Here is a 72,089-nt window from a genome sequence, read left to right as displayed (position 1 = left end):
CACAAAATATATGGAGGAAGGTGCTCTGGTCTGATGAGACTAAAATTGAACTTTTTGGCCATCAAAGAAAACGCTATGTCTGGCGCAAACCCAACACATCAGCCAAAGAGCACCATCCCTACAGTGAAACATGGTGGTGGTAGCATCATGCTGTGGGGATGTTTTTCAGCACTTGGAACTGGGAAACTGGTCAGAGTTGAGGGAAAGATGGATGGTGCTAAATACAGGGATATTCTTGAGCAAAACCTGTACCACTCTGTGTGTGATCCAGCAGGACAATGACCCCATACACACTGCTAAAGCAACACTTGAGTGGTTTAAGGGGAAACATGTAAATGTGTTGGAATGGCCTAGTCACAGCCCAGACCTCAATCCAATAGAAAATCTGTGGTCAGACTTAAAGATTGCTGTTCACAAGCGCAAACCATCCAACTTGAAGGAGCTGGAGCAGTTTTGCAAGGAGGAATGGGCAAAAATCCTAGTGGTAAAATGTGGCAAGCTCATAGAGACTTATCCAAAGCAACTTGGAGCTGTGATAGCCGCAAAAGGTGGCTCTACAAAGTATTCACTTTAGGGGGTTGAATAGTTGTGCACATTGACTTTTTCTGTTATTTTGTCCTATTTGTTGTTTGCTTCACAATAAAAAAAAAAAATCTTCAAAGTTGTGGACATGTTCTGTAAATGAAATGATGCAAATCCTCAAACAATCCATGTTAATTCCAGGTTGTGAGGCAACAAAACATGAAAAATGCCAAGGAGGGTAAATACTTTTGCAAGGCACTGTATATAAACCTAAAAACAAAACTGCTAGTAATCGGAGCTGATGCTACCAATAGGCAAACTAGGCAGCTGCCTAGGGCGCAGCCACGGCCACAGCCACTAGGTGTGCTGAAAAAATCATGGGAAGAGAGGCTGAATTGCAATGGTGCGCCCTGCCTCTCCTGGCATCTTCCCGTCCCCCTCCTTCTGTCAGAGGCACCCCCCTTCCCTCTCCCCATCATTCGCGCCATGGCTCCCTCAGATCGCTCAGTAACTCCTCAGAAGGCGATCTGCGGGGGGCGGAGTCCTGTTCCGTCCGGATTCGCTGAGGAGGCGGGGTTGGATGGTACGGAGTGAGTAAGAAGGCAGAGTGGATGGATGGTAATTGAGGAGAGCGGGAGAGCAAAGTCGGTGTCCGATGATGTGTGGAGCCGGAATAGATGGGGTTCGATACTCATCACACTGCTCGTCATCTGCCTGGCAGTGAGTCACCTCTCCACACAGCCTGACTGCCTCATGTGTGTGAGAGAACCTATTGCTAAGGGGACACTGACCTCCCCACACAGCTGTCTGCATACCGACTGTGCCCAGGGGGGTGTATTGTACATCCCAAGCGCTCCCCACCAGTATACTGTACACCCTCATCTGTATACTGTACATTGGGGGGCATTACACTGAGGGGATTACAAAAAAACTCCACCCACCACATCCATCATATACAAGGACAGGGCAAAGGGGGTGGAGTTGGGGCGGCAAAATTAGGTTTCACCTAGGGTGTCGAAAATCGTTGCACCAGCCCTGCTAGTAAGCATCCACCTGCACTCAGCACAGATCACAACACAAGGGCTTACAAAAGTAAATGCAAGGGGCTAAAAAAAAAACACTCTCAGAGTACGAGCTCAACACAACGTGCAGTGCATATTTACTAGCAGCCGACAGATTAATCACACAGCCCCGCCAGCACTAGCTGATTCTTTACTATTGTAAAATGAGACTGCAGGGAGCAGGAGACAGACGACAGCTTGGAGTGCAGCTCAGCACCAGAGGTCCATGTGTGCCAGGAGTTGGTCTGCTGATTCCTTAGTTTAGTAAACTGTGGGGGGAGCTGAGGAGTCAGGGATGTGACCTGCAGGAACCGGGAAAGATGCTCAGGAGGTAAGTCATGGGGACTTGCACATTCCCCCGCACTTTACTATTGTATTTTTTGGGGTGATTTACTAAAGGCAAATAGACTGTGCACTCTGTAAGTACAGCTGCACTTATTTTCCCCAGTGTTTAGTAAATGTGGGAAGACTCTGCTGATTTCAATCATCCAATCATGTGCAAGCTATTTTTTTTTCCTTGTACCTGGGTATTCTTTACAAAATGAAGCTTTACCACTTTTACTAAAGTCTGAGGAAAATTAGTGGAACTGCACTTGCAAAGTGCACAGTCTATTTGCCCTTAGCAATCCCACACCCTTTTGTTGTGATAGTGTTGAGTGTGGAGGAATGTTTACTAGCAGTCAGCATTTACTATTTTAACCACTTAAGATTCAGGTGATTTCACCCCCTTCGTGACCAGGCCATTTTTTGCTATACGGTACAATGAACTTTAATCGACAATTGCATAGTCGTGCAATGCTGTACCCAAACTAAATTTATATAATTTTTTCACACAAATAGAGCTTTCTTTTGATGGTATTTGATCACCCCTGAGTTTTTTTTTTTTATGTAAAGAAAAAAGACTGACAATTTTGAAAAAAAAACATTTTTTACTTTCTGTTATAAAAAAAATCCCATAAAAAGTTTAAAAAATCAAATCTCCAAATAAATTTTGGCCAAAATGTATTCTGCTACATGTCTTTGGTAAAAGGAAAATCCCAATAAGTGTATATTGATTGGTTTGTGTGAATGTTATAGCGGCTACAAACTATGCGATATACATTGGAATTTTTTTTTTTAATACCTGTAATGGTGGCGATCAGCGACTTAATGGGACTGCGATGGGAAATATGACACTAGGGGGAACTAACTGCCACTGACATTATTACAGTGATCAGTGCTAATAATATGCACTGGCTCTGTACTAGTAACACTGGGAAGGAAGAGGTTAACATCTTGGAGCAAACAAGGGGTTAAATGTGTGTCAAACAAGTGCTTGTGTGTGTACTGTGTGCTGCTTTTACTGAGGATCTAGTTGTTTACATTCCATGCTTATCACTGAACACAGTTCTGTGTTGTTTACATTCAGAGTTTGGTGAAGCTCAGAGCCAATTACCGGGTGTCAATCATTGGCCAGGACCCAGTGATCGGCTTGTGCTGTGTTGAATCACAGCACAGCCGAGGGGCGCGCGCCCCCTACCGAGAAATACAGGATCACGTAAATATACTTGATTTCGCGCACAGCAGTCACCCTGTAGCAGTAAATCTAAGAGGATCATTACATTGCTTTTGTCTTTCATGTTTGTGGTACATGTGTACATTTCCATGTCTAAATATTTTTAAACTTGTATAAATAAAAATTTGAAATATTTTTTACCCATTTGGTACCGTGTCCTTCAATCTAGTTTGTTGCGATTAGCAACTGGTTAAATCTGTGCTGATCCCTCCCCTTGCTGTGCTGAACGACAGCACTTATATTCCTGTTGCCAGAAAAAAATACTGTCAACCATTTCTAATTAGTTATTCTTCTCCTACAAACCTGCATAGTCAGACAGCAGTGGTGGAGTGCCATGATGGCGTAGTGTGTTACTAATGGTAACAAACTACTAACGGTTTTCTTTGAGACTGTGGTGCCAGCTCTCTTCAGGTCATTGACCAGGTCCTGCCGTGTAGTTCTGGGCTGATCCCTCATGGTCATTGATGCCCCACGAGGTGAGATCTTGCATGGAGCCCCAGACTGAGGGAGATTGACCGTCATCTTGAACTTCTTCCATTGTCTAATAATTGCACCAACAGTTGTTGTCTTCTCACCAGGCTGCTTGCCTATTGTCCTGTAGCCCATCCCAGCCTTGTGCAGGTCTACAATTTTTTTTTTTTTTGTTCAATAAGTTTTTATTGAATATTATTTGAACATTGTACAGTATCCAAACGTGAATATATGGGAAAGGTACATTATCCCCACTGCTCAAACATAATAGGAATACAACTTGTCATTTGACATAAACATTGTACAGAGACATTTGAATTTCTCCATATAACAATCGTGTTGAAAGGCCGAGCATTACATCAGACCTATATGTAATCTACAAATTAGGGATAATATCATTAATTATATTAAAACGAAGACTTCTATAATACCTATACCTTTCAATAGTGTTACTTTCAACCATGAACTGTACTTTAAGGTAAAGTGGATAGTAAAGGAAAAGCAAGAGTGAGAGAATAGAAGAGAAAGTGTGTAGGGGGGGGGGGGGGATGGGGGTAAAGGGGGGTATCCAGCCTTAGCAGAGTTCAGCCTTATAATTCCATCTTCTTTTTGCTACTTTCCCTGTTGGGACATTATTCCTGCGTATACTGATGTGAACTTAAAGGCGAGCCAACAGGACCATATTTTGTTAGCCAACTCAGATTTATTTCGTAATGTGAGCGTACTGCTTTCCATTTGGTAGATGCGATCAACCTCCATCAGCCATTGGCGTAACGTGGGAGTTGCTTGTTGTTTCCAATATTTTGGGATAAGCATCTTAGCTGCATTTAGAAGATGGGGTGTAATAGATTTTTTTATATGATCCTATTGGCTCGTCCGTACAGTGAAATAGTATTACCCACGGGTCATTGACAACTCCATTCCCCTGTATTTCCTTAATCCAGTATAAAATAGTGGACCAGTATGGTTTAATAAGGGGGCATAGCCACCAGACATGGGCATGGGACCCTTGTTCTCCACAACCTCTCCAGCAAAGCTCCAATTTGGATGGAAAAGTTCTATGGAGCACTACAGGAGTATAATGCCATCTTGTCAGGAGTTTATAGTTTGCTTCAGCTGCTTTTGTGGATGGGAGGAAATATGGGATAACTGAAGTATAGTGGTACGTTGACTGTCTGATAATGGACTTTGGAACTCCTGCTCCCATTTAGTGAGAAATTGCTGTTGGGACGCAGGGGATAAAGACAGGAGAGCTTGATAGAAGAATGAGATGGGTTTATCATGTGGTTGTTCCCCAGCAAGTATTGGATTCAACTCTATTTCAGATCGCAGAGGCAGCGGAAGAGATTTAATGAATTGCGAGAGTTGGTGATATTTCCGCTGGTCCATAAATGAGATCGGGTTGCTGTTATCAGTCAAGATATAGGGAGGATTCCTGTGTCTGAAATCACTTGATGTAATAGAAGAGGAGAATCCGATATCCAGTTGCTGAATCTTGAGTCCATGTTCCCTGGGGGGAAGTAATCATGACCAGTCAATGGCATAAGTGGGGAGTTGTAGCACCATTTTTGTGTTTTACACAATGAATCCCATGCTGCTAGGGATGATCTGGTGAGTGGAGAGGTTGAGTGGGCTAGTTTGCAAAATCTATTAGGTATCCAAATTAAAGGGAACAGGTCCGTATCACTTAGATCCATTTCCAATTGTACCCAAAGTTTGGAATTCTTATGGTATTTCCAATCTGATATCTGATTTAGTATAATTGTGAAAATTAACGTTTAAAGTCTGGAAACGCTAAACCACCTTCACATTTAGGCTTAATTAGATATTTGTAAGCGAGTCTGGGTCGTTTGCGGTTCCAAACATATTTGCAAATCATAGATTGCACAAGTCTTAAAAACCCGGGAGGGATCTTATAAGGTATCATCTGAAACATGAAGAGCAGTCTGGGCAATACATTCATTTTCACAACACTAATTTGGCCAAGCCATGAGTGAGCCATCTGGGTCCACTTTTGTAGGTCTGTTTTAATTGAGTTTAATAAAGGTATGTAATTCCGACGAAACAGAGAGGATGGGTTAGATGTAAGGTATATTCCTAAATATTTTAAAGAATGAGGTTGCCAGCTAAAAGGAAAGGACGGTTTCAACATTGCAGCCATGTTGTGGGGGATGGATATATTTAAGATTTCCGATTTGAAGAGATTAATTTTAAAGTTAGAGAGGGCTCCGAATTTATTAAAGGCTGACATAAGATTTGGGAGAGTAATAAGGGGCTGTTGAACATAAAATAAAATGTTGTCTGCATATTTATGCTCCCTTGTGCCTATTTTGATACCGTGTACATTGGGATCGCTGCGTATCGTTGCTAGAAAGGGTTCTAAAGAGAGGGCGAAGAGGATTGGAGAGAGGGGACAACCCTGCCGGGTGCCATTATAGAGGGAGAAAGGTTCACTCAGTATACCATTAATCCTCAGCTGCGCAGAAGGAGATTGGTATAATGCTGAAATTCTTGTCAGCATGTTTGGCCCTAATCCCAAGTGCAACAACGTCGCCATCAAGTACTCCCAGTCCACCCTATCAAATGATTTTTCAGCATCAGTAGATAAGAGAAGGGTGGGCTGGGAGCATCGTCGCACATAGGAAATCAGAGAAAGTGTTCTTAAGGAGTTGTCACAAGCTTCCCTTCCTGGGATAAAACCCGTTTTATCTTTAGTGATCCACTGAGGGAGCAGGGGTAACAATCTGATCGCGATCGCTTTAGCGTATATTTTAGCATCTAAATTCAATAAAGAAATTGGGCGGTAGCTACCGCAAAGGCTTGGGTCCTTACCTAGTTTGGGATGTACTGTGATGTGAGCATGAAGAGTCTCCGGACGAAAGACCCCCCCCCCCCCCCGCGGAGATCGAGTCAGCATATGATGTTAGGTGTGGAAGAAGAGTATCCGCAAATGTACGATAATAGGCGACCGTGAAGCCGTCAGGGCCCGGTGCTTTACCCATAGCCATTGATTTAAGTGCCTTCTCGAGCTCCGTGGTGGAGAACCCCCCCTCCAAAGCCTTGATTACCGAAGCGGGGGGCTTAGGTAATTTAGCCTGTGTGAGATAGTTCTGAATAAGTGTTTCCCTAGATGGATTCTCTGCAACAACTTTGCCAACATTATAGAGTTGTCGATAAAGGGAACAAAATTCTTTTGCGATGTCATATAAGATGCCGATTTCTTTTGTCGCAGTGAGCGGGCTAGGACACGACTGGGTTTGTTGCCCCATTCATAAAAGTGTTGGGATATTATGTGAAGTCTAGATGTATTTTCTACGTGAAATAGGGCCTTTGATTCCTCCCTTTTCTGTGTAAGAGAGTGAAGGATCAGGGGAGAGTTAGAAAGTTTATGATCCTTCTCCAGGGTACCCATTTTTTAATGAGTTGTGATTGCGCATATGTTCTTTCTTTCTTTTTTCTAGAGCCTAGTTCAATCAACTTCCCCCTAAATAAAGCCTTATGGGCCTCCCAAAGAACCCCGGGGGATGTGTCTGGGGACACATTTTCTCGGAAATAGGCAGAAAGATCACTCTCAATTTCCTTTGTCAATTTCCTCCAAGATAAGCGAGTCATTCATCTTCCAGTTCGTAGTTTTTCTAGGTAAGGACGGGACATGTAATTGCATACTAATGGGGGCATGATCGGAAATTGTAGAAATTTCAATATGTGAACTAGTAACTGACTCCAGATGGTGATGGTTTATGAAAAAATAATCTATGCGTGAATGGGAGCTGTGAAGATGCGAGTAGTGCGTATACTGCCCTGGGAGGTATCCAGGGAGGGTTCCAGAGGAGTGTTAAAATCTCCTGCTAATTCTGCATCCGTGCGAAAAATCCCTCAGTTTAGTTAATGTGGAAGCCAAAAAGCTAGCTTGTCCCTGGTTTGGTGTGTAAACATTGGCTAAGGTACATGGTAAGTTGCCCAGACTGCCCTTTAAAAATAGAAATCTACCCAAAGGATCTACAAGAGAATCTTCCAAGGTAAAAGAGGATCCCGTCCGGAATCCAATGGCCACACCTTTTGCTTTTGTGACATCAGAAAGACTATAATACCACGTAGGATAATGGTGAGCATAGACTTTAACCGAAGTGGTATGCGTGAGATGGGTTTCCTGGAGGAATACAATGTCCCCTTTTAAACGTTTACGTTCTCTATATAATGAGTCTTTTACCAGGAGCGTGAAGCCCTCTTATATTAAGGGAAATTAGCTTTATCATGGCCATCGGATTCTTTGGGGGTACATAACCTCTACCTTCATCTTACAAGGCTGGGGAGGGGAGGGTCAAAGAAAAGGAAGAAAGAGAGAGAGTAGAAACCAAGAGAAAAACATAAAAAAGACATCTATGTACATATCTCCTTTGTGCATGCAAAGCCTTGCGGTGCAATATGCGGGACGACGATGAGCCCGGCCAACCAAAGCACCATCCAATACGGAGAATCGCCTAGGAATACCGGGTTCCCCATCCCCCCTTGGTGGGGAGTGGAGCCAATTTAGGACCCAGATCCCGCACATCTAATACAGACATACGCCATCTGCTTGGTCCGGCGCAGGCATATAATATAACATATGAGATTAACATTGCAACCCACAACTTTAGCCCCAGGCCGTATCCCAATCAGAACCAAGATTAACAAACTGCTTGCCTTAAAGAGTATAATCACAGCAAACCAACTTAAGGGAGTAAAATGTAAGCCACATGTGAACCATAAAAGATACCCAGCTATTATAGATCAGGGAATCTGGAACATTTTCCGACCTGTTGACTGGAAAACAACTAGCTTGCTGAAGTTTTCAGCCCACTTGTGAAGATGCGCTCGGTGTGGTTGAGCGTTGGTGCCGAGAGACTTTCTGCCACTTCATTTCCGAAGGAAGTGTGGGTATGGTGTCTTGCCAACCTGGGAGTTCTGGAGGATCTATGTTGAGATCCATACAAAATGCATCCAAATCTTCTGGGAAACGGAAGATGGCTGTTTTACCATCCCTGTGTGCTATAAGGGCGGCCGAGAATCCCCATCTGTAGTTAATGGATGCCATTCGCAGTTTTTCTGTGAGGGGTTTGAGCGCTCTCCGTCGTTCCAGCGTTTCCCTGGCAAGGTCGGGAAAAAAATGATAGGGTGACTCCATCGAATTCAAGTGTAGCTGCCTCCCTTGCTTTGTGCAATCTAAGTTCCTTTTCTTCGAAATAATGCACCCTGCAGATGACATCTCTGGGAGTATCAGAGGACAGGTTACGTGGGCGAAGGGCTTGATGTACCCTATCTAGCTTCAGAGGGTGATCAGCAGAGTTACCCAGGAGTCCATTGAAGATTCCTCGAATGGAGGCTGCTAGGTCATCATCCTTTGTCACCTCAGGCAGTCCCCTGATACGAATGTTGTTCCTCCTTTTACGGTTTTCCTGGCCCTCGATCTTGTAGACCGCCATTCTATGTGCTAGATTGAGGTTACGGGTGGCGTTTTGTAAATCTCTGACGGCTGCTGCGTGTCTGTCGAGACGCTGTTCTGTCTCTTCTACGCACTCTAACACTTGAGATAGATCCGCTCTCACCCCCGATAGTTCTTTTTTAATCACCTTCTCTAGACCAAGAAGCATAGAGGACAGATCCGATTTCGTGGGGAGACCACTCATTAGCTCCGCTACGCCCGCGTGTCTAGTCGGGCTTCTCTCCACGTCTGAGCTGCCGGAAGAAACTGGAGATCGGTGTCTGGCTTCAGGCCTATGACGAGGGGCGGAGTTTGCGCCTTGTCTGCGTGGTGAGCGGCCTAGCCCGTCCATTTTAATGGGATCCTCAGGCTCCGCAGCGAGAAACCGCTTAATAGTGTTTTTGGGAGTGCCCTTTTTAGGCAGAGTCTTACCCGATCTCTTTCCCATACTGGCCATCGGTGTTAGACTGCAGGAGATTGATGTCAAGGGCTGGTAAAGTAGGTGCCGGAGCTCACATGAGAAGCATCCTCACTCTCTCATGTCCAAGCCATGCCCCCCAGGTCTACAATTTTAATCCTGATGTCCTTACACAGCTCTCTGGTCTTGGCCATTGTGGAGACATTGGAGTCTGTTTGAGTGTGTGGATAGATGTCTTTTATACAGGTAAACGAGTTCAAACAGGTGCAGTTAATACAGGTAATCAGTGGAGAACAGGAGGGCTTCTTAAAGAAAAAAAAATAACAGGTCTGTGAGAGCCGGAATTCTTACTGGTTGGTAGGTGATCAAATACTTATGTCATGCAATAAAATGCAAATTAATTATTTAAAAATCATACAATGTGATTTTCTGGATTTTGATTCCGTCTCTCACAATTGAAAAGTACCTATGATAAAAATTACAGACCTCTACATGTTTTGTAAGTAGGAAAACCTGCAAAATCGGCAGTGTATCAAATACTTGTTATCCCAACTGTACATCTAATGAGCGGATAGCTTCCTGTTCTCTCTGCCGATGCCAATTATTATATTATGCTTAGCTAACTCTTGAGACCTATAGAACCACGTTCCTATGTGGTATGTACAATAGAAGAGGGACAGGTATCTGTAGTCTTATCTGGTTTGTTGTCCTGATACAGAAGGGTGAGCGTTGTCATCCTAGGACTGAAAGTGTGTTACTGGCAGAATAAAGTAAAAAAAAAAAAAAAAAAAGTAAAATTGTACGTAATGCAGCCATTACATCGAAGGACTGGTAAGATGCAATATATTACATTTTTGGGTTTAGATATGCTTTAAGACTGTAGGGGAAGGCAGGTTACAAATACCAATAGCTCCAGCTTCAATCTAATGACTAAGCTTCCATGTGGAGTCTCATGTCGAGGGAAAGCAAGGGAGTGCACTTTTTCTATTTTACTTTGGGTGCTAGATGATTTTGTCCTGGCAGAATACATGTTTTCTTTGGGATATGACTGTAATATACCCGTGTTTAAGGACAGGAGGTTCTTGCAAACATCTGATTACACCTAACTTTGGCTTTTGATCATTTGCAGTGTTCCATTTGGAATGATATATTCCAGCACACAATACAGAGATATGCCATTTAATTTGAAAACACAAAGCCTTGTGTCAAATTTTTATAAAATTTTAAACTAAATAGCTGTTACCCCAAAAATGTAGACAAACTACAAAATTGTAAAAAAAAAAAAAAAAAAAAAAGTGATAAACTCACTGGGTGAATGGGCCGGTGGTAGTGCTAAATATAACAATTATTAACACATACAGTACATGGAAAACAAGTGTTAAATATTTTAAAAAACGAATTACAAGTGTTATTTGGAAAGTCCATAAAATCTTTAGTGAAGCAACTTCAAATAGCCAATAACGTGCAATATAATGCCTCCACCACTTGACAAAGGATTCAAAACACACACCCAATGTGTTTGAATAGAAAAGCCTGCTCACCGGATAGCCATGACCTCTCGAACTAAAAAGAAGGTCTGAAAGAGCTTGATTGCAAAATCCTGTGGTTTGCTTAGAATAGGGATGAATCAGGAGCCTTGTTTAGCTTCATCCTCTTCTCCACCATGGTGACCCATTGGGAATGAAAGAAAGGAAGGGAACCAAATAGCGTAATTCTGTTTTATTAAAAAGGGGGAACAAACATAAAATGCCTGCATACTTCTTCTAGTGCCTTTTCCGGGCACTAGGAATGGCTCACATTGGATGCAGATAGGAGCCGCACACCACCTGGCTCGCGCTCAGTGATCGGCATGCGTTCCACTGCCGTCAGGAGACCAAACCGGAAGACAGGACCCAGAAGTGACGTGACCGGAAAGTGCCTCTTCCGGGTCACGTCACTTCCGGGTCCTGTCTTCCGGTAATTCTATTGTTTTTAAAGATATTTAACACTTGTTTTCCCATGTTCTATATGTGGTCATAACTGTATTTAGCACTACCACTGGCCCATTCACACTGTGGGTTTATCATTTAGCGCCCCCTATCACTTTTTCTTTACATATGCAATTTAATGTTCAAGGGGCTTCCTGACAGCAGGAGAAGCTGAGGATCATGGGGACAGAAAGAGAAGTGATGGGATAAGGATGTCAACAGAACGTACAGCTGGGAAGAAGATATTATTGCTATCATGACAAGGTCCCCCACCATCCAGGTAGGCAGAGGACTACAGTAGGTGGGAATGGAAACACCTGACACTAACACAGATATGCTTCCCAAGATTTATTCATTATGTATTCCTTATATGCATTTCAAAGATGAATTTTCAGTTCAGTTAAAAAAAAAATGCAATGAACCACCACTTTTGAAAGAAATTTAGGTTTATTAAATATCTCTGGAACCATAATACAACTGGCATTCTTTATTAAAGCTTAGATGATGGAGGAGGAACCCACGCCTCTATCTTCTTGCGAGTGGTAGAGTATGGTACATACTGTCCTGGAGTTCCACTCAGGTTGAACTGGTGATTCTCCCAAATAAATTTATGAGCAGCAGGAGGGTGAGTGGTAGGAGGATCTTCTGTCATGCAATGCAGCCAGCGATGCCTGGAAAAAAAAAAAAAAAAGGATAAAATTTTACCTATTAACGGCATAGAAATGTGTACTGCTTAAAATCCTTGTAGAAGAAATTCCAGAAATATATAATGACATCTTCATTTGGTCTCTAGATAGGTCATGATTTCAAATGGTGGTAGACTGACAGACCTGTTAATAGTAAACATAACTAGAAAATATTAAATGAAAAGAAAAAAACATGAGTGGCCAAATTATCATTAGATGATACATTAAAAATGTATGACCGGCCGAGCCACGATGATGTCACTCCCGTGCTTGCGATTGGGGGCCATTTATGGCACAAGGCTCTGAAGGAATGTATGGGTGGGCGTTCCTTCAGAGTGCATGCACCAGTGATGTCACTGGCTGCACGTACAGTAAATATCTCCTAAACGGTGCACGTTTAGGAGATATTTACACTACCCATGAGTAAGCATAATTTTAGGCTTATCTATAGGAAAAGGCCAGAGATGGAAGTTTACTTTCACTTTAAGCCAGTACATTATCATGATAGCTATCTGCACTGAATTTTTCGTGTTTTTATTAAAAAGGAAGATACAAATCTCAACTGTAATGGTTTTAAACTAATATACATACAATACAATAATACATACAATATATATTGCTATTCATTTACTACATGACAAAGGATGCCCTGAGCAGCTTGCTAACTATAGCACAAGTGGTCTCTTTTCACATATATTGATAAGCCTTAAAAAGGTAGCCTTTTACAGCATGCCTAATTATTGAATTCTTTGTGTTAATTTCAGCTTGCCCTCTGAACTCTGTATACAACGTGCTTTTTTTTTTTTTTTTTTTTATTACAACAGGTGGTTTAGGGGAACTGGAAATATAAAAGCAGCCTGAAGTGCCAGGATACAATAAAAAATATATTTCACATGCAGTCAAGAAGATAATTAAAAAAAGATACTAAATCACTATACCCCCTCTCCTTCAAAAAGTGACACTCTCCCCAGGAAAACCTGACCAGCAACATCAGACACACAGGTCAGTATTCTCTTTTACACCACATAACCACAAAGGTAATGATTCAAGTCACAGTTATGCAAACTGGACCACAGGAATCTCCCATTATTTCCTCTTTCAATTAGATTCTCTTTAAGAGTCAATAATTTCATAAAAACTTCAAGTAGAAGAAAATGTAACCCTTGACATGGTTTTAATAGGAAGGGGAATGCGTTAATCGTGTAGCGAGGACTACAGAAGATGAAGTAAATGGTTTTATTAATTTCATCATCCTGGTCTCATGGTGGCACAGACATCAATAAAATAATTGAGGTTCTAAATCTTCCACGCTCTACAAGTAAAATGTGGTCTTGTTGTTGCCCGTTTCCCCATTGGGGGATTGTATTGCTCCCTGCTCTGTCAGACACGTCATATAGGACAAGAAGAGGGGAGAGATTTCCCTCACTTACTGATGGATACATTTTCCAAACAGGCAAAACCGCTGCAAAGATTTGGTTTTCTGGTAAAGAGAACTAACCAGTGTGATTTCCTGTTTGAGGGCATCAATGTAGGAACCATAACAATTTTATCTCATGATTTTTTTTATTTTTTGCTACAAACACTCTTGATCTTAGATTGTAAGCTCTAAGGAGCAGGGCCCTCTGATTCCTACTGTATCAAATTGTATTGTATTTGTACTGTTTACACTCAAGTTGTAAAGCGCTACGTAAACTGTTGGCGCTATATAAATACTGTATAATAATAACAATAATAATCCTCTAACAGTCCTGGGACGAGGGACTACAGTCCACATCTAGGCTGAAGAGTGAACCAGGTCTGTGGTTGACAACATTTAACAGCTTTTAATGAATTAGGTGTGAGAATTGTAAAGGAAAAAAAAAAAAAAAAAAAAAAAAAAAAAAAAAAAAAGGTTAACTTACTTTCTTCTCTTCCATTAATCAAAAAGATACTATTAATTGATAATAGCGCGTAAAAATGATAGCTGATATGATACTTAGCGCATAGCCATAACATTATATCCATCCACCTAATGTTTAGGAGGTCCCTCTTTTTCTGCAAAAACAGCCCTGACCCGTTGACGCATGAACTTACTAGATCTTCAAAGATATGCTATGTTATCGGACACCAAGCCATAAGTAGCTGATCCTATAAAGTTTGTTCTAAATGCAGAAGTTTTTTTTTAATCTGAACACATTCTATGAATTACAATAAAAATCCTTGTGTGTGCATACTTACTTGAGCCTCATATCGAGCCAACGATATACACGAGAGCCTCAGCTATCCAGGACTCTTTCCTTGGCTGAGACACAGCAGCGGCTGCCACTGGTTCCCTCCGCTGTCAAAGTCAATGAGCTAATGAGGAGAAACACGGGGTGGGACCGAGCCAGGGCTCAGAGTCTGAATGAACACACAGAGCAGAGGCTCGACTCGAGTGCCCCCATAGCAAACAAAACAAACCCATCAGAGAGATATCTAAAAAACATTAGGTGTGGCCAAATTAACTGTTTGGAACACCCTTAAAAAGAAAGAACGCACCGGTGAGCTCAACAACACCAAAAGACCCGGAAGACCACAGAAAACAACTGTGGTGGATGAACGAAGAATTCTTTCCCTGGTGAAGAAAACACCCTTCACAACAGTTAGCCAGATCAACACTCTCCAGGAGTTAGGTGTATGTGTGTCAAAGTCAACAATCAAGAGAAGACTTCACCAGAGTGAATACAGAGGGTTCACCACAAGATGTAAACCATTGGTGAGCCTCAAAAACAGGAAGGCCAGATTAGAGTTTGCCAAACAACATCTAAAAAAGCCTTCACAGTTCTGGAACAACATCCTATGGACAGATGAGACCAAGATCAACTTGTACTAGAGTGATGGGAAGAGAAGAGTATGGAGAAGGAAAGGAACTGCTCATGATCCAAAGCATACCACCTCATCATCATCACTGAAGCATGGTGGTGGTAGTGTCATGGCGTGGGCATGTATGGCTGCCAATGGAACTGGTTCTCTTGTATTTATTGATGATGTGACTGCTGACAAAAGAAGCAGGATGAATTCTGAAGTGTTTCAGGCAATATTATCTGCTCATATTCAGCAAAATGCTTCAGAACTCATTGGGTGGCGCCTCACAGTGCAGATGGACAATGACCCGAAGCATACTGCGAAAGCAACCAAAGACTTTAACGGAAAGAAGTGGAATGTTATGCAATGGGGCCAAATCAATCACCTGACCTGAATCTGATTGAGCATGCATTTCACTTGATGAAGACAAAACTGAAGGGAAAATGCATCAAGAACAAGCAGGAACTGAAGACAGTTGCAGTAGAGGCCTGGCAGAGCATCACCAGGGATGAAACCCAGCGCCTGGTGAGGTCTATGCGTTCCAGACTTCAGGCTGTAATTGATTGCAAAGGATATGCAACAAAGTATTAAAAAGTAAAAAGTTTGATGGATGATTGTTAATCAGTCCCATTACTTTTGGTCCCTTAAAAAGTGGGAAGCACATATACAAACTGTTCTAATTCCTACACCGTTCACCTGATTTGGATGTAAATGCCCTCAAATTAGAGCTAAACGTTTGCAGTTAAAGCACATCTTGTTCATTTCAAATCCATTGTGGTGGTGTATAGAGCCAAAAAGATTAGACTTGTGTTAATGTCCCAATATTTATGGACCCGACTGTATATAATTTTTTTTTTTTTTTTTAATAAAAAAACATGTTATACTTACCTGCTTTGTGCAACAGAATTGCACAGTGGCCCTGATCTTACTTTTCTGGTGCCTCCCCCGCCCGTGCTCCTGACTCCTTTTTTTCCCCTTGATGTGCCACCATAGGAAGCCACTTCCTACTGAAGCACACCTGCGGGCTCAATCCCAAGCCACGCTGCCTGAATCCTTAGCCACAGACATCGTGGGCAGCCCCCCACCCTTCTTACGGGATTTGACTGAAGGCTTTAGCCGCCTCAGCAAAGCCTGTAAGAGTGGGGAGAGCCGTTACAGGACAGGCACAGTGCTGGATCGAGTGAATGCTCAGGTAGGTAAAATATAAAGGGGGGTGAAGAGGAGATGCAGGTACAGGAACATTTTTTTTCCTTAAATGCAGGGAATGATTTAAAAGGTAAAAAACGTTTAAGCTTTAGAACCACTTAAAGATGCTGCTCGTCACAAGGTTATACACTGGATAGGTTGCAATGAGTGTGCATGTTTCTTTGCAAATAAGAAAAAAATACACTGAAAAAAGTAGAACTGCATTCCATCCAGATTAACATGATGGGTACACAATGCATTTCAGCTTTTAAGAGGTCTTTCATGAACTTTTAATTGAAATGTCAAGAGCGAAGAAAAACTTCTTTGAATCTCTTCTAGTAAATATTTAATAGCAAAGTAGGGGCACTGCTGACATGATTAAAGAAGAAATATTACAAGAGGTGATTGACATTAACATGTAATCCTCTAACAGAAAAACCTTTTGTACATCAACGCCTGATCTTTAATACCACGGGCAGCTTTAAAATAATTAAGATGCTATTCTGGGGTTTGCAATATCTCATGTAGAACAAGCAGAGCATGAAAAGCTGTAGTTAGCACTGTGTTTCAATCACCATGGCACAGATACAGGTCAGTGCATCTTAACTGTAAGGTACAGATATGAATTACAAATAGCTTGAATTATTGCCACAAGAGACCTTTGCTACAAAATGACTTGGTGCTCCTTACAAACAGCATTTATGCAGCTTTACTGTAACCCAATGTTTTTATTAGAAGTACAATGATGGTAATGCATATTTATTTATCCAATTCTTGCAAATGAATCACCCTTGTGCTATAGCTAAACTGCACCGCCATCTAAAATGTGATGTTGGTGACTCACTCCAATGATACTGATAAGGAATCCTATGCACAAATTTTATTACGCAAGCCTGGATGGAGTCTATGTGTTCCATAAAATAACATGTCATCTGCCATATGGGCAAAATTAATCTATTTGGAAGCAAGGTGCTTTGTCACTTTACCAGCTCTCTGCTACTTACCGCTGCTGGTAGCTGTCTCCCATGTGCAGATCTTCCCCAGTGGTATGGAAAATATAGTCATACCCCTTCCTTCAGTGTGGGCTTTCTTTGTAGTTCAGAAATACTAGGATTTAAGGTCCCATAGCAGCAGAACATTTTACCACTGAGTGGGCTCTCTTCTACTCCACCCACCGACCGCATTGCTGGATGGGAGACAGCTTCAACTGTGGAGGTCACATGACAGCCACAGGAGAATATTTACAGGTTTAAAAGATGCAGTAACATGAGTATGAAGCAGTAAATGATAGTGTGTGTAAAGCCTACCCCTAACTACTTTATACTCACTTTTTTCAGCATTCCTCAGGTCACAGCCCTTACCAAAATACCCAACGTCAGAGCTCAGAAGGAACCCGTGATGTATAACTCCTCCATCTAACAACAGTGGCTGGGCCCAGCACAGCTACTAGAGATTCAACGATTTTACCCCACAGACTATGTGCCTTAGCATGAGAAACACAGGATGCACCTACAGCATAAGCCGATTCCCCTCAACAGTTTTTTTGCAGACAGTTGAATTTTGCAAACAGGAAGCCCTAACAGCAATGAACTATTGACAATGGAACTATAAACATGCATATAACTGCAGTGAGCTACAGCAAGTCCCATTCCATATGGTGGCCTGAATTAACTAAGGTTACCATATTCAAAGAAGGCGCAAGAGACCAGTATTCAATTCGACACAAGGTCTTCCAGCTGTGTCAGATCATAAAGGCAACATGTTCTACCATCACTTGAATGAATGTGACGGGATAAATTTAAAGTAATATTAAAAAGGTAGAATTAAATAAAAAATATAGCAAACATGTTATACTTACCTGCTCTGTGCAATGGCTTTTGCACAGAGCAGCCCAGATACTCCCATTTTCAGGTCCCCTGCCGGCGATCCTGGCTCCTCCTCTTCTCCAAGTGTCCCCATGGCAAGCCGCATGCTATGGGGGCACTAGTGTATGCTCATTCCCAGGCCTCGCTCTGTGTGTTCATAAGACACACAGAACGGGGTACAGCTCCGCCCCCCACTCCCTCCTCACTGGCTGTGATTGACCGTCACGGGAGCCAATGGCTACCGCTTTTGTGTCTCAGCCAATGAGGAGGCAGAGACCCAGGAGAGCAGCCTGGGTAAGTATTGAGGGGGCTGCAAGGGAAGATGCACACTGAATGTTTTTTACCTTCGTGCATAGAATGCATGAAGGTAAAAAAAACCTTCAGCCTTTAGAACCACTTTAAAGAATTTGTAAAATCATTTTTTCCCCAAACATGTTACAAAGCCTGTAGGAAAACGTCCCAAAGGGGCGGAACGTGTAGGGCGGAGTTAATTGGTGATGTCATCATGCCCGACAGAGGACCGGCGGGTACCTGTAACAAGCTTGCATCCTCTCTCTGTTTGTGAGTACGTGCTGTCATTTCTTAATAAACTTGGAATGTTCTTCACTATGTGGATTCTCCTTGCTCTTCTCTGTGTGTGAGATATATTGTACAGTCAATAGGTGACAGTTGTTCATCCACTGGGGATCTGAGCTGTGTTCCTTGGATGTTGTGTGCGCTGTACCATTACCACAACTTTGGATTGAGTGCTGATACTCAGATCCCAAATGGATGGATGGTATCATCCCTTAAGCACTGCTGGACACCTTCTTGCCCAGACCAATTTTTAGCTTTCAGCGCTGTCACACTTTGAATGACAACTGCGCAGTCATGCTACACTGTATCCAAACTAAATTTTTATAATTTTGTTCCCACAAATAGAGCTTTCTTTTGGTGGTATTTGATCACCTCTGCGGTTTTTATTTTTTTCTAAATGAATTTTTAAAAAAAAGACCGAAAATTTTGAAAAAAAAACTTTTCTTTTTTTCTTTCTGTTACAAAAATTTGTAAATAAGGAAGTTTTCTCCTTCACGGAGGGGCACTGATAAGGTGACGCCTGATGAGGTGGCAGTGATGGGCACTGATATGCAGCACTGATGGGCATTGATAGGCAGCACGGATGTACATTAATGGATGGTACTGATGGATGCCAATCAGTGCCAAACAATAATGCCTGCCAATCAGTGATGCCCATTGTGGGCACTGATTGGCATCCATTGTGGGCACTGATTGGGATCCCTTGTGGCCATGGGTGGCATACCTGGTGGTGACTAGTGGTGGCATCCCTGGTGGTCCAGTGTGGGCACCCTCGGGGGGGGCTGCACTAATAATCAGCATAGAGTCCCCCTGTCAGAGGAGCAGCCGATCGGCTCTCCTCTACTCGCGTCTGTCAGATGCGAGTGAGGAAGAGCCGATCAATGGCTCTTCCTGTTTACACTGTGATCAGCCATGACTGGACACGGCTGATCACGTGGTAAAGAGTCTCCATTAGAGACTCTTTACCTAGATCGGAGTTGCGGTGTGTCAGACTGACACACCGCAACATTGATCGCCGCGATGCGCGTCCCCAGGGGCACGCAGCGGCTTGATATCTTGGCGACGTCATATGATGTCTGGTCAGGATATCGCAACCACTTTGCCAACATCATATTGCTATATGGCGGGTGGCAAGTGTTTAAGCAACTGTGTGTATTAATGGTGGCTTGTGCACAACAGTGGTGTTGGATAAGAAGAAAATCTTATGCCATGGTGGATTTTCCTTTATGTGGGACATTTGTGTTTGGGACATTAGTTCTGCTAAAAACCATGCCCTGCCGTGGCTAAGTAAAGGGTTTTCCTATCAGGCTTAAAATGGTTGTAAACCTGTACATATACCTAGTGAAGTGACCATTCACAGGTGATACACAGAGGTGAAACAAAACCTCCTACATATATATTATACCTGTGTATCATAGTTAGTCAGGTTGAAAAAGTCCATCTATTTCCACCATCTGCAGCCCTTTCTTCTCTACAGCTGTACAAAGTATACCATTTATAACGCTTGTCTGGGAGTTTAGAAAAAGGGGGTGGGCTGACCTAACACTCTGCAGAGCTCAGGGAGGAGAGCTCTGAGAGCTGAGTGGAGGGAAGGGACACACCCTACTTTACACAGGGCATAGGAACAGAGCTGAGGCTGTCAATCAGCTGGAGGTCCCTCCCCTGTCACCTTTTTTCTCTTGGTGTCAGAAAAGCTTGTCAAAAGTGATCCATGTTGTTAGCAGAGGAACAAAACAGCAGACAGAAATGACACTTGTCCGGAGACAAAATACACTATATAGGAGGGATAGGCTTTGTTCATATGTCATGTCTGAGGTTTACAACCACTTTAAAGGCAACAGAGAAAAGGCCAAAAGTAATTATGACAGTTTTAGTTTACCCAAGGTGGGGTATGCGTTTTTGGAAGAACTGTTTTTTAAATGTGCTAGTCTGCACGTAGCTGACATTTTCATTAACCACTTGCCATCCTTCCTGTCACTTTGAGGACAGATATAGTTGTTATGGCAGCTAGCTGCCATAACCCCGGTATTCCTGTGTTCGGCTGGCGGTCGGCTGGAAGAGAAAAGTGGTCTCTGCGGCGGATTCCCCACGATACCACTTATCGCTGGGGGGAGAGGCGCCCCCCCTCCCAATCCGGTGCCCTCTGCCGCTTACCAGAGCCGTCGGCAAATCGGATCCTTCCCGTGGCTGTGCATGGAGACAAGTGAGGGGAAGATGGCCTCCACTGGTCTCCATGACACTGCAGGGCGGAAGCGATGTCAAAACGTCACTTCCGCCCATAGCTCTTAAAAAGGGACATTTTTTTTAAATAATTTTTTTTAATTACTTTTTTTTTTTTTTTTTTTTTAATTGTATTTTAGAGTAAATATGAGATCTGAGGTCTTTTTGACCCCAGATCTCATATTTAAGAGGTCCTGTCATGTATTACAAGGGATATTTACATTCCTTGTAATAAGAATAAAAGTGACACTTTTTTTTTTTTTTAAAACAGTTTAAACTCGTCCCACCGAGCTCACGTGCAGAAGTGAACGCATACGCGAGTAGCACTCGCATATATAAACGGTGTTCAAACCACACATGTGAGGTATTGCCACGATCAGTAGAGCGAGAGCAATTATTCTAGCCCTAGACCTCCTCTGTAACCCAAAACATGCAACCTGTAGAATTTTTTAAACGTCGCCTATGGAGATTTTTAAGGGTAAAAGTTTGTCGCCATTCCACGAGTGGGCGCAATTTTGAAGCATGACATGTTGGATATCAATTTACTCAACGTAACATCATTTTTCACAATATAAAAAAAAATTGGGCCAACTTTACTGTTGTCTTATTTTTTAATTAAAAAAAGCGTATTTAAAAAAAAATAAAAAAGTGCGCTTGCAAGACCCCTGCGCAAATACAGTGTGACAGAAAGTATTGCAACGACCGCCATTTTATTCTCTAGGGGTACTATACATTTTTTTTTCTAATGTTTGGGGATTCCAAGTAATTTTCTAGCAAAAAACAGTTTTTAACTTGGCCGGTCCTTAAGTGGTTAAACATTGTGCACCCATGTAGCATATGCATTTTTAAGTTAAAAAAATTATATCTATCTATCTATCTTGATGGACTAAACACTGGGCCTGTTACACTCATTTGCCAAAGAGCACCACCTACATGAAAAACATCCAGTCCTGAAAGCCTTTAATGAAATGATTAGCCATAATTAACTTGGTTGGTATAAAATCTAATCTCCAGCTCTCTATTAAAGCATGTAATTAGTGTGCACTTTCAGGACTTTACACCAGCAAGGTTAATTTGTGATAGATTGCCTTCAGTCCAGAAAACACAGCTGATATGATAAACTCCATTTATTATGTCTCCCTTGATACTGCCCTTAAAGATGGAGAGGTTAATCCAAAACCAAAGGGCAAACACAGGCGTCAGGATACAGTACGTTTAAAGACTCAGTGGATAAGCAGATTTTTTCAGCCTTTATCACTATATATCTCTGACAGAAAGCCTACCTGTCTAAGTCAATCCTGAAAACAACCAAGGGAAATGTACCAGTACTTAAATTGAGAGTCAATAAAAATGCACAGGTTATTCTTGCAGACATTTCACAAGCTAAGTACGTCTCTACTCCAATACAGTTTGAAGTTTATGAACCTGTTTTTTGTACCTTGCTTAAAATTCTCTAAAGTGCAAAAAAAGCCTTAAAGCGTAACTCCACCAAAAAGAGGAAGTTCTGCTTTAAGGCCTCCTCCCCCACCCCTTTTTAACCACTTGAAGACCAAGTCTTTTCTGGCACTTTTTTTTTGGTTTCCAAGTTTAGTCAGTAATTTTTTGCTAGAAAATTACATATAACCCCCAAACATACATAATATATATATATATATATATATATATATATATATATATCAGAGACCCTAGGGAATGAAATGGCGATCATTGCAATTTTTTATGTCACACAGTATTTGCGCTGCGGTTTGTTTTTGTTTTTGCCAATTGTTTTAAAAAAAAATACATTGTAAATTAATTTAAAAAAAAAAAAAAAGTAAAAATAGAAGCCTAACATGTCATGCTTTAAAATTGCACACGCTTGCGGAATGGCGTAAAACTACGGTACTTAATCTCCACAAGCGACGCTTTAAACACCTTTACAGGTTACCTGTTTAGAGTTACAGAGGAGGTCTAACATTTGTGGTAATACCTCACGTGTGTGGTTTACATATGCATGAGTGACTTACATATGCATTCGCTTCTGCGTACGAGTACGGAGGGAGGGGAGCCCTTTAACCACTTGCCGACCGCCGCACACAGATGTACGTCAGCAGATTGGCACGGGCAGGGAAATGGACTTACCTGTACGTCCCTTTAAATCTGCCGCCACAGGTCCCGGGAACTCAATGTTCCATTGCAGTGTGGAGAGGTAGACCGGGGAGATGTCTATGTAAACAAGGCATTTCCTTCCCTGTTCTGCCTTTTGACATGACATATCTACTGCTCCCCGTCATCGAGAGCAGTGATCGCTGTCATGTCAGTGGAAGCCCACCCCCCCCCCCACAGTTAGAACACCTCCCCAGGACACACTTAACCCCTTGATCACCACCTAGTGTTAAAACCCTTCCCTGCCAGCGTCATTTACACAATAATCAGTGCATTTTTACAGCACTGATCGCTGTATAAATGACAATGGTCCCAAAATAGTGTCAAAAGTGTCCGATGTGTCTGCCATAATGTCACAGTAATGATATAATAAAATCGCAGATCGCCGCCATTACTAATAAAAATAAATAAAAATGCCATAAAACTATCCCCTATTTTGTAGACGCTATAACTTTTGCGCAAACCAATCAGTATACACTTATTGCGATTTTTTTTTACCAAAAATATGTAGAAGAATACATATCGGCCTAAACTGAGAAAAAAATGTTTTTTTTTTTTTTTATATATTCTTTGGGGTTATTACAGCAAAAAGTAAAAAATATTGCTTTTTTTCCCCCAAAACTGTCGCTTTTTTTTTTGTTTATAGCACAAAAAATAAAAACCGCAGAGGTGATCAAATACCACCAAAAGAAATCTCTATTTGTGGGAAAAAAAAGGACGTCAATTTTGTTTAGGTACCTTGCCACACAACTGCGCAATTGTCAGCTAAATTGACGCAATGCCGAATCGCAAAAAAAAAAAAAAAAAAAGGTTTTTTTTTACTGTCCCTTTTATTTTTTTTTTGATCACTTTTATTCCTATTACATGGAATGTAAACGTCCCTTGTAATAGAAATAAGTATGACAAGTCCTCTTTATGGAGAGATCTGGGGTTAAAAGACCCCAAATCTCTCCTTTACAAGCAAAAGATCAAAAACAAAAAAAAAAATTTGATCTTTTGCTTAAAAAAAAGAAAATTGTTTACTTCCACCCTGGACCAGAAGTGACGTCACGAGATTGCTCTGATCCTCCAAGGCCATAAAGGACGATCTAGTCTCTTACTGCCTCTGTGACCAGCTGGATCGTTTCTCAGGCAAGCCAGCAAGTGCTCAAGAGACAATGGCGAGCAGCGGGAGGGGAGGTCGGAAGGTGATCCAGTGGCTAATGAACCGCTCGGCTCGCTTTCATGAAAAGGCCAGCCTCTGGCTGAAAAAAAAATTCCAGGGTTATGGCCGATAAGCTTCAGCCATAACTCTGGTAAACCACTATATATATATATATATATATATATATATATATATATATATATATATATATATATATATATATATATATATATATATATATATATAACATTTGGACATTTTTTGATGCAGGGGGAAGCAGGTACCTGGTTTTAACAGGTATCTGCTCCCACGTCAGCTTGGATCGCTAAGGCCCCTTGGGTGAGCACAGCGCTGGATCCTGGGACAGGTGAGTGTGTTTATTAAAAGTCAGCAGCAGTTTCTGTAGCTGCTGACTTTTAATTTTCTATAAAATGACTAGAGCTCCTCTTTAACCCACTTGTCGCCCACTGTATAGTAAAATGACAGCGGGTGGGATGTGCTCTCATTCTGGGAAGAGGTCATATGACGGTGCCACAAAACCACCACTCTCGCGCACAGCAATCGCAGCCGCACCGTGTTCCTAGGATACGGTGCAACCCTGATCTTGGTAAAGAGGTGATGACACGCCTCTTTACCCATGTGATTGGCAGTGTTCAATCACAGCCGGTTACATGTAAAGGGGTAAACAAGGAAGTGACTTTATCGGCTCTCCTTGGCTCACACTCCGCTGTGTAACTGGCACTTTTCGGGCGAAAGCAGGGCGCTTTTAACCCCCCCGCTAGCAGCCGAAGGGGTTAAAAGTGCCCGTGTTGCGGCACTTTCTAAGTGCTTTTCAAGTGCTTTGGAAGCACTGGCAATTCATTTCAATGGGCAGGGCGTTTTGGGAGTGCACTCAGGAGAAATGAACCAGGCAGTTTAACCACACTTGAGACCCTGGAAGGATCTGCCCCCTTCCTGACCAGGCCATTTTTTGCGATATGGCACTGTGTCGCTTTAACTGACAATTGCGCGATCATGCGACGTTATACCCAAACAAAATTTATGTCCTTTTCCCCCCACAAATAGAGTTTTCTTTTGGTGGTATTTGATCACCTCTGCAGTTTTTATTTTTTGCCCAACAAAAAAAGAGCGACAATTTTGGAAAAAAAAAAAAAACCCACACAATATTTTGTACTTCTTGCTATAATAAATATCCCCCAAAAAAATTCTTCATCAGTTTAGGCCGATATGTATTCTTCTACATATTTTTAGTTAAAAAATAAATTTAAATCGCAATAAGCGTATACTGATTGGTTTGCACAAAAGTTATAGCATCTACAAAATAGGGGATAGATTTACGGCATTTTTATTTTTTTAATTTTTTTACTAGTAATGGCGGTGATCTGCTATTTTTATGGGGACTGCAACATTGCAACGGACACATTGGACACCTTTTTGAGACATTTATACAGCGATCAGAGCAAAAAATAGCCACCGATTACTGTATAAATGTCACTGGCCAGGAGGGGGTTAACACTAGGGGGCGAACAAGGGGTTAACTGTGTTCCCTGTGTGTGTTTCTAACTGTGGGGGGAGTGTGGCTGACGAGGAGGAGGAGACAGATTGTTGTTCCTACTTAGTATGACCACACGATCTGTCTCCTCTCCCGACAGAACCGGCATTTTTGTTTACACACACACACATCCCGGTTCTCGCTCTGTCACGAGCAATCGCGCGCGCCTGCTATAGCGTCTTAAAGAGACCACGTACAGCTATGACGACTCGTGCCGCAGTATAACTGCGGCGGCTGGTCAGGAAGGGGCTAAATAGCAAGAAGGGGCTGGCTGTGGGCTGGAGTGAAGAGTAGGAAATGATCACCAGGTGAGCCACAGTGAAACGATGAGTGCTGGCAATTAACTGACAGCTGAGCAACCTGAGCACTGAGAAGGGAGAGCTGAGAGCCCAGCCCTGACACTTGTGTCACAATTGTTTGTGCTATATTATTATGGTTTAAATTTGCTATTAACCCCAAGTGGGGTTACCCTTTAACCGCTTGCTGCCCGCCATATAACAAAATAACGTTGGCAAAGTGGTTGCGATATCCTGACCGGACGTCATATGTCGTGGTCAGGATAACAAGCCGATGCACGCCGTCTGACACACTGCAACTCCTACAGACTCTTTACCACGTCATCAGCCATGTCCAATCATGGCTGATCACGATGTAAACAGGGAGAACCGTTTATCGGCTTTTCCTCACTCGGCGAGGTGGCTCCCCTGACAGGGGGGGGTCTGTGCTGATTGTTTATCAGCGCAGCCCCCCCTCGGATGCCCACTCCGGACCACTAGGGATGGCCACCAGGGATGGCATCCCTGGTGGCCATGGATGACAATGTGTGCCCACACGATGCCAATCAGTGCCCACCAGCAATACCTGCAAGTGCTTCCTAATCAGTGCCACCTATCAGTGCCCATCAGTGCTGCCTATGAGTGACCATTTGTGCCGCATATCAGTGTTGCCTATCAGTGCCTATCCATGCCCACCTATCAGTGCCCATCCATGACCATCAGTGTCCATCCATGCCACCCATAAGTACCCATCAGTGCTGCGTTTTAGTGCTCATTTGTGCCGCCTAAGAGTGTCCATCAGTGTCACCTCATCCATGCTCATCAGTGCCCGGCAGTGAAGCCTCATCAGTGCCCATCAGTGAAGGAGAAAACGTACTTATTTACAAAATTTTATAACAGAAACAAAGAAAAACTTTTTTTTTCAAAGTTTTAGGTCTTTTTTTATGTGTTTAGCAAAAAATAAAAACCGCAGAGGTGATCAAATACCACCAAAAGAAAGCTCTATTTGTAGGAAGAAAATGATAATTTTGTTTGGGTACAGTGTAGCATGACCGCGCAATTGTCATTTAAACAGCGACATCGCTGAAAGCTGAAAATTGGCTTGGGCGGGGGGGGGGGGGGGGGGGGGGGGCTAGAATGCCCTGTATTGAAGTGGTTAAACCTTTAACCAGACACTCAGTTGCTGTGGCTGTAATCTCAAGGCATGCTTATTAGCAATCAGCAGTATTACAGGAGCAAACATCTAGCATGATAGCTTGTTTACAATGCAATGTGCAGCGGTGAGAAATAACTGGACACCATGGCTTATCAGAGTGGTTGCCATGGATATACAAGGCAAAGTTGTGCTTTTGCCACTGTGGACTAGTTCCACTAGACAAGCAGCAATATGTTATTTCCTGGAATCTATCCCACCGTTACATTAGTAGGATTTTGGTCTATTGCGGAACAATATGTGGCACTTCTGGTCTCCACAGTAGCAGATGTTCTCATTGTCAAACAAAACTGTACACGATATAAAGGTTTAATGTGAATATCAGTCTCAATGTTTACCAAAACCAACCATTAATTAAATCCTTGACAACTGTGCACCAAGCAATGGATTCCACTTTCACTGCACAGTTTGAATCCAAACAACTGTCATATCTGCTCTAGCTTCATCCAACTCATTTAGTAATTAAGAAGACTACACTCTTAATAGTAATGGCATTTAAAAAACAATGATCGTCTGATAATGGTTACCAGGGAATAATGTAAATGTACAAAAGTCAGAAATCAGACTCAAATTAATCTAATTAGAACTCCAAAAATGTAACCAGAATCTGCAATAGCAGTGCTAGCACATGTCACATGATGCTTTGAATCTCCTTCTCTGAGAACTACATATCCCTAACTACAGTACATTACTTGCATGAGGGTCCGAGTTCTCTACAAAGAGGCTTTTCACTCTTTAGGCCTCATGCAAACTGGATGTTCTTTCAGCTGCTCCTAGGGACGTCTGTTGGATCCGCCAGATCCCTGGACTGCCACCCGACTCAGGCTCTTAGCAAGCTGGTGGGAGCCTGAGCCGGCCGCTGTCACCCCTCCACAGCCCAGCGCTCCAGTGAGCGAGGAGGTGGCGAAGCAGAGAGCACTGAGAACTGAACGATCGGCAGTGTTTGTTCACTCGGTCTCAGTGTTCGAGGCACCGATGCTGCATCCACCTAGGTAAGTAAGATTCTTAAAAACAAAAAAAATCTCTTAATCCCAAAAAAACATTTCCACTGCATTTCAGCCCTGCCACAAAAGTGCCAGCTGACATCATTCTCTCGTTAACACAGGTGTCAGTGTTGACGAGGACAAGGCTGGAAATCACTCCGTAATGCAGATTGAGTTAGAATAGACTGGAAGCTTTAAAAAGGAGGGTGGTGCTTGAAATCATTGTTCTTTCTCCTGTTAACCATGGTTACCTGCAAGGAAACATGTGCACTGCAGTCATTGCTTTGCACAAAAAGGGATTCACAGGCAAGGATATTGCTGCTACTAAAATTGCATCTAAATCAAACATTTATCAGATCATCAAGAACTTCAAGGAGAGAGATTCAATTGTTGTGAAGAAGGCTTCACCCAAGAAAGTTCAGAAAGCGCCAGGACCGTCTCCCTACAGTAGTGGGGTTGGGGCACCACCAGTGCAGAGCTTGCTCAGAAAAGGCAGCAGGCAGGTGTGAATACATCTGCATGCACAGTGAGGCGAAAACTTTTGGAGGATGGCCTGGTGTCAAGAAGAGCAGCATAGCAGCCCCTTCTCGCCATGAAAAACATCGAGGACAGACTGATATTCTGCAAAAGGTGCAGGGAATGGACTGCTGAGGACTGGGGTAAAGTAATCTCTGATGAATCCCCTTTCCGATTGTTTGGGGCATCCAGAAAAGGAACCTAGTCCGGAGAAGAAAAGGTGAGCGCTACCATCAGTCCTGTGTTATGCCAACAGTAAAACATCCTGAGACCATTTATGTATGGTGTTTCTTCTCAGCCAAGGAAGTGAGCTCACTCACAATTTTGCCTAAGAACACAGCCATGAATAAAGAATCGTACAAAATCATCCTCCGAGTGCAACTGCTCCCAACCATCCAAGAAAAGTTTGGTGACAAACTGTCTTTTCCAGCATGATGGAGCACCTTATCATAAGCCCAAAGTGATAACCAAGTGGCTTGGGGAACAAAACTAGAGGTCGACCGATATATCGGCCGATATTTGGCGTTTAATTAAATCGGCATCGGCCAATTGTGCTGATAAAAAAGGCCGATGAAAACTTCAGCGTGACTTGCAAATGACTTCTGTAAGGGTCTTTTCACACTAGGGCGGTTTGCAGGCGCTATTGCGCTAATAATAGCGCCTGCAAACCGACCCGAAAGTGCAGCTGCTTTAATTCCAGTGTGAAAGCCCTGAGCGCTTTCACACTGGAGCGGTGCGCTAGCAGGACGGGAAAAAAAAGTCCTGCTAGCAGCATCTTCGGAGCAGTGAAGGAGCGGAGTGTATACCGCTCCTGCCCATTAAAATCAATGGGACGGCGCGGCTATACCGCCGGCAAAGCGCCTCTGCAGAGGCGCTTTGGGGTGGTTTTAACCCTTTCTCGGCCGCTAGCGGGCGCATACCGACGGTAAAGCGCCGCTAACAATAGCGGCGCTTTACCACCGACGCCGCCCCAGTGTGAAAGGGCCCTAATAGAAGTCAATGCAAGTTGCCTGAAGTCTCTGTGAAGACTTCTCTCCTGTTTGGGCAGCCTGCCAAATCTGATAAAAGAAACTAAAAAGATACAATGTTTAAACTTAATATAAAATAGCGGTTGTTGCAATATTTTATGTCACACAGTATTTGCGCAGCGGTCTTTCAAACGCAATTTTTAAAAAAAAAAAAATACACCAATGAATTAAAAAAAAAAAAAACTAAGCAGTAAAGTTAGCCCATTTTTTTCATCCAAAAGTTTTGATTACCTGTTTTTGTGCATTTAATATTTAAGATAGTTTTTTTTTTTTTTAATCTAAATTATACATACAAGTGAACTGACTGGAGGTTTGTTTTGTTAAATGTTTAACCACTTAAGGACCAGCCTCGTTTTGGATTTTAGGTGTTTACATGTTTAAAACAGGTTTTTTTGCTAGAAAATTACTTAGAACCCCCAAACATTATATATGGTTTTTCTTCAACACCCTAGAGAATAAAATGGCAGTCGTTGCAATACTTTTTTTTGCACCGTATTTGCGCAGCGGTCTTAAAAGCGCACTTTTTTGGAAAAAAATCACTTTTTTGAATAAAAAAAAAAAATAAGACAACAGTAAAGTTAGCCCAATTTTTTTTTATATTGTGAAATATGTTACGCCAAGTAAAGTGATACCCAACATGTCACGCTTGAAAATTGTGCCCGCTCGTGGAATGGCGTCAAACTTTTACCCTCAAAAATCTCCATAGGCGACGTTTAAAAAAATTCTACAGGTTGCATATTTTGTGGTACAGAGGAGATCTAGGGCTAGAATTATTGCTCTCGCTCTACCGGTCGCGGCGATACCTCACATGTGTGGTTTGACCACCGTTTTTCATATATGTATCATATTTACATTAAAATGCAATAAAAAAAAAAAAAAAAAAGTCATTTAAAAAAATGTGCCTTTAAGAGGCGTGGACAGAAGTGACGTTTTGACGTCTCTTCCGCCTAGCAGTGTCATGGAGATGAGTGGGCGCCATCTTAGCCTCACTCGTCTCCAGACACAGGACGGAGACAGATGCGATCGCCTCCGCCACTACCGACGGCTCCGGTAAGCGGCGGAGGGCACCGGATCGCGGCGGGAGGGGGGGGCCCCCTCTCCCGCCACTGATAAAAGTGATCTCGCGGAGAATCCGCCGCAGGGACCACTTTTATCTGAAAGCCGGCCGCCGCACGAAAACGGGGATACCAGGGTTATGGCAGATAGCTGCTGCCATAACAACGATATCCCCATTCAAAGTTTGGACGTACATCGTCGTGTGGCGGTCGGCAAGTGGTTAAATGTAAAAAAATTTCTGTATCACTTACTTAAGGTTGCTCTCACACTGGAACGGGCAGGCGTTGACTGTAAAACACTGCTAGTTTTAGCGGTGCTTAATCGTCATTTTAGCGGTGCCATTCGGCTGCTAGCGGGGCGCTTATAACCCAGCTAGTGGCCGAGGAAGGGGTTAAATGCGCCGCTGCCAAAGCGCTTTGCAGGCACTTCGGCAGCGGTGTGCATTCATTTCAATGGGCAGGAGTGGTGGAGCAGCGGTATACACCACTCCAAAGATGCTGCTTGCAGAACTCTTTTTTAACATCCTGCCAGCGCATCCCCTCAGTGTGAAAGCACTCAGGCTTTCACACAGACTGCAGGGGAGCCGTTTTGCAGGCATTTTACAGGCGCTATTTTTAGCCCAAACACGCCTGAAAAACACCCCAGTGTGAAAGGGGTCTAACTGTTAGATTTTATGAGATGAAGGGGAAAAAAAAAAAAAAAAAAAAATCAGCCTAACATAACGGCCAAAAAAAAAAAAAAAAAATCGGCATCATATATTGGCCATCGGCCACCGCGATTTCTAAATATCGGCATCGGCCAGAGAAAAACCCACATCGGTCGACCTCTAAACAAAACATAAAAATTTTGTGTCTAGGGCCAAGAAACTCCAGACCTTAATCCCAGAACTTGTGCTCAATCCTATAGAGGCAGATGAACAAAACCCCCACAAATTCTAACAAACTCCAAGCATTGATTATGCAAGAATGGGCTGCCATCAGTCAGGTGTGGCCTAGAAGTTAAATGACAGCGTGCAAGGGCGAATTGCAGAGGTCTTGAAAAAGAAGAGTTAACACTGCAAATATTGACTCTGTGCATAAACTTTATGTAAATTGTCATTAAAAGCCTTTGACACCGATAAGGGAGAGCTCTGTTCTGACCCCATTAGCATAAACAACCAATTTGTTAAGTATTACAAACATCTCTATACTTTTAATGCCACCTTTACCAGTGAGGACCTTCACGATTTTTTGAACCAAATAGAATTCCCACAACTCTCAGAAGAGGCTCGTAATACATTAGATGCCCCGATCACTGTTAAGGAGGTCCAAATGGCGGTGAGGGCACTCCAGTCAGCAAAAACTCCAGGCCCCGACGGCTTACCAGCAGAGTTTTATAAAGCACATAATGATCTTCTTGTCCCTAAATTCCATAGCCTACTCCTGACGATGCTACGGGAGGGCTGCCTACCTCCCTCTATGTTGGAGGCAGTTATTGTAGTTATAGCCAAACCTAATAAAGACCCTACATCATGTGTCTCGTATCGCCCCATCTCGCTTTTAAACGTGGATGCCAAGATAACCACTAAAATACTTTCCACTAGGCTCAACTCGGTCATCCTCTCTATAATTCATGGCAACCAAACAGGATTCATGCTGGTTAAGGGTACTGACATTAATTTACGTCAACTATACACCAACATCTCTTTAGCCGGGAAAAAGGACCTCCCAGGTGTGGTGGCCTCCTTAGATGCCGAGAAGGCCTTCGATTCAGTTGAGTGGGAGTTCTTGTGGCAGGTCCTTGAAAGGTTTAACTTTGGTCCCAAATTTATCTCTTGGATAAAACTACTCTATAATAGTCCCACTGCACGAATCCGCACAAACAGGATACTTTCCTCCCCCTTCTCCCTGGGCAGGGGAACCAGACAGGGATGCCCATTGTCCCCGGGGCTGTTTGCCCTGGCTATTGAACCCCTGGCTATCCTACTTAGAGCATCCCCGATGGTTAAGGGCATAGCGGTTGGTCCTTTGACTGAAAGACTTTCATTATACGCTGATGATGTGCTGCTGTATCTTCCTGATGCATCTGCTTCATTGGAGGCGGCATTGGAACTTATTAACAGCTATGGATCTTTCTCAGGCATTCGGATCAACTGGACCAAATCGACCCTATTCTCATTATCTCGCACCCCGACCCCGGTAGACCCGAGGGTACCATTGGCCATGGTATCTAAGTTCAGATACTTGGGGATTGAAATACAATGAGATCCATCTCAATATTTAATAGATAATGTTTATCCGATCTTACAGCAACTTGTCACCAGATGTCAGACTTGGAAATCCCTTCCCCTTTCACCTGTGGGAAGGATTCATCTTCTTAAGATGACATTCCTCCCCAAGTTCCTTTAGGTCTTTCGTAATACCCCGGTTTCCATCCCTAATTTCTTTTTTGCTAAGCTGGATCAAATAGTTAACACATTTGTGTGGGGAGGACGAACCCCTAGAGTTGCCCGAACCACCTTACAGCTTCCCTTGTCGTTGGGGGGTCTGGCACTCCCCTGTTTCAAAAAATATTACTGGGCAGCGGTTGTTGTAACTGTTCGTTGGTGGTTCTCCCAGCCAAAGTCCAATCCAGCGGTTAACTTGGAGGCTGCTATATTGGGATCCTATTTGGCGCTGAGTAATTTGATGTTTAGGGGCCCTAAAGCACACCCAGACATGACGTCTTCAATGCACACGACAGTTAGAGTGTGGGAGCAAATGTCTAGGAAACTTACTGAACCAAATTCTGTATCCCCATACACGCCATTATGGGGTAACCCCAAACTGAAACATCTTCAAACAGTTCGGGATCCGGCCTTGTGGGCAGGATATGGGATAAAAATACTACAATATGTGATGTCAGAGGGGAGGATGCTTTCTTATGATAATTTGAAAAATGACTTTCAACTCCCCCTCATGAATGATATTTAGATATTTGCAATTGCGTCATGCGATACAGGCCCAATACCCGGCGGGATCACTTTACACTCACATGGAGTTGAGACTTTCCTGATTTCCAAAAACGTGGACCGCATTTTATCCTCCCTATATTTGCAGATACTAAGTGAAGAGCCATCTGGGGGGACTAAGCTTTTTGACAAATGGAAAGAGGACTTGCCTGCCCTTGCAGCTGACGATTGGGAGGAAGGACTGCAGCAGTACATTCCCCTCATGGTTTCGGCGAGAGAACGCTATATTCAGCTCAAATTTCTCCACAGAGCATACTATACGCCACAGAGATTGTCTAAAATATATCCGACATTATCTGACAGATGCCCGAAATGTAGTGGAGACCTAGGTACCTTTATACATGTCGTCTGGTCGTGCCTTATCATACAACAGTTTTGGTTAGAAGTTGTGAATGTTATTAATTTGGTGGGTAACCCGATTATCATATACTCCCAAAAGTAAGACAACCTCATAACTAATACCCATAAAAGATTGTTTGTGTTCTACGCCTCGTTCTATGCTAGGAAAACTATACTGCTTATATGGAAGCAGCCTGACCCCCCCCCCACAGTCGCTCAATGGAAAGCCTTAGTTAATTCCACACTACCACTTTACAAACTTACCTATATTAACTGCAAATGCCCAAAAAAGTTCTCGAAGGTTTGGGGTGCCTGGTCTCACCAGTAAGGTCGATATACTTTATTTGAAGTGTGCTGCATTCTTCATCTGCTGCGTCCCCCCCCCTTTCCCTGTCTCTCTCCCCCACCCCCTCACTCTCCTTTTTCTCCCCCCCCCTTCTAATAAAATAAAGTAAATATGATTAGCACCACCACCTGATTCTCAACCGAAGGTATTGCCACCCTACACTAGATACTTGAAAAGGCATTAACCTAAAGATGTGTATTTATGAATGTATTATTATTTATAATTCGTTTATTAAGAATTATACACAACTCTGTATTAGAATGACTTAAGTTAGTCTGATTTGAAATTATTCACCACAATTGTATATGCATATTATGTAGCAGCACTTTGTTGTTCTCTATTGTTATGTTATATGTTCAATTACTCTCCTTCTGGAGAAAATAAAAACTTTTCTGTTAAAAAAAAAAAAGCCTTTGACACTTATGAAATGCTTAGAGTTATACTTCAGTATACATAGCAACATCTGACAAAAAAGATCTAAAAACACTGAAGCAACAGACTTTTTGAAAATTAATTTGTGTCATTCTCAAAACTTTTGGCCAGGGCTGTAAAAAAAAAGCCTATTTTTCCACGCACACGTAGGCTTTTAAAGGAAGTTAGTGGCAGAATAATAAAAAACCCTAGTTAGACTTACCGGTAACGGTATTTCTACGAGTCTTTCAGGACAGCACCTGGAGAGAGCGCAGCTCCACCCACCTTTCCCAGGAAACACTGCAGTCAGTTTTTTTTTTTTCTTTAAAGACCGGACACTTCCACCATGGCCTCAGTTGTTCATAGAGTACCTCCAGCCATGCTGAAATTAGATAAGCAGAACATAGCAATAACACCACATTTTTATAAACCAATTAGGGCGGGTCATCGGTGCTGTCCTGAAAGACTCGTAGAAATACCGTTACCGGTAAGTCTAACTAGGGTTTTTCTCCCCTCGTCTTTCAGGACAGCACCTGGAGATGATAAAAGAGTACTTATTCTAGGGTGGGACCACCGCCTGCAGGACCTTCCTGACAAACGATTGTTCCGCTGCTGATAGCAAGTCCAACCTGTAGTGGCGGGTGAAGGTGGAGAAGCTTGTCCACGTGGCCGCTTTACAGATCCGACCTGGAGAGGCCCCTGCTCTTCCCGCCCAGGACGTTGCTATTGCCCTTGTTGAATGGGCCATTACCCCTGTTGGAGGATCAGCCCCTGAAGCTTTGTAGGCTTCACTGATCACCATTCTTAGCCATCTTCCTATAGTGCTTTTAGAAGCACAATGACCCTTGCGTGATCCAGAAAAAAGAATAAAAAGAGAATTTGTCTTCCTAAACTCTCTCGTAATCTCTAAATAATGGAGTAAACATCTTCTCACATCCAGGGTATGAAAAGCCTCCTCTTTAGAGTTGGATGGTGTAGGACAAAAAGTAGGTAAAACTATCTCTTGTGCCCTATGAAAAAAGGTTGCGACTTTTGGCAAGAAACCCGGGTCAGTTTTCAGCACTACCCGGTCTGGAAATATCAAACAAAAGGGTTCTATTATAGATAGAGCTTGCAACTCACTTATTCTTCTGGCTGAGGTAATTGCTACCAAAAGAAATAGCTTAAGCGTCCATAATTTTAAAGTCGCTTCCTGTGGGGGCTCAAAAGGTGTTCTGATCAACCCTTGTAGCACCAGAGATAAATCCCACTTAGGAAAAGATTTAAAAGGTACCGGCCTAAGCCTGGCCAATGCTTTGAAGAATCTAACTATAAATGGTTCCTGAGATAACTTTCTCTCGAGAAACACCGACAAGGCAGCTACCTGGACCTTCAGGGTACTGGCTGCCAGCCCCATCTCCATACCCTCATTGAGAAACTCTAATATTGAGGGCAATTCCTGTGGTGAACATTTTCTAGTCATGCACCAGGAATTAAACCTCTTCCATGTCTTAAAATAAATACCCCTGATAACCTTCTTTTGGCTACTTAACAGGGTTGACACCAGCTTATCCGAGAAGCCCCTTCCTCTTAGAAGCGGCTCCTCAGTAACCACCCCATCAGCCTGAGCTGGTTGATATTTGGAAGCTGAAGGGGTCCCTGGGATAATAGATCCTTTCGAAGTGGAAGAACCCAATGTGGTTCCACTGCCATCCTCTGTATGGTTGCAAACCAGGGCCTCTTGGGCCAAAAAGGAGCCACTAGGATCATACTTGTGGTCTCTCGTTGTAGTTTTTTCAACACCAAAGGGATCATTTGAAAGGGGTGAAAGGCGTAGCACAAGTGGAAGTTCCATGGTTGTGCCAGCGCATCCAATCCTTTCGCCTGATCTTGCCCGTTTAGTGAGTAATAGGCCTTCACCTTTGAATTCTTGTGGGATGCAAACAGGTCTATCTGAGGAGTTCCCCATTTCTCTGTTAATTCCTGGAATACCTCCTTGTTTAGACTCCACTCTGCCTCTAGTATCCTTTCTCTGCTTAGAAAGTCGGCCACTAGATTCAGCTCTCCTTTTAGGTGTACCGCTGTTAGGGACTTTACGTTGCTTTCCGCCCAAGATAGCATCTGAACTGACAAGGCTAGCAAGACCTTGCTTCTCGTGCCCCCCTGTCTCGTAACATATGCCACTGCTGTGGCATTGTCTCATAGCACTTGAACATGGTGACCCTGGACTATTTTCTCAAAAGCCCATAGTCCTAGGAGAACAGCCCTTAGCTCCCTCCAATTGGAGGATCTCCTGGTCTTCCTGTTTGTCCAATTCCCCTGAGCCATCTGTCCTTCCAGGTGGGCGCCCCAACCCCAGGAACTCGCATCTGTTGTTAATCTCCTCTCCTGGGGAAAACACCAGAGCAGGCCCTTGTCCAGATTGGAGTGACTCCTCCACCACCAGAGCTTCCTCTGAACTCGGGGGGATATTGTTATCATTTTTTCTAGGGACTCTCCATAGGACCAATTTTCCAAAATTGTCTGTTGAAGTTCCCTTGCGTGTAAATGTGCCCACTGTACTGCAGGTATTGCTGCAGTAAGGAGCCCCAAGACAGACATCGCTGCCCTGATAGAAACTGGCAGGTTTGTCTGGGTCTTTTTTACCGCTTTCTGAAGTTTTACTATCTTCTCCTCTGGGAGGTATATTTTCTCCTGTATGGAATCGATAGTGTAACCTAGAAACGTTTATGCCTGTGATGGGATCATGTTCGATTTTTCCTTGTTTATTAACCACCCCAGGCTCTCCAGATGACTCCTTGTCCTTTGAAGATCCCTCTCTAATATGTGCCTTGTTTTGGCAAATATTAGCAGATCGTCTAAATATGGGACAATCGAGATTCCCTCTATTCTGAGAGGGGCTAAGGCCTCTGCCAGAATCTTTGTGAATATCTTTGGAGAGGAAGACAGCCCGAAAGGGAGAGCTCTGAATTGCAGATGTATGATAGACCCTTCTATCCTGATCGCAAATCTGAGGTGTTTTTGTGATGCTGGGGCTATAGGCACATGGAGATATGCATCTCTCAGGTCTATGGATACCATAAAGCAGTTTAGGGTCAGGAGACCCTTTACCGAAAAGATCGTATCCATCTTGAACTTCTTGTACCTGACCGCTCTGTTGAGAATCTTCAGGTTCAGGATTAAATCTGAACTTGCCTGAAGGCTTCTTTACCAGAAAGATGTGCGAATAGCACCCCTGTTCCACTTCTTTGGGGGGAACATTTACTACCACCTTCTGCTGAATTAACTCCTGAAGAATTGCCGACATTGCTGTAAGCTTTTCTGAATCAATGGGAGCCTGAGTTATATAAAACCGAACCGGAGGGGGTTGGGCAAATTCCAGTCCGTAACCCTCCCTTATAGATTTGAGGATAAACGGACTGTCTGTTATCCTCTGCCACTGTGGGAAGAAGGTCTGTAACCTTGCTCCCACAGACGGAGGACAGTCACTGTATTTGGGGTAGGGGGGCCAAAGAGTACCCCTGACTTGCCCCTGCCTCTCTGAGACCTCCAAGGTCTTTTATATCCTGTCTCCTTTGAGTCTGAGGTTTTCCGAAAAGGACGAAAATTTTTGTTGCCCTGAGGAACCACCTTTTTCTTAATGGGGAAGGCCTTCTTCTTGTCGGCCGTTCTTTCAAGAATGGCTTCAAGACCTGGGCCAAAAACCAAATCCCCTTCAAAGGGTAAACCACATAACTTGGTCTTAGAGGCTGTATCCCGGTCCAAGTCTTGACCCATAGAGCTCTGCGCGTTGAATTGATTAGAGCAGATGATCTGGCCGACATCCTAACTGATTCAGCCGAAGCATCTGCTATATATCCAACTGCTTTCATAAGCACTGGTAATGTCTCCAAAAGATCCTTACGAGGTGTACCTGCCTCGATATGAGCTTTCAGTTGTTCCAACCAGTGCTCCAGGTTTCTGGCTACCACTGTTGATGCCATAGCTGGCTTTAGATTTGCTAGGGTGGAATCCCAAGCTTTCTTCAGCAGGGAGTCAGCCCTCTTGTCCATGGGATCCTTGAGGATACCCATGTCCTCAAACGCAAGGTCAGCGTTTCTTGACACTTGAGAGAAGGCCGCATCCAGTCTAGGCTTTTTGTTCCAGACCTGTGTGCTATCTTCCTCAAAGGGAAACCTGCGTTGAGGGATCTAGAAAAGAAGGGGGCCCTCTCTGGGTCCTTCCATTCTCTTTTAATTGTTTCTGACAGAAACTTGTGCACCGGAAACATGCTGTGTTTGACTTCACCCATGCCTTGAAACATTTTGTCGTGTAACGACAGCAGGGTTTTATCCTCTGTAATATTTAGAGTAGTGTGGATATTTTTTAGCAGATCATCCACCTCCTCTAGAGACAATTTGTATCGAGAAGAAGAAGATTCTTTCTCTTCCTCTGCTTCTTCCTCCGATTCCATAGCCACGCTACGATTTTCCTCCTCCGAGTCACTGTCACCCCTATATGCAGAAACAGAAGACTGGGAACAAGGTACTGAGCTGCCTGCGGCTGGACGTTTGTCAAGGTAAGATTTAAATGACTCAAAAGTATCAGCCAAATCCTTCCTAAACGAGCCCAGTAAATCCTGCTGAACCACAGGTGCACTAGGAGTGGTTTCCTCCTTCACTAAGTCTGCAATACATCCCTTGCATAACACTTTTGCCCAGGACTCTTTAAGCACATTTTTACAAGATGGGCATTTTCTTTTAACAGAAAAAGACGAATGTTCGGTCTTTTCTTTTGCCTTCTGAAATACACAAACAGATAAACCTATAAACAAACAGCATGCTGAAAAGGAAATGGAGGAGCTAACACTTTAACCCCCCCTCCTATACTCAGCCAGTAAATCCCCCCACAGATTTACTTCACAATCTTAAAACACATTTACTTCCTGCTTCAATACACAGGAAGAATGTTGCAGGCTCTTTAAAAATTTTTCCAAAGAGGGAACTAAAACATGCCCATAGAGTAAGTTACAGAGACCGCTGTCCCCGCTTACCTGGGCCTGGCTGACATTTGTGGCTCCTGCTCCTGCCACCACCGATTGTTCCTCCTCCATACTGTCAGGATTTGCAATGGTGTTTGGTGCTTGCTTTTAAAGTTTCCCGGTCCACTCGCCGCTGCGAGGGCCGGAAATGACATCAGCCGGAAGAGACCTGCCCTCCCCTCCTGCATTCCAACGGCCGGAACCGGAAGCCGCGTCGCTAGAGGCTCCGCCCCCGGCCGTAGTGACGCGCTCGCCACCGGAACCCGGAAGGCTAAGCTTTGGGGATGAAGAGGAGACGCCGCTCCTCCCTAGCTAGCCGCCGGTCTGAAGGAGCGTGGACCCCCAGCAGCCTGACCCTCGCCGGGTATGAAGAGGGGAGGACCCCGGAGCAACCCCCGCACGTAAACGGAGGAAGCTGGGCTGGCCTGTGAAACAGAAAGAAAACAACAACCGGTATGCCCCAAACTCTCTCCACCTGGAGACGGCGCAGCACACCCCTGGCTCCCTGCAGCGCTTCCACCATGACGGAGGAAACACTACAACTGAGGCCATGGTGGAAGTGTCCGGTCTTTAAAGAAAAAATAAAAAACTGACTGCAGTGTTTCCTGGGAAAGGTGGGTGGAGCTGTGCTCTCTCCAGGTGCTGTCCTGAAAGACGAGGGGAGAAAATGAGATGATGATGATAGAGATAATGATAATGATAGAGACACACTGCCAGTGCACAACCCTTACTCCTGTAACCAGTTTTCTTATCAAGGTACATACACTATCATCCAAGCCAATGCACAATTGTAATTTTATGAGGCACTGTATTGAACGCTTTAATGCAAATACAGATATATTACACCTACAGGCATTTCTCTATCAAGATTACAGCTTATGTCCTCATAGATGGTTAACAGGTTGGTCTGGCAAGAACAATATTTCATAACTCCATGCTGGTTACTAATAAACATTACCCTTTTTTAAACAGCAAATTCTTGGATAGGTTCACTTATCATCCCCTCCAATAGTTTACTACTACTGATGTTAGGGTTGCCTGGTATGTAGTTTCCAGGTATACTTTATATCTTGGGTACAAAAAATGGTCTGTTTTAAACGCATACTGTTAGACAGGTTAATCTGGTTGGTCACAGGCTGGTCGTTAAGTAGAGCTTGGAATTCTCCTTGGATTTTTTGTTATACTTTATATCTTGGCCCTTTTTTGAATACTGGCTTTTCACCAATCAGCTGGTACCATTTCAGTCTTTAACCGGTTCCCGCCCGGCCTATAGGTGAATGACACCAGGTCCAGGCCTCTTGCCGATCCGGGTGGACGTCATAAAATGCCCTCCCGGATCACGCCTTGTGTGTTCCCGTGTAGTGGCAGGATGACTGATCACTGTATGGGCCTGCTGACGATACCATGTGACCACTGTAACCAATCACAATAGGTCACATGACAGTTGTAAACATTGGATGGCTTCCTTTGAAGCTATCCACTGTGTACAATTGAGCTGCTAGCTGTGATTTGTCACAGTGATCACATGGTACAGACTGGACTAATCACAGCCTATGCCATGTGATCATGATCGATTTCATTCAGTAAAATGCTTGCATATAGCAAAGTAAACAACGTTAAAAAAAAAAAAATCAATCACTTACCCAGAGTAGTACAATGTTACTATTATATTGCTCTGGTCAAAGTGTAAAAAATAAAACATTATTAAAAAAAAAAAAAACGTTTTTCCCCCCAAACTCGTCACCAGTCAGTGTTCCTGATCACCGCCTCACCCATGTGTAAAATATATATAATTTTTTTTTCTTTTTAATGTCTTTATTTTTCCCAAAAATTATGATAAAATAATGACATTCAAAAAACTGGCCATGCCTCTTACTAAACACCATGGACTGTCTATTTTCCAAAAATAAGTAATTTGGGTTTTTTTGTACTGTCATGACATTTTTGGGCCTCAAGAAATTAGATAGGCTGTCATTACATCAGGATTGATCAATTTTTCAGATATATACCATAGTTTGTGGACTATGTAACTTTCCTGCAGACCAAATAATATACACTGATTTGGGTTATTTTCAAAGAAATGTAGCTGTTTATCAAGTCTTTTTTAAACACTGGTTTCCGTTAGCCACAAGGCTACATTCCGTATTGTGTTACCAACTATACAGTCTTGTTTATTATACTCCTCCTGTTAGTTTGTAAAAACTGAGGAGAAGAATGCATTTAATACAACTGCTTTCTCCTTGTCAATTGTAACTAACTTCCCCTGATTATCCTTTATGGCGCCAATATGTTCTGATCTTGCCTTTTTACTATTATTTCATAAAGTTTTTTTTTTTTACTCTCCTTCACTATGCGTCTCTTGTGGTCTATTTTAGCTGCCTTGATCACGCTTTTACATTTCATACTGCACTGTTTGTAATGTTGGAATACAGACGGTGACCTCTTGGTCTTTTTTTTGTCTCATTTTTTTCTCCAAAAAAAAAAAAATTAACAGTGCACTTCCCGGTATGTAATTGTACCTAAGCACTCCTGTGTTTACATTATAAGGAGATCTGGAGTGAGATTTGGTAATGTCATTACTGTGCTGCTTGTTGGCGGGGAATGTGCACAGCATGCATTTCCCTGCATCCTCTTTCTTTACTTTTTTTTTTTTTTTTTTAATAACAAACCATGTCATACTTACCTCCACTGTGCAGTTCATTTTGCACAGAGTGTCCTGGTCTTTCTCTCCTGGGTCCCTTAGCAGTGCTGGTGGCTCCTCCCCACATCGAGTGTCCACGTTGGAGAAGGCTCTCCTAAGGTGGACACTAATGCCGGCACGCTCCCGAGTCCTGCATCTGTGTAAATTCACACAGAATGCAGGACTCAGCCCTGCCCCCCCCCCCCCGGCGCCGCATCATTGGATTTGACTGACAGCAGCAGAAGCCAATGGCTGTGCTGGTATCAATCTATCAAATCAGGACACGAGACACCAGCTAGAGCTGGTGTGCTCGTTCTCGGCTGTAGGATGACAGCGTTCCAGGTAAGTAAACCGGGGGGGCTGCAGCACTACAGAAGGTTTTTCACTCTGTTGCAGTGGATTCGCACAGCGCAGCCCAGATCCTCCTCTTCTCGGGTCCCTCTTCTGTGCTCCTGGCCCCTCCCTCCTGTCGAGTGTCCCCACAGCAAGCAGCTTGCCATGGGGGCACCCAAGCCAAGTCACAGCTCCCTGTGTCCATTCAGACACAGAACCGTGGCCTGGCCCTGCCCCCTCCCTCTCCTGATTGGCTAGCTGACTGACAGCACCAGGGAGCCAATGGTGCCACTGCTGTGTCTCAGCCAATCAGGGGGGAGAGTCTCGGACTGCCGAGACACTCGTGGGCATCGCTGGACAGAGATGGGGCTCAGGTAAGTATTAGGGGGGGCTGCTGCAAACTGAAGGCTTTTTATCTTAATGCATAGAATGTATTAAGATAAAAAACCTGCTGACTTTACAACCCCTTTGAATATTTCGCCCACCAGTTATCAGATTACCCGTCATCATCAGGAAAGCAGATCTGATAGGAAGATAAGCCCTATACCTCTCCTGAGCTGACCACAGTGAAGAACAAGGCAACAAAAATAATTTCGGGGTGGGGAAAAAAAAAAAAAAAAAAAAAAAAAAAAGAACCCTCTGTTACAAAAATAACTGTATGTAGAGTAACATGCACTTACCATTCAGGGGGCACCATGCTTCCATCCAAATTCCAATAAGTATATTTTCCATTCATCTCAGATGTGTAATCGACCCACCGGTGACGTCCTGCAAAGAAATGGACAATCTATGATTTAGATTAATGACATTTTTTTTTTAATTAATGTTTTTTCTATAGGCATGTGCAAATGGGTAGTTGTAGCTGCTGGGTTTACTGTAGTATAGTTTCCCTAAACAGCTGGGGGAAAGCTATAGGTCTCTGGTTCCAAACACAAAGCTCCCTTGTGTCGGGTACCAGATAAACAAAAGTCTAAGTTTGTCCCAGTGCTAGCTACATTGTCATGATGGAGTAGTTTAAATTAAAGCAAAAACAATTGCCAGTTTGAAGGCTCGTTGACCTTACAGTAACACTGCCCTCTCAAATGTCAGCCACGGCTTACAAGTAAATGGCATTAGAAGCTGCCAATCAAAGCTCCCTTCTTCCAGCTGCAGGTAGAGTTGGCCTTCAACTCACAGTACCAAAACTACAAAATGTATTAGATGAAATACATTGTAGATAACCTAGGACTGCATTCCAATGATTGCGTTAATAGCACATTTGTTTTTTTTAACTATAGGGAACCAGTGAAGATGGCCATCATCTATCTGAAAGCTGTCACTAAGTGATGATAGTACCAGGACAATACTAATGCAGATTTTTCACTCTGCGAGAGACTTACTGTACTAAAACTGCAGTGTGCAAAATCTGGTGCAGCTGTGCATGGTAGCCAATCAGGTTCTAACTTCAGCGTGTTCAATTAAGCTTTGGAAATTAAAACCTTAGAAGCGGATTGGTTTCTATGCAAAGCTGCACCAGATTTTGCACTCTCCAGTTTTAGGGGTTGATTTACTATGTGTGATGGCAAGTTTTCGGGAAAATTAATGTGATACGATGATATATGGTTGTAAATGTAAAAATTGCTATGTGCATTAAAGCCCCTTCATGGTTTGTTCATACTAGCTGCATTAGCCAATACACATTTCTTTATCTGTTAAATCTGATGGACTAGAGATCTGGAATGTGCATAAGTTTGGGTGCTGTTAGTAGTTAGTAAGCCACATATTCCAACGGTTTCTAGTAGCCAGCTAGCAGTCATTTTGATCTCGATTTAGGATATTTTTACCCATTACAGCAAAATGCCTTTAGTTTAGAAATATTCTAAAAGTGTTCGTAAAGGCAGAAGATTTTTTACCCCTTCATGCATTCTATGCATGAAAGTAAAAAACCTTCATGTAGCTTCCCCTGCAGCCCCCCCCCCCTTATTCTTACCTGAACCTGATCCAGTATTGTGCATGAGAGCCGAGGCTCTCTCCTCATCGGCATACATACAGAAGTGGGAGCCATTGGTTCCCGCTGCTGTCAATCACAGCCAGTAAGGTGGGGGCATGGCCGAGCCGTGCTCTGTGTGTTTCATAGACATACAAGGTCGGCTCAGGAGTGAGCATGCACAGGTGCCCCATATCTTGAGAACAATATCTGGCAATGCCAAGAGATACAATCGAATATTCAGTGACAGGGTCAATGTGACAGGGTCAATATGACATGAGTGCCCTGAGCCATGTTATCTAAAATTAAAAGTATTACAATATCAACAATACCTTTAGAACAGTAATAAGTGGAAGTGGTCATGGGTCCTAATACTAACGGCCACTTAAAAGAAACAGTGTGGGTAAGCTCCATTATCAATAACTTTAGCTATTAGATAAATGTAATGGTGCTACGAAAAGCCTTAATACTCACAGTACATAAATCTCAAGTATCTGCAATCGCACAGGAGTAGTTGCTGGCCCACTTTTGAAGATAAAATGCCTGTCTGGTTTCAGTACTTTTAAATCATACACCTGGAACAAGCATACTGTAAATGAGTATCAGTAAAGTATTGGATGTTCCATGTGTCTAGATTTGTTTTAGGTCTGAAAAGTAAAGTGGTATTAAACCACAAAAACAAAAATGTAATATATATTACAGCTTACCAATCTTAAATATGGTGGCTGCATTTATTTTTTTGCTTTTCGGCTTTTTTTTCCCATTATTTTCACATGGCGACCTTGCCAGTAACATACTCTCTGTCACTTCACTTAAGATGAAGGAGCAAAGGAGACACCTTTTTATTTAGATCAGTGGTTCTCAACTCCAGTCCTCAGGACCCACCAACAGGCCAGGTTTGCAAGATAGCTGAAATACATCACAGGTGATATCACTTGCTGCTCAGTGATTGCAGTATTCTAGTCTGCAACTCCCCAAGGTAATACTTAAAATCTGACCTGTTGGTGGGTCCCGAGGACTGGAGTTGAGAACCACTGATTTAGATGGACTCGACTAACAAATTACAGTTGAACTCCAGCTAATTCTTCTTATGCAGTCACAGCTAGTTTTTCCCCCCTTTGGGATAAAGGTTGTATATAAATGAATAAAAGCTGATCATTTTAAGCACTCTGTCAGCCTTCCAACTGTCACTGTTCCTGGTCTGGTAAAGGAAGCAGAAAACAACATAGTGGCTGAATCAACAGGTGAAATTTAAGGGCAAAAGCCTAAAAAAGGAAAGCAATGCAGTCACTGAATAAAGGAATTGGTAAATGGCAATAAAAAAAATTGGGGGGGGGGGGGGGGGGTTTAATACCACTTTAAAAAACACTGGAGCCAAAGTGCATGACAGCCAAAGAATTAACATTTTCAAAGCAGAGGTGAATGGCAGCCCATGACATTTTCTCATGACAGAGCAGCTTGAAACCTGCTTTTTTTTTTTTTAAACGGTCTTTCCCTCATACTGAAAATGGTTTCCAAATATTAACCTGTGACCTGGCGCAAACCCTTTTTGGGTCCAACCGGCCCAATTCTGCTCTGCCCAATACCACAACTGAGGAACTAAAAATGTTAGGGTCAGGGGCACTGATTTGCATGGTTACAGTGCCTTGAAAAAGTATTCCTACCCCTCCCCATCCAGTCTGACAGAGCTTGAGCTATTTTGCAAAGAAGAATTGGCAACAATGTCACTCTCTAGATGTGCAAAGCTGGTAGAGACATCCCCAAAACGACTTGCAGCTTTAATTGCAGCGAAAAGTGGTTCTACAAAGTATTGACTCAGGGGGGCTGAATAATTATGCACGCCACACTTTTCACATATTTGTAAACATTTTTGAAAACCATTTATTCATTCATCTTTCTTCCATTTCACAATTATGTGCCACTTTGTGTTGGTCTATCACATAAAATCCCAATAAAATTTACGTTTTTGGTTGTAACATGACAAAGTGTGGAAAATTTCAAGGGGTGTGAATACTTTTTCAAGGCATTGTATTTCCTTCCTAAAAGTCACAGCTTGTGAGAGTGAGAGAAAAGTGTAAAGAGGCAAGAGTTATTGGCCTTGCTATTTCCTGCCTATTGTCACAGCTTAGTGACTAGAAATGTGAGAGGCAGAACCACTGACTGGGAGCTCAGGCAACCAATTAGTGCCTCTGCCTCTCAGTCACTAAGGCAAGCCACAGGTTGCAGGAAAGAAAAAATGCTTGATTCCCCCCTCCCATCAACACAGTCAGTGTTGGCAGTAATCACATGCTAATAGACCATGGACTTGGATACAATCAGCCTGCCCACAGATGGATCGAATCTCAGCTGGTCTCTGCTGAACCAGCTGAGATTTGATCCATCTATGGCAGGCTGAAATCATGACATTGGGCAAGAAGTAGCAAGGAACCAGGGGCCTATTGGATCTCAAGGCTCCTCTTCAGATCAAAGGCGAGTACAAAGGTGCTACTGTTTGCTTTTACACAGCATGGGGGAGGCAGATGGAAGTCAGTTTCTCAATTAAAGTACTCTTAACATCTATCAAAAATATATTCTTTAAAAAGTAAAACAGCCAGTGACTAATCTTACCAAAAAAATGACGTTTGTCTTCATAATATTTATTGCCATACTTATCCACACCAACAAGTGTACCAGTTTTCAGTTCAGCAGACCTGCAAATATTTAGAAAATAAAATCAAATTAGAAAATTACCTAAACACCATCAGGCTTTCTTTTATAAAGCAAAAGCTGGCAGACCACATCCCATGAAACTGAGAAACAAGGATACAATTGTGAATTTTTCCTTAGAAAAAATTTCAGTGTGGGCATTCCTCTTCTTACTTTGTTTTTTTGGAGTTCTCTAGAGCTTTTCTCTGTAAACCACACAACCCTTTGACTTGGGAGTGTGTGCTGACTAGGACTGCTGGGCCCACACCGCGCACGATATCTTGCCCCCAGGGCACAAGTTCATGGGCGGCCTGGATTTCACAGTAAGTGGGTTGGATGATGCTGGGTATTCAACCCTGAAAGATTAGTGGTGACTTTTTACTTTTTTTTTGAATAGAGCCACAGTGGGGGTAAAGCCTAGTATACACAGGATGAATGTTGGGCAACATCAGCCGGTTCAATGAAAACAGGCCAACATTCGGCCTGGGAGCAAGGCAGCTAGCTTCTGTCAGATGAGCATGCTGGAAAACCAGTAGCGGAACGGCTCCCAATCAGCGTCCTCAGCCAATGGCGGGGGGCTGTCCCATGTCAGGACACAAAAGAACAGCAAGGGGAGATTGCTGTATTAATGTCGGATTGTCCATATAGCGGCTCTGACCGTTGGTTTGAAGAAAAAAAAAAAAAAAAAAAAAAAACAAACTAATGGTGTGTATCAGGCTTAAGTATTGCAGCCATAGCTGGTTTTTTAACATGCTGAGCCACTGATTTTTTTTTTTTTTTAATTAGAAATGTAAATGTGGGCTTTGAAGGCACGTTCACAGGCGCCAATTTAGTGTGTGGGCTGGTGTCTGTTTTGTTGGATAATAAAACGCACACTGTTTTCATTTTCCATGGGTTAACTTTATTGACAGTGTAGAAAGTTACACCCCATTCAAGTCTCTGCATTGCGGCATGTTGTGGTGACTTATGCCCCGTACACACGGTCGGATTTTCCGATGGAAAATGTCCGATCGGAGCGTGTTGTCGGAAATTCCGACCGTGTGTGGGCTCCATCGGACATTTTCCATCGGATTTTCCGACACACAAAGTTGGAGAGCAGGAGATAAAATTTTCCGACAACAAAATCCGTTGTCGGAAATTCCGATCGTGTGTACACAAATCCGACGGACAAAGTGCCACGCATGCTCAGAATAAATAAAGAGATGAAAGCTATTGGCCACTGCCCCGTTTATAGTCCCGACGTACGTGTTTTACGTCACCGCGTTTAGAACGATCGGATTTTCCGACAACTTTGTGTGACCATGTGTATGCAAGACAAGTTTGAGCCAACATCCGTCTGAAAAAATCCTAGGATTTTGTTGTCGGAATGTCCGAACAAAGTCCGACCGTGTGTACGGGGCATTACAGTGCCATCTGCATCACACCGCAATTTACACCAGTGTTGTGGTATGAATAGGATGCACACAAAATATTTGCTTTTCTAGTGCCTTTGGAGCGACTGGTGTTGATCAGGTGCAGAAAAACGCCATTCAATACACATAGAATGAACAGGCCCTAAAGATACAATGCTTTCTATTTTAAATTGCTTGATACTTAAAGTACATATACTTTAAAATGAAAGTATAGCTAAAACCTCTTAACCACTTTGCCCCCTTCCTGACCAGGCCATTTTTTTGCGATATGGCACTGCGTCACTTCAACTGACAATTGCGCGGTTGTGCGAAGTTGTACCCAAACAAAATTGATGTCCTTTTTTTCCCCACAAATATTATTATACCGGATTTACAATATAAAAAAGGGAGACAATACAGTTATGATACAATAAAATACAAGAGGATTAAGAGGGCCCTGCTCAGAAGAGCTTACAATCTAATAGGGTGCGGCAGGTGGTACAAAAGGCTGTAACTGTGGGGAATGAGCTGATGGAAGTGTTAAAAAGATTAGCAATAGAAGTGATATTCTATTACTTCAGGCGATCCCTGAAAATTCATCTCTTCAGATAGGCTTCCCTGAAGAGATGAATTTTCAGGGATCACCTGAAGATAGCAAGAGTAGGGGGGGATAGCCGGACAGGTTGAGGTAGCAAGTTCCAGAGGATGGGAGAAGCTTTGGAGAAATCATGGAGACTAGCATGGGAGGAGGAGACGAGAGAGCTTGAGAGTAGGAGGTTTTGAGAAGAGCGGAGGGGACGGTTTGGGTGATATTTGGGGACAAGGTTGGTGATGTAGCTTGGGGCAGAGTTATGAATGGCTTTGTATGTTGTGGTTAGTATTTTGAATTTAATTTGCTGGGTGATTGGGAGCCAGTGTAGGGATTGGCAAAGAGGGTCGGCAGACACTGAGTGGTTGGTAAGGTGGATAAGTCTGGCAGTAGCATTCATAATAGACTGAAGAGGGGATAGCCTATGGAGAAGGAGGCCAATGAGAAGGGAGTTGCAATAGTCAAGGTGAGAGATAACAAGGGAGTGAATGAGGAGCTTGGTGGTTTCATTTGTTAAAAAGAGGCAAATTTTAGAGATGTTACGGAGGTGAATTCTACAAACTTTTGAGGGTAGGGAGGGGTTGAAATCCATCAGGTTTTTTTTTTTTTCACAGAGATGCAACAGTAACAGCCCTTTCACACTGGGGCGGGAGCCTTAAAGCACCACTATTTGGGTGGGAGCGGGGCGCTTTAAACGCCCTAGAAGGTATTAAAAAAAATAAAAGGTTAAAAGCGACCGCGTAGCTCTGCTGCCGAAGTGCCTGAAAAACCAAGTTAGACTTACCGGTAACTTGTTTTCCAGAAGTCTTTCAGGACAGCACCTGAGAGATAGCGACTCCACCCACCGGAAACAGGAAACACCTTCTTCCTCCAAACTTTAAAGGGAGGCGCCTCCCTACCATACCTCAGTTGTAGTAGAGAAGACCTCCGGCCCCGGCTGGAACACATAAACACATACGTTAGTCACAGCATAGTATATACAATACAATAGGGCGGGATGTTGCTGTCCTGAAAGACTTCTGGAAAACAAGTTACCGGTAAGTCTAACTTGGTTTTTCCCAAGGCGTCTTTCAGGACAGCACCTGAGAGGATAACAGAGACTTACCCCCTTAGGGCGGGACAACAGCTTGCAGGACCTTTCTGCCAAACGCCTGATCATTAGCAGATGTGAGGTCCAGCCTGTAATGTTTCACGAATGTGTGAAAACTTGACCAAGTTGCCGCCTTGCAGATTTGTTCAGGGGTGGCACCAGCTCTCTCTGCCCAAGTGGCCGCTAATGCTCTTGTTGAGTGTGCAGAAATTCCTGCAGGAGGAGACACGCCTGCATGCGAATAAGCCTCTGAAATGGCTAGCTTCAGCCACCTTGCTAAAGAGATTTTAGAAGCCTGGCAACCTTTCCTGTTGCCTGAAAATAACACAAACAGAGAATCTGAACGTCTAAAGAGCTTTGTCCTTTCCAGGTAACATAACAAAACTCTTCTAACATCCAACATGTGAAAACAAGTCTCCTTCTCCCCTACTGGGTTGGGGCAGAAGGTCGGAAGTACAATGTCCTGAACACGATTTTGTACTGAAGCTACCTTTGGTAAGAATTTCTGATCTGTTCTAAGTATAACCCTATCTGGGAAGATAGATAAATAGGGTTCCTTAACTGATAAAGCATTAAGCTCACTGATCCTTCGTGCAGAGACCATGGCAATCAGAAACACAGACTTAAAAGTGAGATATCTAAGTGGCGCTTCTTCCAAAGGTTCAAAGGGACTCCTTGTTAGAGCCTGGAGGACTATCGACAGATCCCATTTGGGAAACAACCTAAGTGGTGCTGGTCTGGATCTCGTAAGGGATCTGAAAAATCTGGTTACCAATGGATCTGAGGCCACAGATCTTTCTAGGAACACTGCTAGCGCAGCCACCTGTACCTTCAAGGTACTAACTGCTAGTCCCTTGTCAGCACCAACCTGTAAAAATTCCAGAATGGTAACGAGACTCCCTGGGTCCTGGTCAGATGAATTACACCACGTATTGTAAACCTTCCAGACCTTGGAATAGATATTTCTAGTCACCCTTTTCCTACTGGATAATAGCGTAGAGATTAACCGGTTGGAAAAACCTTTGCTCCTTAAGAGCTGCTCTTCAGATACCAAGCAGTGAGCGCCAAAGTGGCTACCTCTGGGTGATTTACCGGTCCCTGAAATAGTAAATCGTGCCTGAGGGGCAGATGCCAATAAGGCCTGACCGCCATTTTCAGAACGGTTGAAAACCAAGCCCTTCTTGGCCAAAAGGGCGTGATTAGGACAACCGGTACCGTTTCCCTTTGAATTTTCCTTAATACTAAGGGAATTAACTGAAATGGGGGGAAAGCGTAGCAGAGATGGAATCTCCATGGATACGCCAAGGCATCTGTTCCTAGTGACCCGTCGTGATTGCTTAGGGAAAAAAATTGCGGAACCAAGGCATTCTCCTTTGAGGCGAACAGGTCCACCTCTGGCAGCCCCCACTTCTCGACAATCATGGCGAAAACCTCTGGGTTCAGCGACCATTCTGCTTCCCGAATGGGGTTTCTGCTCAGGAAATCCGCCACTCCGTTCAGGGATCCCTTTAGATGGACTGCTGATAACGACAGCAAGTGTCCTTCTGCCCAACGGAGAATGCTCATGGCTAGTACTTGCAGCGATTTGCTCCTTGTACCTCCCTGCCTGTTTATGTAAGCCACTGCCGTGGCATTGTCTGTTAGTATTTGAACATGCTGGGCCTGAAGCCCCTGAGCAAATGACTTCAGAGCCAAGTCGATCGCCTTGAGCTCTCTCCAGTTTGAGGACTTGGTTGCCTCTTTCCTGGACCAGTTTCCCTGAGTGAAACCTTTTTCTAGGTGGGCTCCCCAACCCCAGGAACTGGCATCGGTTGTCAGCCTTTTTTCGATTGGAAAGGCCCAGACCAACCCCTCCGATAGGATATCCTGCCTTTTCCACCACCATAGTGACCTCTTCACTTGGGTTGGAACTCTTACCTCTGAGTCTAGGGATTCTAAATTGTGATCCCAAGATCTCAGAAGAAAAGCCTGCAGATGTCTGAAGTGTAGTCTTGCCCACTGAACAGCTGGCATTGACGAAGTCAGAACCCCCAGGGCTGACATGACCAATCTTACCGTCAGCTGCTGGTTGGTCTGCAAAAAAGACACTGTATCCTGGATTTTTCCTTTCTTCTCTGAAGGAAGAAAAATTTTTTGGCTTACCGAATTTATTATATACCCTAGAAACCGAATCTCCTGAGATGGTTCCAGGGAAGATTTTTGGAGATTTAGGATCCAACCTAGAGACTCCAAATGGCTGCATGCTCTGCTTAAATTGCTCCTCAGCTCCTCTCTTGAGGGGGCGAAAAATAGCAGATCGTCTAAGTAAGGAATTACTGCGATTCCCTGAAGACGCAGCGGAGCTAGGGCCTCTGCCATTACTTTGGTAAAAATTCGGGGTGCGGATGATAGCCCGAAGGGTAGGGCTCTGAATTGCAGATGCTGAATTCTGCCTTCCAACCTTACCGCCAACCTGAGAAACCCCTGGGACTGGGATGAGATTGGAATATGCAGGTATGCATCTTTTAAATCCACTGACGCCATGAAACAACCTGGAGTCAGAATATTTCTGGCGGTGAAAATTGAGTCCATCCTGAACCTTCTGTATTTGATGGCTCTGTTTAGTGGCTTTAAATTTAGAATTAAACGAAATCTTCCTGTTGGTTTTTTTACCAGGAAGACATGTGAATAGAAGCCCTCGTGCCATTCCTCTGGTGGCACTGGGATTACTACACCCTGTTGCATTAGTTCCTCCAGAGAGGATTTCATGGCCAGGGCCCTCATTGGATCTCGAGGAGCATTTGTTACCAGAAACCTTCTTGGGGGGCTTCTGGCGAACTCGAGAGTATAACCCTGCGAGAGAGTGGTCAGAATAAACTGATTTGTAGTTATCACTGACCACTGCGGAAGAAACTCTCGTAATCTTCCGCCGACCCGCAGAGATGAGTCATTGTGAGTTTTCGGCCTGTGAAGGAGGACGGAAGAGAATTCCACCTTTGCCCTTCGCCTTTTGCGCAGACCAATTTTTCCTCCTGCCCTGAAACTTACTTTCCTGCTGTTGCTGCTGAGTTTTTTGAGGTCGAAAAAGACGTTTTGGGGTCTGCTTTTTCTTTTTGACCGGAAAAGACTTCTTCTTATCGGCAGTTCTGTCTAGGATATTATCTAGATCTGGGCCAAAAAGAAGGTCACCTGAAAAGGGGATACCACAAAGCTTACTCTTTGAAGCTGTATCACCTGGCCAGGTTTTTAGCCATAAAGCTCTTCTCGCAGCATTTGCTAAAGCTGCAGACCTAGCTGACATCTTGATAGCTTCAGCCGAAGCATCAGCAATATAAGCAACCGCAGAAATCAGGGTAGGAAAGGAATCTAAGATCTCCTGCTTGGGGGAATCTGCCACTATATGAGATCTAAGTTGGTTCACCCAGTATTCCAGATTCCTGGCTACACAGGTTGTGGCCATTGCTGGTTTTAAATTGCTCATGATTGATTGCCATGATCTTTTGAGCAAAAGATCCATGCGTTTGTCCATTGGATCCCTTAGAACACCCGTGTCTTCAAAAGACAGGTCTGTGGATCTTGAGACCTGTGAAAAGGCCGCATCCAACCTGGGCACCTTATTCCACACCGCAGAAGGGTCCTCCTCAAAAGGGAAGCGCCTTTTGTGGGCTCTGGAAAAAAAGGGCTTTTTCTCTGGATCTTGCCATTCTTTAGTAATGGCGTCCGAAATGACCGAATGAACTGGAAATGTTCGCCCCTTAGGCTCATTTAACCCTGCATACATGCGGTCATGAAGAGATAACTCCTTCTTTTCCTCACTTAAGCCAAGTGTAACATGGATAGCCTTAAGGAGTCCGTCTACCTCCTCTAGGGAAAGCTTAAATTTGGAAGGAGCCACCTCCGCTTCCTCACCCTCCTCCTCCGAATCCTTAACGGAAGGAGTAGGGGACTGCTCTTCCCTGATAGGGGGGCCTTCAGGTAAAACTTCTACCATGGGGAAAGAAATAGAACCCTGGGAAGCCTCAGAAGTGGATGGCTGACTAGCAGCTGGATTAACTAAAGAGTCACGAAAAGTCTGAATCGTGGCGTATAGCTCCTTCTTTACAGAGGCAACCAGATCATCACAAACCGAAGCTGATTCCTCCTTAACTAAAGAAGTGATGCATGTACTGCATAAGACTTTTTTCCAATTTTCTCCCATTTTGGCCCTGCAAGAAGGACATCTCTTTTTTGGGTCAGAGCTTTTAGCCTGTGAGAGAAAAAACAAAAAAGGGAAAAAAACCAGGGGACCTTTTAGTGAGACCCGGTCTCAGCTACACAAGAATCACCCACAGGTGCACTAAGAAGAAACCAGTCAGCCTCCAGTGCCCAGACAGGCCCCTTGCCACTAGGGGGTAAGAAAAAAGAAAATAGACCAAACCCAGGAAAAGGAAGAAAGGCAGACTTAAACTGCTGCTCCTACCTGAGCTTTACTGGCGCCTGTGCCTGTCCCCACCGCTGCAGACACTGAGTCCTCCATCTCTGGTGTGCAGCTCTCCACCTGTGGCTTCATATGCCGCTTCCGGACTCCCATAGTGCATCTGCACCGGACCGGAAGCGGAAGTAGGCGCCAGTTCCTGTCCTCCCTCCTCCCCTCTCGCATCCACGCCGGAAATGACGCTTCTGCTGACCCAGTGACCCGCCTTGTCACTTCCGCCGCGCCTGCCGGCCAAAAAAACATGGCGGCGGCGCACGCGCACCGCCGCTCCTATGACCGCGCGGATCACCGGGTCTACGGCTCTCCCCGAGCACCAGGAGGGGAAGAGGAGCCCGATTGCTACCGCTGCCAAGGCTTGGGTAGGCCGGGAGGACAGCGGGTCTCCAAAAAGGAGGAAAAAATGAAAAAGAAGCCCTGTCTCCCAGGCATCTGAGAGACCTTGACTCCCCTTCAAAAAGATGTTCCCTCCGGGCCGGAGGAAACACAAAAACTGAGGTATGGTAGGGAGGCGCCTCCCTTTAAAGTTTGGAGGAAGAAGGTGTTTCCTGTTTCCGGTGGGTGGAGTCGCTATCTCTCAGGTGCTGTCCTGAAAGACGCCTTGGGAAAAACACTTCTGTAGCGGAGCTACGCGGTCGCTTTTAACCTTTTTTTGCTCATGCATTCCAATGGGCAGGGGCGGTGGAGGAGCGGTGTACAGGCCGCTCGCAAACCGCCCCAAAGATGCTGCTTGCAGGACTTTTCCTAACGTTCTGCAAGCGCACCGCCCCAGTGTGAAAGCACTCAGGCTTTCACACTGGGACTGCAGATGAGGCATTTTTCAGGTGCTAATTTTAGCGCTAAAGCGCCTGAAAAATGCCCCAATGTGAAAGGGGTCTTAGTCAGACACCTAGCTTTACAAAGTAAGGTAAATTCCCCTTTAGAGAGTTATTACCAGTTGCCCCTCAACTCTCCCCTCAATAAAGGAAACATCACTCTTCCAGGCCCCCTTCAGTGATGGCTGCAGGCCCCATTCCCAAGAGGCGAGAGCCTAGGGCAGTGTTTCTCAACTCCAGTCCTCAAGGCGCACCAACAGGTCAGGTTTTCAGGATTTCCACTATTTTGCACAGGTGATTTGATCAGTTTTCACTGCCTTAGTAATTACCACAGCCGTTTCATCTGAGGGAAATCCTGAAAACATGACCTGTTGGTGCGCCTTGAGGACTGGAGTTGAGAAACACTGGCCTAGGGGTTTCCCGGGGACCACTAAAGGCTGGTGTCACTCTGCATATTAGGCAAAACACACTTACTGGGCCCTGACTTGCTCCTGCCTGCAGCCACCTGTGCTGCCTCGCCATCCTCTTTTTCCATGAGGTGGGTAACAGCAGACTTTTCACTCCTTGCAGCTCACTGGGTCCTGGGAGAAGACAGGGAATCTCCAGCCTCCGCAGCCACACGGGTCCAGTATCTCCTCCATGCTTTATTTCCCTTTCCTGGGTCATGCTGGGCATGCTCTGCCCAGTTCCTCTCCCAACTGGAAGTCCCGGTTTCAGAGCGAGGCTTGGATTTCACAAGTGTCCTCCCCCTGGCGTCTTACTTCCTCTGGGCCCTGGGAAAATGGCACCCGCTGCACACAGGAGAGATTAGGAGGAGACCAGAGCTGTTGAGTGGCGTGGGAACCTTAGAAACACCCAGACTGCCTGCACCACACCCTGGGGCGACCTGTGAGAAGCTTGAAGCGGCAGGTTAGGGCAGCCCTCACCGGCATTCCCGAACCTGGCTCACAGGGGTACCATCCGACTCTCTTTTTTAGTCTTCTGGTCAGAAAAAAAATAAACGTTTCGCTGTAGGAGAAACATAATCAATACTGAGGGACAAGGGGGGAAGGTGGGGCTTTTTAACAGCTGTGAACTGATTGTGTTTCCTGTAGGGAGGAGCCTATCATCTCATGTGATGCCGACCTGAAAGGTGAGGTGAGAAATCAAATTTTTCAGGCACTTCTATAATACTTGTAGTTCTCACATTCACAGAACTCTGTGAATGAATGATACAACTGGGTGGGAGTAGCCCCACGTGGCTGTTTTTGTTTTTTATGACAGCATGTGTGGGGAGAAGATCCCCTGCTCGCTGTCACAATGGGGCGCATGGGGGCTGCTGCAACAGTAAGATGTCACACCCTAAATATGGGTGTAAGGCTCCTTTCACATGGAACAGATCCGTCCAAGCAGAATCCACCTGCTCAGCGGGGGATCTCTCCACTAATCCCCACTTAGCAGGCAGTTGACAGGTCCGTGTCCACTCCACTCCGCTATGCAGAGCGGACACAGCATGCTCGCCTCTATGGGGCGGTCACATGGAAACGGACTGCATTCATTTCCATCCGATTATCATCAGATCCGCAGGACAGATGGCGAACATATGGCCATACGTCTGTTTTAATAAGCAGATGTTAACGGATGGGATGCACAGCAGGTGTCAGCAGTGCTTCGATGTGCTTGTGTTTTCCATGTGCTGACTATAATTTAACATGCATTTTAAAAAAAACACACCAATCAGGATTTTTCAAAAACACAGCAAGCTGTCTTTGAACACAATGCACCGATGTAAACAGGCTAATAGATTATAAAAGGTAACTTTTTTCCCCCAAAGGCTTTCAGTGCGCCATGATCCTGCATTGTATGACACATAAAAAAAAAAGAAAAAAAAAAAAAAAAAAACAGTTGTGAACCGGCTCTTATCCTTTTGGCAAGATAACATATCCCCCAAAATGACACACACCATAATAAACTCCAGAAACCTCTGCCCCTGAATAGAGATGGAGACTGAATGTCCTCCAAACTCACTCCTGTCTGTACTTCCACTTTGTGCCATTTCTAATCGAATCAGCTGTGGGAAGGGGCCTGCTGCAGTACATATAAACAAAGTGGTCATATGCTGGTGATGCCAGTTCCCTTATATGGACACATGGCTCATATTTAGTCAATGTCATTGGCAGTGACATCACCTGCATCCCCCATTGCTTTGTTTACACAAGTTTCAGGGTGATGAATGACCAGGCCCAAGGTGCATTGGACTCCAAAAGTGCGTAAAATGGAAGTCTAGCTAGACCTGAGCGGTTCTCTACTACCGAACAGGGCCGGCACTACCACTAAGCAAGCTAGGCAGCGCCTAGGGTGCTCTGCCACCTAGGGGGAGCAGCTATGGTCCCATGGAGCTGTAGGGCACTGCATTAGGGCACGGTCCAGTGACAGTAGCAGGTGCGAGGAGCGGGACAGCGAATGCGGCAAGGTGCAGGCAGGATGGCACCCCGTGATCCCGGCTCCAGCTACTGCCATCCCCACAGCGCAAGCATGTAGCTCAGGACATGGAGACCGTGGGGAAGGAGAGCAGTGATGGCAGGACGAGCACCGATAGCCCAGGAGGGAGAAGACCACTGAAGATGCAAGCACAACACCCCCCGGTGCCTGCCAGAGCCTGGAGCCTCTGGACTCCTTTAACCTCCTCTCCACTCCCAGGCCCGAAGGACAGGCTAACCGGGGACAGGAGAATGAAAACGGGCAGGAGGCGCAGGCAGCCAGGGACTGAACCACCTCACAGAGATCTGCTGCAGAGCACCTCCGTGACCACGAAAATGGGTCCTGCCTGCTGCTGGCATGGAAGGTACTGTACTGACCATCACACACACCTTACGGCAGACAGGGACTGGGGCGCAAGAGGCATGGAGCGTGCTGCAAGTACAGGGGGTGCATGGGGAAATGCATGGAGCGTGCTGCAAGTACAGGGGGTGCATGGGGAAATGCATGGAGCGTGCTGCAAGTACAGGGGGTGCATGGGGAAATGCATGGAGCGTGCTGCAAGTACAGGGGGTGCATGGGGAAATGCATGGAGCGTGCTGCAAGTACAGGGGGTGCATGGGGAAATGCATGGAGCGTGCTGCAAGTACAGGGGGTGCATGGGGAAATGCATGGAGCGTGCTGCAAGTACAGGGGGTGCATGGGGAAATGCATGGAGCGTGCTGCAAGTACAGGGGGTGCATGGGGAATGCATGGAGCGTGCTGCAAGTACAGGGGGCGCATGGGGAAATGCATGGAGCGTGCTGCAAGTACAGGGGGCGCATGGGGAAATGCATGGAGCGTGCTGCAAGTACAGGGGGTGCATGGGGAAATGCATGGAGCGTGCTGCAAGTACAGAGGGTGCATGGGGAATGCATGGAGCGTGCTGCAAGTACAGGGGGTGCATGGGGAAATGCATGGAGCGTGCTGCAAGTACAGGGGGTGCATGGGGAAATGCATGGAGCGTGCTGCAAGTACAGGGGGTGCATGGGGAAATGCATGGAGCGTGCTGCAAGTACAGGGGGTGCATGGGGAAATGCATGGAGCGTGCTGCAAGTACAGGGGGTGCATGGGGAAATGCATGGAGCGTGCTGCAAGTACAGGGGGTGCATGGGGAATGCATGGAGCGTGCTGCAAGTACAGGGGGTGCATGGGGAATGCATGGAGCGTGCTGCAAGTACAGGGGGTGCATGGGGAATGCATGGAGCGTGCTGCAAGTACAGGGGGTGCATGGGGAATGCATGGAGCGTGCTGCAAGTACAGGGGGTGCATGGGGAAATGCATGGAGCGTGCTGCAAGTACAGGGGGTGCATGGGGAAATGCATGGAGCGTGCTGCAAGTACAGGGGGTGCATGGGGAAATGCATGGAGCGTGCTGCAAGTACAGGGGGTGCATGGGGAATGCATGGAGCGTGCTGCAAGTACAGGGGGTGCATGGGGAATGCATGGAGCATGCTGCAAGTACAGGGGGTGCATGGGGAATGCATGGAGCGTGCTGCAAGTACAGGGGGTGCATGGGGAAATGCATGGAGTGTGCTGCAAGTATAGGGGTTGTATAGGGAATAATGGAGTGTGCTGCAAGTATAGGGGTTGTATGGGGAATGCATGGAGTGTGCTACAAGTATAGGGGTTGTATGGGGAATGCATGGAGTGTGCTACAAATATAGGGGGTGTATGGGGAATAATGGAGTGTGCTGCAAGTATAGGGGTTGTATGGGGAATGCATGGAGTGTGCTACAAGTACAGGGGGTGTATGGGGAATAATGGAGTGTGCTACAAGTATAGGGGTTGTATGGGGAATGCATGGAGTGTGCTACAAGTATAAGGGGTGTATAGGGAATGCATGGAGTGTGCTGCGGGTATAGGTGGTGTATGCATGAAGTCTGCTACAAGTATAGCGGGTGTATGGGGAATGCATGGAGTGTGCTTATATTAGATCATTTTCTGCTGTTTGTAAAACAAGCCCAGCAAGTAGCTGGTCTTGCCTAGGGTACAGAATAGTCTATCACCTGCCCTGCTCCCGAACAGCCCTCAAAAAAGTCCAAAGAGTGTCCAGAGATTTATATCAGAGAGGTACTGAGAAGCCCAGAAGAAAAGTGTTGTGAACCTTACAGAATGGGTCATGTTGGTGTACCTATGACATGTATGACAAATACACAACCATAAAAGTACCAGCAATGATGTCCATATGTCCCCCATAATGCTATTAGTGCACGTGACTGATCAAATGTAAACAGAGGTCAATCAGTGTCATCTCCCAGCCAAGGTGACAGCAAGGTGGAAGGGAAGCAAAAGACCGCTGCATCCGATTACAGGTGGCCCTACACGATCATAAGAAGGAAGTCTCCCAGTCTAACCTGAGCAGCTCCCAGAAGGAGCCAAACATTCCCCGCGCCCGGACCTGCTCCAACCCCCTCCGCAGCACTCGCAGGTACTCCGCCATCTTTCGTTTGGCTGCCCGAGTCCGGCGCACAAAGCTTCCCCCGGAAACAACAACATCACAAATAGTTCCGCACACTATAGAGTACACAGTGCAGAGGTTCCCTGCCTCTGCTCTAACCAGGGGATGTCGTTCAGCCTGTTGCAGGCGAGACTCTACACATGCTTTGTGAAAGTAAAGTCATTACAAAAGATCAATAAACAGTAATATGCCATTTAAACGGTTGTGGTTCATTTTACATACACCAATCAACCATAAATGTATGACCACCTACGAAATATTTTTCCCCCTAAACAGCCCTGATCCGTCCATCATCATTGCTGTTATGTACTGGAGCTTTTTCAAATAAAGATATTTTGGATGATACCCTGGAGTCCTGGAAATCTATTTTATTATAACAGACTTTACTGCTTAAACCACTTCAATACAGGGCACTTAGACACCCTCCTGCCCAGACCAATTTTCAGCTTTCAGCGCTGTCGCAGTTTGAATGACAATTGCGCTGTCATACAACACTGTACCCAAACTACATTTTTATCATTTTGTTCCTACAAATAGAGCTTTCCTTTGGTGGTATTTGATCACCTCTGCGGTTTTTATTTTTTGCTAAACAAATAAAAAAAGACCGAAAATTTTGAAAAAAATTAAAGTTTTGCTTTTGCTTCTGTTAAAAAAAAAAATTGTAAGTAAGTAAGTTTTCTCTTTCACTGATGGGCACTGATAAGGCGGCACTGACAGGCACTGATACGGCGGCACCGATGAGGTGGCACTGGTAGGCGGCACTGATGGGTGGCACTGATATGCAGCACCGATGGGCATTGATAGATGGCACTGGTTGGCAATGATGGGCAGTGAAAGGCAGCACTGATGGGCACTGATAGGGTGGCAGTGGTAGGCATTGGAGTGGGCACTGATTGGCAGCTGCCTGGGCACAGATTGGTATTTCCCTGGGGAGGCATACCTGGTGGTCCAGTGTGGTGACCATCCTGGTGGTCCTCAGCGGGATCCGAGGGGGGCTGTGCTGATAAACAATCAGCACAGACCCCCCCTGTCAGGAGAGCAGCCGATCGGCTCTCCTCTACTCGCGTCTGTCAGACGCAAGTGAGGAAAAGCCGATCACCGGCTATTCCTATTTACATCGTGATCAGCCATGATTGGACACAGCTGATCACATGGTAAAGAGTCTCTGTCAGAGACTCTTTACCTAGATCGGAGTTGCGGTGTGTCAGACTGACACACAGCAACAACGATCGCCGCGATGTGCTCCCCCGGGGGCGCGTAGCGGCTCAATATCCTGATCACGTCATATTACGTCCAGTCAGGATATTGAAACCACTTTGCCGCGGTCATTTTGCTATATGGCGGGCGGCAAGTGGTTAAGGTAGAACTATAGGTAAACGTTCTGTTTTTCATTTTGGATTGAGTAAGGGAGGGTTATAACCCCTGTAAAGTTTGTTTTTTTGCCATTTTTGTTCCGGTGGGGAAATTTCACTTTGTGTCCCATAGCCAAGCAGGAAGAGAGAGGAAATCCCTTGGGGCCCCCAGGTCACCAGAATTAGTGTTACTATTAGAAGATTTCCCCTCTATTACTTTTCTGGGGACAACCCAAAATTTTGGATTTTCAATGATAATGTTAAACAGGACAAATGTAGAGAGTGAATTTCCCTAGCGGGGGGCACAGACAGCTAAAAAAAAAAAAACTGACAGGTGTCCTAATTCTGTTCCCCTCTATCCAAAACCCCCCAAAAAGTTTTGCCTTTAGTTATAATTTAAAGAGGCAGTTGGTAAATAAACAGCTGTGACCTGTGAGAAAACAAGTTAGGACGTGTGTCTTTAGAAGTGAATCAAATGCAGTATTGCTTACCAGGTGCTCTCTGAGACTCATTTTTGAGTTGCTTCTGGTTGCATGAATCTCTTCCCAATTTGCATTCACATTGAGTGGTGGGCAGAGGAAAACACATGCTGGCCATACACTATACGAAAAATCGGCCAAACCCATTTTAAAAAAAAGAGCAATCGGCCCTGACCGCAAACGATAGTGCCATCATGTAATCACCGATAAATCGTTCAGTGGACATAAATGAATGCATTTTTTGTTCGTTTTTTTTTTACATATACCTAGTGCAGTCAGTTCAGACGGGAAACATATTAACCTTTCAATTTATCGTTTGTTCGGCAGAAAATTTCCAAACTTGTCCTTCGTTTTTTCGGCTCAAAAACGTCCCAACGATTATCGATTTTGTGCCCATTAACTGGCTGAAAAACAAATGAACTGTCTAAATGACCAAATTTCGGCCGATTTTTCGTATAGCGTATGGCCAGCATTAGTTGCAAACAGAAGTCCATGTGCATAGAAAAGGGTGGCCCCCATAGGAGCACTGAGCTCCAACAGACCACCATATGGATGAATGTTAACGCTAGCTACCACCCCTAGCTTTATGCTGGGTTCACACTATCTACGCATGCGGCTCACAACAGGGGTCCGGTGCGCCCCTGTTCACAGTTTCAGGTCTGATTTCAGCCCGAATTTTTGGCTGAATTTGGACCTCAAATATATCCAAAAGACGCACAGGGCTCCTGTGAAAATTCGCACTGGGGCCGCTGCAGAGATATGTGAACCGGCTCCATAGAGAGACGGTCAAAATCTCCTGCTATCCAATTCGCAATAGTGTGAACCCAGCCTTAGACTTCTTCCCCACTGTAACAGTATGAGGCCTTGCCACTGTGTGTAAAAGGCAAAACTGACACTTGGTTACCATGAATGTAGAGTGTGGGGCTCCAGAATATCAATTCTGAGCAGATAAAAGTTTTTTCAGTTTCTGGGGTTTGTAATTACTGGATCAGGTTACAGAGTTCCGAGGCTTCAAAGAACATTAGGAGGGAAGAAGCCTCCAACCCCATTATCCAGGCCTTACTAGAGACATAGGCTTGGGCATAGTTCAGATCTCCATCCAGGAGATGAGTGCGCTCCAGCCAGGAGACAGGCCTGCTTCACTGAGGGGATAGGTGTGCTCCACCCAAAAGCCAGGAGGTCCCAGGCTAAGAGACAGGCGAGCTTCATACGGGAGCCAGGAGATTCCCCTATCAAGAGGCCAGGGTATGGGCCTGTGTAGTAGGGAGCTGTGACTATGAGTAAGCCGAGAGGTACAGTGGTTGTACATAAACACAGGGTGCTGTGTCAGATGGTCTAAGGGACCATCCAAAAGGAAAAGGGCCAAAGCTTGAATCTGAGCAATGATGCTGCAAGGAGAAGCCATGAGCTTAGTATTATTTTCCATTCAAGTTTTGATAGTGAAAAACCCCTGTGAGGGTAACTGTTTTGTGTTATGTTGTTTTTTTTGTTTTTTTTTTGTTATAACAAAAGTGGGCTGCCAAACCCTGAAACATAGTTCAAGGCTGTTGTAACTCACTGGAAAATGCTTCTACCACTGAGTTATATTTCCCATATCACAACCATCTACAAATGCTTTTAGCCACTATGGGGGTCATTTACTATAGCGGCGGGAAGTACTGGGCACTATTACATATAAAAGCGCCCATTTTAGGCAATTAGGATTTAAACAGGCGAACGTGCGAATGAAAAAGAGCGCTATTAGCAGCGAACATAGGTTAGTAAATTCGGAAATCAGCGCTAATTAGCTATTCCGCGTATATGCAAATGCCAATTTCTACTAAGTTGTTATATAGCACTGCACTGCAACCATGATCCATGTATGTGAAAGAAACTTTTTTATGTGAGATGTGTTCTACCTCGTGTGCATCTATTGATGTACAGTATCTCACAAAAGTGAGTACACCCCTCACATTTTTGTAAATATTTTATTATATCTTTTCATGTGACAACACTGAAGAAATTACACTTTGCTACAATATAAAGTAGCGAGTGTACAGCTTGTATAACAGTGTAAATTTGCTGCCCCCTCAAAATAACTCAACACACAGCCATTAATGTCTAAACCGCTGGCAACAAAAGTGAGTACACCTGTAGCGCTGGTAGATTTTTCAATCTACTGCTTATAGGTAAATTTAGTGGGTTATCTGTTCATACATAGTCAGATTTGCCTCTGTTCCAGCTTGGCTGAGTTGCATGTAGTTCCACACTGTGCCTGTGGGTGTTGTTGTCACCATGGGTCGGTGTTGGAAAGGCAACACGTTGAAGTGTATGAGTGCTCCTCTGTCCCGGAGATAACTCAGTGGAGGTGGTCCTCCGAGTTGCATTCTGGGAGAGGGTATTTATGGGACAGACGCCATGTTCTAGGGCTTTTTCGTTCCACCTGCTGGTCCTCCTGGCCGACAGGTATGTGTTAGGAGTACTACCGCGTGGTCCTCCGACCGGGAGGCCCACGCTGCTGCAGCATGTGGGTGGGCCCAGAAGCCTGTCTGGGGCCTACCACAGCGGCAGGGGAATGGTTCTGGGCTGTCTGTCCTATGGGAAGAAGCTGGGCAACTGAGAAGATCCCAGGGGAGGACCCGTCATGGAAGGATCATGCAGAGTGCTGGTCTGGAGAGGGGCCTGGTGACTCAGTTGGAGGACGTATCCTAAAGTTATCCTACCGCATAGTACTGCCGGGTCGGCTTAAAGGTTCTAGTGCTGTGTTTGCTATCCATCGGAAACCATTACATCCTGTGGCAGAGGATCGTACGGGTTTCTATTTCATTCAAGTCTGTGGCAGAGACTTTTGTTCATGCTGCGTACTGGCTGCTAGGTTAGTGAGAGAAGCCTATCCAGGCTGGCAAAGATTCAACTCTAAGAGGAAAGTACATTCATCTACAAGATTTCAATTTCTAATACTACACTAAGAAAAGGTATTTGAACTTCCCTGCAACTCTACTTCTACCTCTTTCCTGTTACTTCCTTCAGTTACGTTTATTAAAGCATTGGAAAAGATACTCAAGTGTCCGGTGCCTACATTGTCTGGTATTAAACTCAACGGGACCCTAGACCCGGTTCTGGTGAAATTGAGGTAACGAAGGTGACGGTAACAGCCCGCTTTAAACCAGCAGCTCCACCGAGAGTTATTGCTACACACCCATAAGTGAAAATGTCCAAATTGGGCCCAAAGTGTCAATATTTTGTGTGGCCACCATTATTTTCCAGCACTGCCTTAACCCTCTTAGGCTTGGAATTCACCAGAGCTGCACAGGTTTCCACTAGAGTCCTCTTCCACTCCTCCATGACGACATCACGGAGCTGGTGGATCTTAGAGACATTGCGTTCCTCTACCTTCCATTTGAGGATGCCCCTCAAATGCTAATAGAGTTTAGTTCTGGAGACATCAGACATCACCTTTACCCCCAGCTTCTTTAGCAAGGCAGTGATCATTTTGGAGGTGTATTTGGGGTCTTTATTATGTTGGAATACTGTCCTGCGGCCCAGTCTCCGAAGGGAGGGGATCATGCTCTGCTTCAGTATGTCACAGTACATGTTGGCATTCATGGTTCCTCAATGAACTGTAGCTCCCCAGTGCCGGCAGCACTCGTGCAGCCCCAGACCATGACACTCCCACTGCCATGCTTGACTGTAGGCAAGACACACTTGTCTTTGTATTCCTCACCTGGTTGCTGCCACACACGCTTGACACCATCTGAACCAAATAAGTTTATCTTGGTCTCATCAGACCACAGGGCATGGTTCCAGTAATCCATGTCCGTAGTCTGCTTGTCTTCAGCAAACTGTTTGCGGGCTTTCTTGTGCATCATCTTTAGAAGAGGCTTCCTTCTGGGACGACAGCCATGCAGACCAATTTGATGCAGTGTGTGGCGTATGGCCTGAGCACTGACAGGCTGGCCTTCCACCAGTTCAACCTCTGCAGCAATGCTGGCAGCATACATACTTCTATTTCCCAAAGACAACCTCTCGATATGACACTGAGCACGTGCACTCAACCTCTTTTGTTGACTAAGGTGAGCCCTGTTCTGAGTGGAACCTGTCCTGTTAAACCGCTGTATGGTCCTAGCCACCATGCTGCAGCACAGTTTTAGGGTCTTGGCAATCTTCTTATAGCCTAGGCCATCTTTATGTAGAACAACAATTCTTTTTTTCAGATCCTCAGAGCGTTCCATGTTGAATTTCCAGTGATCAGTATGAGAGAGTGAGAGCGATAACACCAAATTTAACACACCTGAGACTTTGTAACACTAACTAGTCACATGACACCGGGGAGGGAAAATGGCTAATTTGGCCCAATTTGGACATTTTCACTTAGGGGTGGACTCACTTTTGTTGCCAGCGGTTTAGACATTAATGGCTGTGTGTTGAGTTATTTTGAAGGGACGGCAAATTTACACTGTTATACAAGCTGTACACTCACTACTTTACATTGTAGCAAAGTGTCATTTCTTCAAGAGGAAGTCAACTCTGGTGGGTTTTACTTCCTCTTTATTTCCCTGCAAAGGTAAAGCATATTGGGCTACTATGCATTTCATAGTAGCCCATTATGTGTCACTTACCTGAAACCGAAGCCTGCGATGTCACTGTTGTCCCCACAAGCAGGCAACGTCCATCTTCACCCCTCTTCCTTCCGGGGCCGCGAACTTCAGCTCTGTGACTGGCCAGAGTCATGTGACGTCACTCCCGTGCATGCACGCAGGAGCCGCCAGTCATGGCATGCCCCCTATTAGAAACGGCACGATGTGCCCTTTCTAAAGTGCGCATGCGTCATAGTCATCGGCGCTCGGCTTTTTCGTAAATATCTCTATCTATCTTAATATAGGCTTACCTGTAGTTAGAAGTGGTTGTACAGGGTGTACAACCACTTTCAGTGTTGTCACATGAAATTATATAGTAAAATATTTACAAAAATGTGAGGGGTGTACTCACTTTTGTGAGATACTGTATATTGCAATTAGTATTCCTAATTTTTTTCCCTTCTTTTGCTAACTAATGCAGTTATGAATGATTATTACAGAGTGATATCTGCTATTCTGTAAAGTTACATGTATTGAACATTTAGGTTACCTATTTTTTGTATGTTGTTTTTTTTTTCATGTTTTTTTTTTTTTTTAAATTTAGGTGACTATAAAGCGTTAATTATTTATGTTCATTCTTTAATCATACTACACTATTATGCAGGTCTCAGCGTACTTGTTGGTCTGCTCAGATGTCTCCACACTCACGGTATAAGTTCCATTCCCAGCCAACCTACCATCCACCAGCTGTGTTTATTTTTTCAGTGCACAAGTAAATTAAAATAAACAAAGAAATGTAAACTGCTGTTAGCTAGTGTGTGGTGTTTGGAATTCCACACCATTCCACACTATAATATTATTATTGAATACTTACATACCATTGCATGCATTTGAAGAGTTAATATAATAGAATCAGCCAAATTAAAGTGCATTGGCTAATTGGTGTTCGCCTATTTCTGGCATATGCTGCTTTGGCTAATTGGCTAATAGTCATTTGCCTTTTTTTCACCAATGCAATCTTTTAGTATCCCTCTGTGGGATTTGAATCCATGAGTCCTTCAAAGCCTGAGTTTTTCAAGGTAGAAGCACTGACCACTAGCCTATTGGGCTTAGCACAATCATACACAGAAAATACATTTACTATGTTTGATGTTTCTTCTCCCCGAGCTGTCTCTCATGCCGCCGTCTCCTTCTCCCGCTGCTGTTTTCTTCCACGCAGCCGGTTACCCGCTAAAAAAAAAAAAGGCTCTCTTCTTCTGTGACCATCCGGTAATGTCACCCGGAGAGCCCGCCCCATGGCTATGTAAGAGATGGCACACAGCGGGTGACAACACAGCGAAGGAAGACCGCCACAGCAAAAGAGCGTTTTTTGTTTTTTTATTACCGGGTAACCGGCGGTGCGGAAGAACACAGCAGATGGAGAAGACGGAGGCGGCAGGAGAGACGGCTCTGGGAGAAGGCAGCTCGGGAGAAGATGGCAGTGGGAGAGACAGCGGCAGGAGAAGATGGCTCAGGGAAAAAGACAGCTCAGAGCTATTTTACAATAAAGGACTTGTCAAAAAACGACACTTTTTTCACATTTCACTGCTTTTTTTGGTGTAAGGGTACGATGTACCCCATACCCATTCACATGGGGGGGGATCTGGGGGCTTCCAGATTCTGATAAACCCCCTGCCCACAGACCGACAGCCACCAGCTAGGGTTGTCGGGAAGAGGCCCTGTGTCCCCATCAACATGGGCACAAGGTGCTTTGGGGGGACCTCCCCATGTTGAGGGCACGTGTCCTGGTACGGTTCTGGGGGGGAGGGTGCTCACTCGTCCCCCCCCATCCTGACCTCTAGGCTGCATGCTCGGATAAGGGTCTGATATGGATTTTGGGGGCCCCACGTCAATTTTAATTTTGGTGTGGGGTTTCCCTTGAAGTCCATACCAGACCCGAAGGGTCTAGTATATACTGGGGGGGGGGGCTACAACGTTTTTTTCCTTCATATTTGGAATTCCATGCCATAATATTACATAAGTACATACCACTGCATGCATTTGAAGAGGTAAAATATGGAATAAACCAAACTCATATGCATTGGCTAATTATGCTGCTGAGTACAATACACATTTTCAGGAGGTGCTACCCTCAGTGGGATTTGAACTCATGGCTTGACCCTTTGCAGGTAGTAGGGCATACCACTATGCTACAGAGCTGAGCCCATACCTAAATAGAAAATACATTTATTCTATACAATGCAGCATATGCTGCTGAGTACAATGCAAGCTTTCAGTAGGTGAAACAGTCTGTGTGATTTTCAGCCATTTGAGCACAATTATATTGAGAACATACATTTACTAGTGTTTGATGGTGGGACTACTTTATATTCTAGGTATAATAGTACTCAGCACAGTGACTTAGGCCCCTTTAACACTTGTGCGACCAGAAAGTCACACGATTTTAATGTGACTTTAAGCAATGCCTGTGTAATCTTGAGGTCTATGGACGCAGGAGTCGCAGGGAAAGTCACGCAATTTTGCAGCGATTTAAGTGAATGCCTGTGTAAACTTGAGGTCTATGAACCTTAACTCACATCAAAGTCAGACCAAAGTAGTACAGCGACTACTTTGAATTTGCTGTGACTTGAAGTTGCGCAGATAAAATCGTACTCGTTGAAAGTCGAGGGGTATGACTTGTCATGCGATTCTGATGTCCAAAGTCGCGGGAAAAGTTGCACAAGTGTGAAAGGGGCCTCTGCCTGAGCGATTTCAGAGACATCAGTGCACTTTCCTGCACAGATGTCTAGTGAAACCGCATAGGTCCCAACTGTCCCTGATTTGGAACAAAGACCTTCAGTCCCCCCCAGGGCTGGTGCAAGGATTTTTGACAGACTAGGCGAAACCTCATTTTGCCACACACCCCCTTGGTTCCACCCCTGACTCCATCCCCTTTGTCTTGCCCATGTATACCCAACCTTTTTAATGAAGCGCCCATCAAATGCAGCCTCACCAGTGCCCATCAAATGCAGCCTCACCAGCGCCCATCATGTAGCCTACCAGCGCCCATCAAATGCAGCCTCACCAGCACCCATCTAATGCAGCCTCACCAGCGCCCATCTAATGCAGCCTCACCAGCGCCCATCAAATGCAGCCTACCAGTGCCCATCAATGAATGTTTGCTTGCTTCCATTCATTCAGGAGTCGGGACACAGTCCTTTGCCTCCACTGTGCCTCTGACACTATGTGCGAACGGAGCGGTGGCTGCCTGCTAATGCTGAGACTTAGTTGCTTGTTGCAGAGAGAAGAGAAGTGGCTGGGCACCCCTAGGCAGCATTGCGCCCTAGGCGGCTGCCTAGTTTGCCTAGTGGTAGCACCGGCCCTGGGTCCCCCTTTCCTCCTCATTTGTCCCGATCTATATAGTTTTATATAAAATGCATTTTTTTATCTTTCAAAAAGGGTTTTCCAGCGCTAAACCTTTCATCTAATTTCTAAACTGCTTTGTTTGTAAATTTCCAAAGCCTAATGGAATATTATTATTGGTAAAAAAAAGCACTTGGGGGTTTAAGTATTTTTTTTTTTTAATAATTCTCCTTTAAGGAGGTGTTTTAGGGGGTGTGTCCTATGCTTACGTACTTTTGCTAATAGGTGTCCCTTATACCCACCTCAAAAAGTTGGGAGGTAAGAAATTGCCCCCTGAAGTTGCCCAAAGTAATGCAGGAGCTACTTTTGGGAATCTGTGCAGCGTCGCACCCATTCGGACAGTTCCATTGCCGTCAATAGGCACCAATTTGGCCTGCAATTTGACATGTCAATTCAGAGCTATGTGAACATGGGTGAAGTTGCATAGATATGAATGGAAATCATGGGGGGCAACTTTTCATGCGACTCTGAGGTCCAAAGCTGCATGAAAAGTCACCTAAGTGTGAAAGTAACCTAATGAGATTCATTGATAACACATTTGAATTAGGTCCCATTTGCACTTGTGCGACCTTAAATTTGCACAGCTTTGCTGTGACTTGAAGCAATGCCTGTGTAATCTTGTGGTGTATGGATCTCAAACCGCATCAAAGTCAAACCAAGGTAGTGCAGGGACGAATTTACCCCACTTTCAGGATGCACAAGTGACAATAGGGCCAAATTCAAAGGTGTTAGTAGTACAGAGACTACTTTGAAGTTGGTGCGACTTGAAGTAGCACAGATATGAATAGTTATCATTGAGAATCATTGGGTACAATTTGTCATACAACTCGGAGGCCCAAATTTTCTGGAAAAGTCACCCAAGTGTGAAATAAGCCATATTTTTGTATATCTCATTTATATTTGCATAGTCCTTACTGATTTACATCAGCAGAACTAATGCAGGAAGTGATGTGTGCACATGGGTCGGAAGCAAACGTGTGGTAATGCCAAACAAATCAATGAACCCCACCCACACCAAATCTAACTACCATATCCACCCCCACATTGAGTAAGCACAAGTACATATCCTACACTTACCTCGGCAAATGAGCAGCACCTCCTATTTGCTAAAGAGGGACCTCACCATGTCCACCTAGATGAAGATCCTGACCAGCACAGGCACTGCCAGGTGATTACGACTCATTTCCGGGTCAGAAGTTGAAACCACGCTCTGCCAATATTTAATAATAGCTGCCAATATTTGATCGCAACCACGACTGAAGTAAGATATTGCACTTCCCCAAATCCACCACCCCCAAAACTAATTAAAAAGAGGAAAGAAAAGAGAACAAACAAACAAGCTCAATAATGTACTTTTATTTTGCCAGCAAACACAAAATTATATACATTTACTAGCATAAAAAAATAAATATTCTACAGGATATATGGTGCATTTAGCAAAACAGTTAGTAATTGGGTTTTAAGGGCCCTAACTCATAGGGGCTTACAATTTAAAATTTGTCTAAACCTTAGAGTGAACACAGCTTTACTTTCAGTGTG

At 44.4% G+C, this 72,089-nt stretch overlaps 1 protein-coding gene across 1 annotated transcript; it reads right to left on the bottom strand.

Moving 5' to 3' along the window:
• Nucleotides 1-11,883: 11,883 nt before the first annotated feature.
• Nucleotides 11,884-60,813, bottom strand: NDUFA12 (NADH:ubiquinone oxidoreductase subunit A12). Its single transcript, XM_073620170.1, has 4 exons — nucleotides 60,658-60,813; nucleotides 47,393-47,475; nucleotides 43,500-43,587; nucleotides 11,884-12,126 (listed from the first exon to the last, which is right to left on the bottom strand). The coding sequence occupies exons 1-4, from the start codon at nucleotides 60,741-60,743 to the stop codon at nucleotides 11,946-11,948; spliced, it is 438 nt and encodes a 145-aa protein (XP_073476271.1). The 5' UTR covers nucleotides 60,744-60,813; the 3' UTR covers nucleotides 11,884-11,945.
• Nucleotides 60,814-72,089: the final 11,276 nt, after the last annotated feature.

This window comes from Aquarana catesbeiana, linkage group LG03, assembly GCF_042186555.1.
Source record: "Aquarana catesbeiana isolate 2022-GZ linkage group LG03, ASM4218655v1, whole genome shotgun sequence".
Lineage (NCBI taxonomy): Eukaryota > Metazoa > Chordata > Amphibia > Anura > Ranidae > Aquarana > Aquarana catesbeiana.
Note: the sequence above shows the minus strand (reverse complement) of the source record. Positions and strands in the feature narration are given on the sequence as shown.

What these genes read in the sequence shown, in the direction of transcription:
- NDUFA12 (XM_073620170.1), bottom strand. Translation starts at nt 60,743, where the DNA reads ATGGCGGAGTACCTGCGAGTGCTGCGGAGGGGGTTGGAGCAGGTCCGG. An exon ending in TCCTTCTGGGAGCTGCTCAG is followed by an intron (nt 47,476 to 60,657) that starts GTTAGACTGGGA and finishes AAATATTTGCAG; the next exon opens with GTCTGCTGAACTGAAAACTG. An exon ending in AGACAAACGTCATTTTTTTG is followed by an intron (nt 43,588 to 47,392) that starts GTAAGATTAGTC and finishes ATTTCTTTGCAG; the next exon opens with GACGTCACCGGTGGGTCGAT.